Source organism: Onychomys torridus, chromosome 5 (genome assembly GCF_903995425.1).
Source record: "Onychomys torridus chromosome 5, mOncTor1.1, whole genome shotgun sequence".
Lineage (NCBI taxonomy): Eukaryota > Metazoa > Chordata > Mammalia > Rodentia > Cricetidae > Onychomys > Onychomys torridus.
This window is the reverse complement of record NC_050447.1, coordinates 62,794,759-62,866,847: the sequence shown is the minus strand read 5'-3', so window position 1 is coordinate 62,866,847 and position 72,089 is coordinate 62,794,759. Positions and strand designations below refer to the sequence as shown.

The following is a 72,089-nucleotide window of genomic DNA, read 5'->3' as shown; positions in this document are numbered from 1 at the left end:
AGATTATGAGATTATGGGGTTATTGCATTCAAACTACCACATTCTACTCCCTGGTCTCCATAAGCTTGTAGCAATATCATAATGCAAAATGCATTTTAGTCCAATGTTAAAAGTCTATCACAGTCTCAACAATGTTTTAAAAAAATCCAACACATGACAATCTCTTAACTGTTATCACCTGTAAAAAATCAAAATCAAAATGCAGATCATATATTTCCAACATATAATGGCACAGGACATACATTACCATTTGAAAACACAGGGAATTGAACATAACAAAGAAATATTTGACCAAAGTAAAACAGAAAACCAGCTGGGCAAACTTCAAAGTCTGCATCTCCATGTCTGATGTCAAAGTACTCTCCACACCTTCAATTCCATTCAGCTTTGTTGACTGCAACACACTTCTTTCTCTTAGGCTGGTTCCACTCCCTGTTAGTAGTTGTCCTTGGTGGTATCCCATGACTCTGGCATCTCTAACATCTTGGGTAATAATTACAAAATTCTAACCTTCCAATATCCAGGATCCACTCATGATCTGGACTCCTCCAAAGGCCTTGGGTCACTTCTCCAGCTCTACCCTCTACAGCACACACAGCTCATGTTCTAGGTTCTGGCTGGCTCCACTCCACTGCTATTGCCATTCTTGGTGCTCACTCCATGGTACTGACATCTCAAAAATTCTTGGATCTTCTGCTGCAACTGGGCTGTACTTTCACCAATAGCCTCTTCTATGCTCTCCTCATGGCGCCAAACCTCAAATTCTTTTCATGACCCCTTCTGTCCTGGACCCTTCAACTGCCTCTGAGGCTGCACCTTCACCAATGGCCTTTTCTGGTCCCTGAGAATGCCAAGCCTCAGCTGTTCTCCTTCAAAACCAGTACTACCTGGTTGACACTTACACATTACCAAGTCTGGCTGCCAGCAAGAGGTACAACCTTGGCCACCTCTGGAATACAGCTTCTGTGTGCTCTCAGAAAACACTTCCTAGGAGATTTCACCTCAGTAATGCTGTTTTTTTTTTCCTTAATTACTGCTAATTTCTTAGATCCAGCTGACCAGCATCAAGTATCCCCTCAAAGAAAAATTTTGCTTTAATAGTTCTAGTATCTTGTTCATCACAGCTGATTCTTTAGCCTCAGCTGACCAGAACTACAAGATCTTAACTCCTTTCTTCTATCTTTAAGTCTAAAGCTAGACCCATGTGTCTAAAGCTGCCAAGTTCTGCTGCTTGCTGGGCTAGAACATGGCCCCCTTGTTTAATTACATCTTCACCAGCTTTCAGTCTTTTACTGCCTAAGCTTGGCTGTCCTAACACTTGCTCTGTAATTAGGCTGGCTTTGAAATCATGGATATTTACCTGCCTTGAACAGAGAATTTAGCTCCATTCCATTTTTCTTTCTTCCTTATTTTTAACTTTTTATTTAAAAAATTTATTCATTTTACATACCAACCACAGATCTTCCTCTCATCCTTCCTCCTGCTCCTCCCTTCTTCCCCAAACCAACCCTCATTCTATCCTCCAAAAGGGTAAGTCCTTCCATGGGGGACAGCAAAGCCTGGTACATTCAGTTGAGGCAGGACTGAGACCCTCCCCCCTGCATTAAGGGTGAGCAAGGTGTCTAGAAAGCTGGCTCATGCACCAGGGATAGATGCTGATCACACTGCTAGAGGCTCCTCAAACAGACCCTGCTACACAACTGTCTCCATATGCAGAGGATCTAGTCTGGTACCATGCAGGTTCCACAGCTGTCTAAAGTTTGTGAGTTCCTATGAGCTTGGTTCAGTTGTCTGTAGATTTCCCCATCATGATCTTGACTCCCCTTGCTCAAAAAAATCCCTCTTTACTCTCTTTAACTGGGCTGCCAGAGCTCAGCCTGTTGCTTTGTTGTGGGTCTCTCCATCTCCTTCCATCAGTTACTGAATGAAAGCTCTATGATGACAGTATTCACCAATCTGATTACTGGGATAGGCCAGTTCAGGCACCCCACCACTATTGCTAGTAGTCTAATCTGTAGTCATCCTTGTGGATTCCTGAAAATTTCCCTAGCACCAGGTTTCTCTCTTGCCCCATTATGTCTTCCTCTATCAAGATATCTCTTTCATTGCTCTCCCACTCTGTCCTTCTCCTAGCTTGACCATGCCATTCCCTCATGTGCTCATCCCCCAACCCCACCCCTATTGCTCCCCGCATCTTCAGTTTAGTCCTGGAGATCTCCTGTGATTCCCCTTCCCAAGGTGATCCATGTGTCCCTCTTTGAGTCCTCCTTATTTCCTAGCTTTTCTGGAGCTGTAAGTTGTAGTCTGATTATCCATTGATAATGAGTCAATACATACCATGTTTGTCTTTCTGAGTCTGGGTTACCTCACTCAGGATGATATTTTTTAGTACCATCCATGTGCCTGAAAATTTCATATCATCATTGCTGAGTAATACTCCATTGTATAATATGCCACATTTTCTTTATCCATTCTTCAGTTGAGGGCCATCTAGGTTGTTTTCAGGTTCTGGCTATTATGAATAATGCTGCTATGAACATAGTTGAGCAAGTGGTATGATTGAGCATTCCTTGGGTATATGATCAAGTGTGGTATCCTTTGGTCTTGAGGGAGGTTGATTCCCCATATTCTGAGAAGTTGCCATACTGATTTCCAAGTGGCTGTACAATTTTACCCTCCACCTACAGTGGAGGAGTGTTGCCCTTGCTCTACATCCTCTCCAACATAAACTGTCATCAGTGTTTTTGATCTTAGCCATTCTTACAGGTGCAAGATGATATCTCAGAGTCGTTTTGATTTGCATTTCCTTGATGACTAAGGATGTTGAGCAATTCCTTTAATTTTTTTGACATTTGAGTTTCTTCTGTTGAGAATTCTCTGTTTAACACTGTAGCCCATTTTTAAATTGGATTGTTTGGCATTTTGATATCTTTCTGGTGCCCCTTTTCTACTAAAATATTTTTCTTGCTCAGTTTGCTCCTTTCATTATAAATTTTCATTAGAGTTACCACTAATATGCACATGACAGAGTCTAGGCTGTTTTGAGATTTCACCTGCCAACAGAATTAATCTGAGACTCTTCACTTTAGCCTCAGGAAGATTCTTTAGACAAGGGCAAAAGGCAGCCAATTTCTTCACCAAAATATCACACACACACAAAAAATGATTTCTAGGCAACATACTAAAATTCTTCTCTGAAACCTCTTGAGCCAGCTCCAGACATTTCAAATCATTATCAACACCATTGTCTTCCATGCTCCTACTATCATGCCCCATTAAGTAGTGCTTAAAGCATTCCACTGCTTTCCTAACCCAAAGTACCAAAGTCCATATTACTCCAAACAAAAGCATGGTCAGGTCTATGACAGCAATACCCCACTCCTGATACCAACTTCTGTATTAGTTTGGATTTTTATTGCTGTGAAGAGATACTATGACCATGGCAATTCTTATAAATAAAACATTTAATTGAGGGAGCTTGATTACAGTTTCAGAGATTTGGAAAATTATCATCATGGTAGGAAGCATGGTGGCATGCAGGCAGAGGTGGTGCTACAGTTGAGACTGCTATATCGTGCAGGCAACAAGAACTGAACTGACACATTGGGCAGTATCCTAAGTATATGAAACCACAAAGCCCACCCCCACAGTGACATACTTCCTCCGACAAGGCCATACCCTCTTCAACAAAGCCATACCTCCTAATAGTGGCACTCCCTAGGAGATTATAGGATTACAGGATTATAGGGACCAATTACATTCAAACTACCACACCCTCTTGGAGTTGTTAGTCAGAGCTGTTCAAGAGACTCCCAAATCATACAGCTTGTTGCTATTGTCCTTGGTTACCACACAGAGGTATAAGGTAAGTCTCTATTGCTAAAGAAACAATTTACTTAAAAAGAAAAAAAAAAAAAACAGGGCCTAGAGGCTTCTAAGATGGAATTGACCTAAACAACTCTTCCTGAGGGATAGCTTTCATGGGACCAGAAAGCACCATAGAAGTTTCCAAAGGAGGGAGTGAACCAAAAGTCCTGCCCAGCTTACATGACTATGAACTGCAACAATGATCAGCATATTACAATAAACCTAAGGGTGTAGTAGTGGCACACATACCTTGCTGGTAACCAACAAGTCTCTAGTTGAACTTAAAACATTCTCAACAAGTGGGAAACCATACCTGGTACTGGAAACTTAGCCACTACTCAGTGAAGTTGTGGACATTGGAGGGGGACATAGAACCACTACTTTACTAAAACAGCATAATCTCTAATAACAATCTAAACATTTGTTCTTATACCCACAGATAAATGTAGTTCTCACGCCCCATCAAGTAAAGTTCTCCTTACAATAGACAGATCACTACAGAAAGCCACAGCCAATCAAAATACAGTTGTAGAGCTTAGTCCCAGTGGATATATCTATAAAACAACTTGCATACCTAAGGCTCAGGAAACATTGTGGAAATGGGAACAGAAAGAGTATAAGAGTCAGCAGAACAGAGAATTTTCTGTGAAACTGTGTTTTCTAGTAGTCTAGAAGCTACACCCATAAAGTCTCACTAATATGACTGCCCAAACATAAACTGAAAGAGGACCTTATCAATAGACATGCCAAAGTGTATGAGGGAAGCCCAAGATGTCTCAGCCCTTCACAAAGAACTATAGGCAACTAAGAAATGCTGAGAGCAGGAGAAATAGCCTTCTCTGGAAAAGCACACCAACTGGTTATTAAATATCAAATGGTCAGCCCTAAAAACATACATATGCCTAACATTATATAGACTTAGCAGATTATATTTAGGAATATATATGTATATATATACTCATGTATATAATAACAATGAATGGAAAAGAGGACATGAATTTGAAAAAGAACAAGGAGGGGATTATGGGAGTGTTTGGAGGGGGAAAAAATAGAAGGGAGAAATGTAATTCATTATTATCCCAAACATAAAGAAGTCTCCAGTTTTATTAAAAATTATTCACTGATACAAAGCCCATGAATTAAATTTTGAGTAGTTTTACATTTTAATCAATGCATCAAATTTCAGTTTTCCCACAATTTGTATGACACTTCCATGCTTAATTTTATGAATAATTTTGAACAAGATCAAGCATATTAACAACACATCTGTTCTTTGCACAATCATTCCCAGTACTTTCAAATAGTTCTGTTATGGATGAGAAGAATACTGAGTTCTAGGAATCTGTTTGCCTTGGTAATGAGTTCCAACCATAGTTAATAATTTAGCTTTCACTGAATATGTGCTTGACTGATTGCTTTTCTGCCATGTATTTGAACATTTGGGGTTTTTGTTTGTTTATTTAGCAAGAAGAAAATACTGAAAATATTTCCCTAGTACACAGTTTAAAAGATTAGTTGTCTGCTTGTTTTCATTTTGGACCCTGAAGAGTCATAATGTATGAAATTCTTAGCAGACTTTTTTTATTAGTTTCTGTGTATGATATAAAAATATTTTATTTTTTCATGCAATGTACAATTAATAACAAGATTCACTATAATGCAAAAAGGGCTTTCTTTTTTGTTAAAAAAATTTATTCATTTTACATACCAAAGATCCCCCTCTTCCCACTTCCTGCCCCTCCAGCCCATGGAAAAAGTACACAGTCTTCAGAAGAAGATTCTGAGAAACTCATTTATACAGGATTATCTGTTTAACCAACCATGGTCACAATCAGGAACCTTGAACTTTGTGGGCAGGCAGCTATGCACTTCCCTCTGAAAACCCATGGGACAGGAATCCTGATAGGTTCAAAAGGAGTTCCCCTCCTTTTGTCCAATCAGATCCCTTAAGCTCCATCATCCCTTGGGAGATGTTATGTGACCTAGACGTATTTTGTCTGTGTGTCTGTCTGTCTGTTTGTTGAGACCGTCTCACTGTGTGGCCCTGGCTGGTCTGGAACTTGCTAGAAAAACCAGGCTGATCTCAAACTCAGAGATCTGCCTCCAGAGTGCTGGGAACAATGATATGCATCACCAAGGCCAGCTCAACTTGACAATCTCATCCAGCTCTCCTCATCCCTCTGAATTCTTCTCACTAGACATTTCCACTCACCTACCCTATTCTGCCACTAGGCTATAAGTACCCACTTGTCCATTTTATACTCAGAGTTGATCTGAAATCTATACTGAGGCCTCTTTTCTCCCTATTGCAATAGATCTGAATAAAATCTATTTGTCCTGATTTTGCCTCAGTACCATCTAGACCTGATTTCCCCTCACAAGTTTAAAATATTTGCCTCAAGTTTTTTTAAATTTTATTTCAAATTTTATTTTTATACAGATATTTGTATTTTAATTTTATATATCAGCCATGGGTTCCCCTGTCCTCCCCCCTCCCGCCTCTGACCCCGCCTTCCCCCCAGCCCCTCCTCCCCATTCCCATCTCCTCCAGGGCAAAGACTCCCCTGGGGATTCAGCTCAACCTGGTAGATTCAGTACAGGCAAGTCCAGACCCCTCCTTCCAGGCTGAGCAAAGTGTCCCCACATAAGCCCCAGGTTCCAAACAACTAGTTCATGCATTAAGGACAGGTCCCGGTCCCACAACCTGGGTATCTCCCAAACAGTTCAAGCTATTCAATTGTCTCACTTATCCAGAAGGCCTGATCCAGTTGGGGGCTCCACAGCTTTTGGTTCATAATTCATGTGTTTCCATTAGTTTGGCTATTTGTCCCTGTGCTTTTTCCGATTTTGGTCTCAACAATTCTCATTCATACAATCCCTTCTCTTTCTCACCAATTGGACTCCTGGAGTTCCACCTGGGGCCTGGCCAAGGATCTCTGTATCCACTTCCATCAGTTATTAGATGAGAGTTCTAGCACTTATCCAGAGGGCCTGATCCAGCTGGGGGCTCCACAGCCAGTAGTGGTGGCGCATGCCAGTAGGATTTCCTGGAGGAGGTGGAGTCAGGAGGATCACGAGATATCTTATTTGGTAGAGTACCTGCCCTAGAAAATGAAGACATGAATTCTATCCTCAAACACATATTCTAAAATGCTGGATATGGTAGCTCACACTTAGTGCTGTCAGCAAAAGAAGGCAACTCCTTGAAGTTCATTGGTTATCTTTCCTAGCCTACATGGAACAGTCCAAGCCAATGAGAGACTCTATCTCATGCAAAGAGAAAGATAGATGACAACTAAGTAGGAACACAAAAGATTGTACTCTAGCCTCCAGTGCATGCTCTTGCAGTTGCATGTGTATACATGTACACACACACACACACCCATAAATGTGTACATTTGCATACAAGTGAGCCTCCAGGCACATACAAAGTAGCAAAGAGACTTCTGTTGTCCATTCTGGCTAAGTGTCAACATTGTGACATTTTGTCTAGTGTTGGGCAATCTGCAGTTTGGGGTTAATCATACTGTTAAGGAGTCCTTTAAGATAAGCGGGTGAGTTTAAAGTCATAAACTGGAACTCTTTCATGGTGAAAAGACCATTTTTTTCTGATTCTAGTTTTAATACGTGACTATGTGAAACAAAAACTCTGTCAATATGCACAATCAATCTACCCCTGTGTCTTCTTCGTTGCAACATATATAAGCTCATTCCAAATCATGTTCATTGGTAGCTCATTTTGTTTTGTACAATTTCTAGAAAACCATTTGCACTAACATGAGTCTGGTCAACTCAATGTACAAAAGTCAGAGTCAATGTGCTATATTACACATTCATCTTTTTTACCTTACGGTACTACCTATTTAGCATCAGTGTCTTTCTACCTCTTATACTTGACAAAACGTTTTTATACAATTAAGTTTTCTGAATAAATTTCTAACAGAAGCAAAAGCTCATGATGTATAAAGGAACTCTGAATCACAGAATGTATTTTCTTGTCACAGCAACATCAGTCTTGCCCGAGGGCCTACTCTGTCTATAGTCAACTACCACTTTTATAATATATTTTGTATGGGAGAAGCCAGTATAGGTAGCTAATTTGTTGGCTTGTTGAGCTTTATTCTTTACAATCCAGAAGTTACATAAGATTCCACTTTTGGGAAATGTATTGAGGACTTTCAGGACTCTGGGGTTTTAGATGAACATGGAAAGTATCATACTCACTCTGATGTAAATGTTTGTCAAAATCCACCAGAACATTGGCCAAGTAATTCTCAGTATTGGAGAGTTTTGTATTACAAGCGTTACCACTTTTCTTGGCATTCCTATTCAGATGGCTAGAGTTTTTATGGAGCAACTTCAAAAGCTTGGAGTGAGATAAAATAAATAGCATTGCCCTAGTTTATTTTACTGTTGCTGTGAGAAAAAACTGACAAAGAGCAATTTGGGGGCAAAGGGACTTATTTGGCTTATGAGATATAGTCTCTCCTGGAGGCTCCTGAAGCAGGGGCCATCCATGGTGGATTGTTGCTTACTGACTTGCTTCCTTGTATTGGGCAGTTACCTTCCTTAAACAACCTATGGCCATTTGCCTAGGGATGGCACTGCCTACCATGGGTTGAGACCTTTAATATCATTCAGTAATCATGTAAATAATCTTCAGGTATGCCCACAGGCAAATCTGATGGAGGCAATCCCTTAATTTCCCTTTTTCTGGGTGATTCTGGTTTGTGTCCAACTGGAAAAAAAAAAACAAAAAACAAAAAACAAAAAAAACAGAACAAACACTAACTTTTAATGCACTTGATACTATACTTCACAACTTTGTAGGTAATAAAATTTTAAAAAATAAAGACATGAAATTCAAGAAGGAGAATGTTGGGGGATATATGAGGGAAATTAGTGGCATATATAAACATATTTTATTGTAAACATGTATAAAATTTCAGGAATAAAGAAGACATTTTAACAAATACATTTTGTCAATAGAAAAATGTAAAATATCAAGTTTTCTTTAATTAATAAATTTAAAACACTAAGTTTTTTTAATTAAAGAAGTTTGACTCTTTATTGAAAGTCAAAATTTGAAAATGCTATTGTCATTTTTCTTTGTTTTCCACTTAACATTCTAATACGATAATTTCTTAATTCCAATACCATACACTAATTGACTTCATCATAAAAATAATGAAATATATTTTTATTAGTATAAAATAATCAATTATTAATCAATGTCTTCTAGTAATTCAAAAATAATATGTGAATCACTCTAAAAGATGTTTTTAGAAAAAAACTTTAGCTTCTGAATTTTCTTAAGAATTATCTTTCTGATCTCCCATGTTTTTGGATCTGTAGAATTAATATAGTAAAAATGGCTATCCTACAAAACGAAATCTACAGATTCAATGTAATCCACATCAAAATTCTGATACAATTCTTCACAGATCTTTAAAGAACATTTTTAGCTTCAGATGGAAACACAAAAAAACAGGATAGCAGGCTGGAGAGATGGCTCAGAGGTTAAGAGCACTGGCTGCTCTCCCAGAGGTCCTGAGTTCAATTCCCAGCAACCACATGGTGGCTCACAACCATCTGTAATGAGATCTGGAGCCCTCTTCTGGCCTGCAGGGATACATGCAGGCAGAACACTGTATACATATAAATAAATCTTTTTTAAAAAAAAAAAAAAAAAAAAACAGGATAGCTAAAACAATGTTGAATAATAAAAGACTTCTAGAGGTATCTACATTTCTGATTTCAAGTTGTATCACAGAGCTATAGTAATAAAAACAGCATGATATTGGTGCAAAAACAGGCATATGGGTCAAGGGTAACAAATTGACAATCCAGATATAAATCCATACACCTAAGAACACCTGAGTTTTTTTTTTTAATAAAGAAGCCAGAAATGGAATAAAGACAGCATCCTCAACAAATGGTGCTGGTCAAACTGGAAGGTGAGCGTAGAAGAACCTGAGTAGATCTATACGTCTCACCGTGCCCCAAGTCAACTGCAAATGGATCAAATATAACAGCACAAAACCAAATACACTGAACATGATAGAGAAGAAAGTGGAGAATAGCCTAAATCCATTGACACAGGAGAAGAACTTCTGTACAGAACACCAATAGCACAGGCACTAAGACTGACAATTAATAAATGAGACCTCATGAAACTGAGGGTGTGGATTAAGAAGAAAACTCATCCATTACTGGTGGGAATGCAAACTTGATCAGCCACTATGGGAATCAATGTGGCAGTTCCTCAGGAAGATGGGAATTGATCTACTTCAGGATCCAGGTATACCACCTGTGATGGCTATTCTTGGTTTTCAGCAAGAATACATCTGGAATTAATTAATGTATACCAAGTGGCTGGGTATACACTTGAGGGATTTTTTTTCCTAATTAAGTCTTTTGAAGTGGGAACACTCAGTTTCAATGTGGATCTTTTGAGGTAGGAAGATACACCTCTAAAACATCTTTTGAAGTGGGAAGATGCATTTTAATCTGAGCCACACCTTCTTCTGCCAGTCTATATAAAGAACATGGAAGAAGCTCTATAGCCCATGTTTTAATTGGATTGTTTGTTATTTTGATGTGTGGTTTCTTGAGTTCTTATATATTTGGAGATAAGAACTCTGTCAGATATGGAGTTGGTGAAGATCTTTTCCCATTTTGTAGGCTGTCATTTTGTCTTATTTACTGTGTCCTTTGCCTTACAGAAGCTTCTCAGCTTCAGGAGGTCCCATTTATTAATTGTTGCTCTTAGTGTCTGTGCTACTGGTGTTATATTTAGGAAGTTGTCTCCTTTGCCAATGCATTCTATGATACTTCCTACTTTCCCCTCTATCAGGTTTAGTGTAGCTGGATTTATTTTGAGGGGTTTGATCCACTGAGATTCGAGTTTTGTGAATGGTGATAGGTATGGATCAATTTGCAATCTTCTACATGTCGACATCCAGTTATGCCAGCACCATTAGTTGAAGATGCTCCCTCTCCCCTTCCCCATTGTACAGTTTTGGTTCTTTTGTCAAAAATCAGGAGTTCAAATGTGTGTGGATTAATGTCAAGGTCTTCAGTTAGATTCGACTGGTCCACATGTCAGTTTTTAATGTCAATACTAAGCTGTTTTTATTACTATAGCTCTATAGTAGAGGTTGAAGTCAGGGATGGTGATGCCTCCAGAAGTTGCTTTATTGGATGAAAGAGGAAACAGAGGAGACCACCATGAGTAAACTGGGGATGATAAGGGGGGCAATAGAGAGGAGGGGATGGGGGATGAGAACATGAGGGGACATGATGGTCAAGTTGGGGTAGGGATGGAGTGGGACAGCAATGAGAAACATATCTTGTTAGTGGGAGACATTATGGGGTAAAGGAGAAACCTGGTGCTATGGAAATTCCCAGGAATCCACAAGGACATGTAGCAGGAAGTTTCTCTGGTCCTCTCTGGCCCTGCAGTCAGGACAAATCTCTCCCACCCAGGCATGTCCCACAGCTGCTTGGTCCCAAGTAAATACACAGAGGTTTATATTATTTACAAATTGTATGGCCTGTGGGTCAGGCTTCTTGTTAGCTAGCTCTTATAATAACTCATCCCATTTCTATTAATCTACATGTTGCCATGTGGCTTTGGTGTTACCAGTCTGCTGGCATCCTTGTGTGGTGGGCTAGCATCTCTGTCCTGACCCCACCTCATTCCTAGCTTCAGTTTGAACGTACTGCCTAATCTGATTTTGTCTCACCATTCACCAAACAGCTTTATGTATCAACCAATCAGAGCAACACATATGCACAGTGTACAGAAAGACATCCCACAGCAAGGATGACTCCAGATTAGACTACTAGGAATAGTGAAGAGGGTTCCTGAACTGGCCTACCCTGGTAATCAGATTGGTGAATACCCTAACTTTCATCATAGAGCCTTCATCCAGGAACCGACGGAGGCAGGTACAGAGATCCACAGCCAAGCACCAGGCAGAGCTCTGAGAGTCCAGTCAAAGAGAGGGAAGAGGGATTATATGAGCAAGGGAGGTCAAGATCATGATGCAGAAATCTACAGAGACTACTGAACCAAGCTCATAGGAATGCACAAACTTTAGACTGACAGCTGTGGAACCTGCATAGGACCAGACTAGACCTTCAGCAAAGGGGAGACAGATGGGTATTTGGGTCTGTTTGAAGAGCCCCTGGCAGTGTGGTCAGGATCTATCCCTGGTGCATGAGCTATCTGGATCCCATTAGTTATGGTTGGACACCTTCCTCACGCTTGATGCAGGGAGGAGGGGCTTGATCTTGCTTCAACTGAATGTACCAGGCTTTGCTGTTCCTCCATGGGAGAACTTGCCTTTTTGGAGTAGAGGATGGGAGTGGGTCAGGGACAGAGATGTGGGAGGAGCAGGAAGATGGATGAGAGGAGAATCTGAATTTGGTATGTAAAATGAATTTTAAAAATTCTTAAATAAAAAAAAACTTATTGAATTTGGAGAAGTCAATCTGTTGCCTACATGAGCCTTCACTCCTTTGTGCTAGCATCTTTGTATAGGAAAGTACTCTATAGCTACCAAAGGAGAAATCTAAACATCAAGCTAGCCACAAACCCTTTGATCTACAATGGTGTCCAGCCTGCAAGATATGCCAGGGCAAAGTAGCACAAAGCTTGTGAGAGTAATAAAGCAATGTCTGAGTTGACTTAAGGACCACTCAACAAGGTGGAATCCATACCTGACATTCCTTGAGTATACTGAACCTGAGACTAGATAGTCTAGAGACCTAGGTTAAAACCAACAATACTACTCTAAAAAAGAAAGCATATCAATAAAATGACTCCTAGTGACATTCTGATGTAATTACTCATAGATGAGTACCTTGTTCATCCATCATCAGAGAAGCTTCCTCCTATAGCTGAGAGGAACTAATAGATATACTACAACCAGACATTACACAGAGTGTGAAATACATTGGATATGCTAGTACAATGGTAGCAAAAAGCTTATGGGAGTCCCCATTCAACCCTAAATGGGATATCCTCATCAATTTCTTCCCTCAGGAATCAGGAATGCCCTCTCCAAGCTGGAGGCTGAAAGAATGTTAAGAGCCAGAAGGCAGAGGACACCAAGAAAGCAAGGCCCTCTAAATCAACAAGATAAACCCATTTATGAACTCACAGGGACTGATAGCGTACAGAAGTTCTGCATGGGTCTTCACCAGATAATGTCCTAGAGCTGCAAAGAAAAGTGGACACATGCCCTCACACCCAACTCAGAATTAATTTCCAGCTGATAACCACTTGCAAGTAAAAGTTCAATTTTTTCCCCCAAGAGAGTCTCACTGGGGAAACAAACTACTTTTAAGGGTTGTTGGGTCTGGGGTCATGCAATAATGGGGGGCAGACCACCAAAGTCTATTAAACTAGAAGCAAACTTTATTCCAGAAAAACAAAAAGAAAGAAACAAAGGGGAAGAAAAGCCAAAAAAAAAAAAAAAACCAAATCACTACAGGGCTCAAAGGCTTATCAGCTAGCCGAGATCACAGCCAGTCTTGGGGTTCTGAAGCTGTAGCAATGCAGGTGGATTCTGGCCCCCTTTGTATAGTAAGGGGGAGAGCATCAGGTATGGAGTTCATGCTAGGAATCATTGAAAAAACTGTTAAAAATTAACTTTGGTCCAGGCAGTAGTTGACTTTAAGGGGTTAGGACATTAATAGTTAGGCCCTGGCTGTTTACAGAGGAGCTGACTGTAAGCAGAGAGCCACTGTTAGAAGTCAACCTTTAGGGCTGATGACTGTCAGTTTCCATCTCTTAAGCTTATAATTTTATATATCTATATTCCTGGACCCTCTGTGGTTGACTGTTTGTCCAGCAGTAGATGGCTAACAGGCCATCTTCTGTTGCCATCTTTGGAGGTTCCTTGTCTCATAATGTCATGTCAGGGCTTTTCTTTTTTAATTTTAGATTATTTTTTATCTTTAACACACACACACACACACACACACACACACACACACACACACACCTTTTTACCTTACAGTTCCTTTGCATATATATTATGGCTTCCAGTTTAAAGTTTTTACAGGATTTCCGAATGTACAAGTGAGATTCTGAATCTATTTCTTTTTTGTGCCTTTTGGGCTCTTTTCCTTTTGTTTGTTTGTTTTGTCCTATTCCAGTGTATTAGTTTTTGTTTTATGTTATTTGATGTTACTGCATCATATCATATCATCATATCATATCATATCATATCATATCATATCATATCAATCATATTCCTTTAGGAGCCTGTTTGTTTTCTAATGAGAGAAAGAAAGGGGTGGATCTGGATGGACAGGGAGTTAGGAAGGAGCAGAGGGAGGAAAGGGAGTATCAGAATTAATTGTATAAAAATATTTTTTCAACAAAAGGGAAGAAAGTATTCTCTCTTTTGTAAATAAGTTAACTGGCTCTCATTTTATCCTCACTTGTGGAAAACAGCTTAACTCCTCCCACATGTCATGAACTATTATTTAGCCCAAAAGGCAGAGGAAGAGCTACCATTACTTAAAGGACCTGTGAAGAAGAACATCACGCAGAGACAGCTTATCCTGAAGAGTGACGGATGATGAACTCCAAGTGTCAACGTGTGGAACTGAATGATGGGCACTTCATTCCCGTGCTGGGCTTTGGTACTGCTGTGCCTTTAGAGGTAAAACAGTGATGCGTGGTTTGAAAATTCAGAAGAAATAGAACCACAACAAATGGAAGTCTATATGACTTGCAAAGTCACTCACTTCCTGGTGACGCTGGCTTCCTGGATTCTCTCTTTCCTCAGGCTAGGTCCTGTAACAGAGACTGTTCAGAGATAGGGTGTGGTCATTAGCTTCCTGCTAATTATCTTGGAGTCATGTTTTCTTTTCTTTAAATCCATTTCCTTTTGCTTCACTTACAGAAAAGGAATATTATAGAGGCTTTAAATGTTTGCTGACAATGTATTTTTCCTTTTGGGAAAAGTCTGTTCAGATAGGCTACCCATTCAAAAAATGGATTATGTGGTTTTTGTTAGTTTTGAATTCTCCACTAGTGTTTTGTAAGAAGAATGGTTCTTCCTGCTCTGTAGATTTTTAACTCTTCTTGAGTGGCTGCTGCCTTTTAATTACAGGGTATGGTCTTTGTGGTATAGAAATCTCAAACTTTAATATGATAGTATATTTATATTTCTTCTGCTGCTTCATATGTTTTGAGAGACATATTTTAGAAGCTATTGCCCGCATAGAAGCTGTTACCTAATTCTTGTTGTCTGTTGCAGCATTTTTTATTAGAAGTGATACATGCAACCAGTGTGTGCCCATCATTCGGTAAATAGATAAAGAAATTGTATTTTGAATATCCAAGGACATCAAGTGAACTTATTATAGAAATATTTACTCATTAGTCTTTATTGTAGCACTATTCACTATATATATATATATATATATGTTATGAATCCAACCTAGGTCCCCAACAACAGAACAAATATAAAATATATGTCTACATACATACATACATACATACATACATACATACATACATATATATTCATTTAAGCACAAAGATGACCAAGGTTCTGTTGTTTTTAAGAAAATGGATAAAAGTGAAAGTAATCATATAAAGCAAATAAATCCAGTCTCAAAAGGACAAATAATGTGTTTTCTCTAATTTACAGTTCCTTGATTTTATATAGGTATACAAGATCATGTGTGTAGATATGTCTGTCATAATGTGAAATTGTTAAGTTAATGAAGGGGATTAATGTGGAGGAAATGAAAAGGGGTAAGGGAACAAGCACAGTGTTGGGTGGGGCATACACTCAACATTATATGCTTGATGAAAATGTTCTTATGTAACATGGTACCATATGCATTAGATATACACAATATTAAAGCATAGATAAAACATTTCATCCATTCATTGTGAATTATTAAATTATAAAATAAAATGGTATTCTTTCACTTGTAGTGACATAGATCCAACTGTTTTATACATTGCTTTACTGCTACCAAAGGGAAAGAAAGAGTTACTCTGTCTCAGAATAGGACACTATAACAAGTAAACTTGAATAATAAACAGCACTAGATGCTGAGGCTGGAAATGATATGGGATGAACAATGATCAAGAGAGTTTATGTACCAGGTATGAAAAAGCATTTGGATAGAAAGAGTAAGTTTTTGTGTCCCCCAGTTTGGAGGAAGAGTGTGGTTTGCAATAACTTAACATGTATTTCTCAGTATCTAGATCAGAAGAAAATAAGGAGGGTAAGTGTAAGGAAATAATAAGGCATGTCAAATGTGGACTGTCCCTATTTATTCAGGGTACATAGTCACTGAACATGATTAGTATATGAAATTAACATATTAACCAAAACAGAGTTTTGAGAAGGTTCTAGTTTTAAAGATCAGAAGCATGTTGATGTTCAGTGTTTCATACATTCTCATACTCTTTTGCTATTAAGTTGCAAATCTGTCTACATAAATTATATACAAAAGAAGTAAAAAAGAAAACTACCTGTCAGATTCCTCAATTGTAAGTTGATTTTAACCAGAGAGGTTTTTATACTTTTTTTGTTGAAAATATTTTACACTTTTATAAAACCAAAGATATTATTACAATAATGTTTCTAAGATAAGATATGTGAGTCATTTAACTTTGGTGCTCTGTTTTGAGTTTGACTTATTATCTCATTTTATTTATATTATATGGGCTAAGTAGATATCCACATGTCTTCTTTTTGTGGCTGTTGATGTTTCCCAGAACACATTTTGTTTACTATTCTTATGATTCCCTGCAGTAAATCTTGGATCCTAGGTGCTAGTTGAGCACTCCTGTGGCAATGGTTAACCTGTTCTTGGCAGGAACAGAAGAGGTTCCCAGATTGCCTAACTCTTGATAAAACATTGACAAATGTCACAGTAAACTTACATGTAGTCTTTACCTCAAAAGATGTGGGGAAAAATAATACCAGAACAGGTCACATTTTGTGCCTGAATATATTCTGAATCATGAATATCTCTCTACAAACCTTTTGTTGCTCCTCAGGTTCCCAGGAGTAAGATTAAGGAGCTCACCAAAATAGCCATAGATGCTGGCTTCCGTCATTTTGATTCTGCTTCTGTTTATAAAACTGAAGATTATGTGGGAGAGGTCATACGAAGCAAGATTGCTGATGGCACTGTGAAGAGAGAAGATATATTTTACACTACAAAGGTACTATTTACATAATGTACCTGTGAATGAACTATGATATCTGAAGAGATGCTCATAGGATTAGATCAGTAACTGATAGTGAATAGTACTTACAGGTTTATATTTAACTTGAATGCCTTTACCTATTGGATACAGTGTTGATTGACAGAGAATAGTTCTTATATTATTGCTGTATTTAGATTCATGAATTTAATTTGATTTGATGCCTCTTATTCCAGCATCTTAGTTCACAGGAATATGATGTAAACTGGACTGTGGAAGAGAGTCAGTAGCCTTGCTTATCTTCTGGATATCTTTCTAACAGTTCTCATGACTCTGAAAATTTTAGATACTTTTATCAATGAGAAAAGTAAGGTTAGATTTTGGATGTTAAGCAAGATGTAACTAATATAGCATTAAGTAAAATGTTGTAAATATTTCCCCTACAATTACATATATTAAAAATTACATAGGCAGAGAGTGACAGAGATAGGCCCCACAGATTGACATTTGTCCATATGTGTGTACTAAATAAACAAAACAGCACACATATATGCAGATACCCCCACCACTAACTATTTCATAATAAGTTGCCTGTGTAAGAGTATTAGACTCTTACTGTACATTTTAAATCCAGTGAAACATAATATTGACAATGAACATTATTATTGCTTGAATAAATGTTGGGTCTTGAGTAATTTCCCAGATTAATTCATAATAAACATAAAAGATGTGCATGGCTAGATCAGATTAAAGGACATTTGGGAAGAAGTAGAATATTTCCCCTGTGCACATCAATTTCAAATCAGTAGAAAAATGTCTCTGTATTAGGTAAAATAAATGAACAAATTACCACAATTTATTAATACAACCTGAATTCCACCCTCTACTATAGGTCTGGTGTAATTGCCTTCACCCAGAATTAGTGAGGTCTTCCTTGGAGCAATCACTGAAGAAAGTTCAGCTGGATTATGTGGACCTGTATCTCATGCATTTCCCAATAGCCCTGAAAGTATGTTGTTTGAATCTCCAGAAATATTTCATTTAGAGTAGTTTATATTTATGATGGTTTAGTAATGCAGCAACTATAGGTTCTATGCTTCTAAAATACAACTTCTGCTAAGGCACAGCGATCACAGTAGAGGAGAGGACAGAATGCTTTTAAGATTCAGAGGAGTAGAAAGTTTTCTGTGAGATGGCATCTTCTAGAGTTATCAGAGAAGCTATCCTCATGAAGTCTCACAAACATGCTGACTAAAGAAGACCTTAGGAAGGACCAGTAGTCATTTTAATACAGAAGGGGAAAATCATATGAGGCCTCAACACCAGACAAAGAACCAGAGGCAAGAAAGAATTAAAGCAAGAGAAATAATCTTCTCCAGGGAAGAGAGATGCCAAATTGGTTATCCGCCTACTGGAAAGCCCTAAAGAATGGTAAAAGTCAACTAGGATACTTCATAATGACTCAGAGATGCAATATTTATGAATACATATAATAGGTATAAGAAAATAGTATCCTACAACCCAAGAGAATTTCATATAACTCAACATTCAAACTATATGACAAATGTAATTACATTAAATATGACCCATCTATCTTATGGAGGTTTAGTTCTCAGCAATCCCTTTCCCTAGAATCATTGCTACTGGTTGGAAAAATGTGTTTTTTGAGAGGTTACTTTAACATTTGCTCCTATTTCAGCCAGGAGAAGATGAGTTCCCAGTAGATGAACATGGAAAACTAATATTTGACATAGTGGATCTCTGTGCAACCTGGGAAGTGAGTACTAGGATTAAGGAGCACAAGGGGGTGTGTAGGGAGAAAAAGTCAGACCACAATTTCATACATGAAAATGGGGTGTGTCTTCTGTGTTGGAGGTTATTTTCAAGGCTGTTTTATTTAAGAGCTGGGGTAGCACGTGTGACTTTATTGTAATAGAAACAAGGGAGTTATGCAACCACATAAAATATTTTGTGACTATCTTTTCTTCTTTAGGCCATGGAGAGGTGTAAGGAGGCAGGACTGACAAAGTCCATTGGGGTGTCCAACTTTAACCGCAGGCAGCTGGAGACAATCCTGAACAAGCCAGGGCTCAAGTACAAGCCTGTGTGCAATCAGGTGGGGAATCCTCAGCCTCTTCTCCTTGTTGTTTGTTCCTTTGTTTCCCTTCTTGCCACTGTTGGATAGGTAGTCTTTTAGCATTCATCTTAGATGAGGAACAAACAAGCTAACAGCACAGTATTTATGCATAGGATATTTACGATACTAGATTTTGTTTTACTCTGTGAAGTCTTAGTGGAAAATACTGGCAGATCCTTTTCTTGTATTTTAGAGAGGTATGGATGATCAAGGTAGACTATAGTCATTGATCACACTCTGAAGGAAGGGTGAACTTATACCTGATATGTTAAGAGTGAACGATGATTAATGGGGAAAAGGTATAAGGAACTGTGCTTCGATAAGACTTAGAAAGTTGAGATGTCCAGGAAACAAGGATGCTGTGAAATTAACAGATGATGTTTTCTACGAGTTGTTCTGTATGTTAAATGTGTTGCTCTGATTGGTTAATAAAGAAAACACTGATTGGCCAGTAGCCAGGCAGGAAGTATAGGCAGGACAAATTTGGGGAAATGGAGTGGGAGGAGAGAGACAATGCCAGCCACTGCCATGACAAGGAAGATGTAAAGTACTGGTAAATCACGAGCCAAGTGGCAAAGTATAAATTAATAAAAATGGGTTAATTTAAGATAAAAAAAAATGTAGGTAGCAAGAAGTCTGCCATGGCCATACAGTTTGTAAACAATATAAGTCTCTCTGTGTTTAATTGGTTGGGTCTGATTGGCTGTGGGACTGGCAGGTAAAAGAGATTTGTCATGACTATGGGCTAGGCAGGAAACTCTAGCTACAAATGGTGTCCAACCACTCACGTTTCCACCTTAAACCTGAAAATATTTAATAAGCAATTCAAAATGGAGCTATAAACAGCTTCCTAGTTGTCTCTTTCAAGTTGGCGGGTTCCTGGAGTTTGCATTTGACCAGCAGTATGGCGAGAATAAGGCATCTACAAGTGGCACATTACCATGTGTGGTGAATTTAGCCTTTGTTAGTACAAAAAAAAAAAAAAAAAAAGGTGGTTTCTTGGCTACATGCAAGCATACATCCAATATTTCTAAGAGTTGATGGCTCCCAGAGTTGGCAGGAAAATGTACCATCGTCATGTCTGGAAGCTGAGGTGGGCAGAGCCACCAGCCATATCCACCATTTTAGCCTTAGAAATACTGCAGTTTAAAGCAATAGTTGCACAATATGACAGATTCAAATGAAACAAGACTTTAAATGCTTTATAGTGTGTGTAAAAATGTATGTAGGCTTAAAAGAGAGAGAAAAAGGAATATGTACAGTTATATAAACAAAAAGATAGTTTTAAAAAATAAAGTCTTTAAAGAGACAGTAAAGGTAGCATAAAAAATAAGCCATGTAAAAATGGTTATTACACAGAGAAACTCAATTGTGTTGTCTTTGGGATTTTTAACTACAACAACAAAAAAAATGATTGTAAAAGTTGTTGAATTAAGCCAATCTATATTTTAAAGATACATTGACTTCAAAATTTGGATATAAGGATATGTTGCTTTGGAAAGCAGGCTTTGCTTTTGTTTCCACAGAAAGCCAGAGGCTATAGATTTGTTCTAGATTAAGATACATCAGATTTGACCAGCCAAGACCCCCCTGAAAGGTCTCCAATGACACCATGGCCCCGATGATCCAATATCCAGAATGGTTTCAAGGCAACTGGCTCAGACAATACAGCCTTATGGACTACTCCATAATCCTAACATTTTCTTTGTGTCCCCATAAGATACAGCACCCCTCTCCAGCGGGAAGTAGTAAGAGAAGCTCCACCCAAATTCCCAAATATACCAACCTGTCTTTGGAGATGGAATTGGTCCACTCCTTCTCTAAAGCCAGGCATATTGCTAAAAAAAAAAGAAGTTAAGAGATTCTTCTTATGTCCCAAATCAAAAGAGCCTTCAGGTGTGGGACAGAGAAAAAACAATATTTTTATTTAAAACAGGTTGATTATAAATTCAACCACTTTGTAAGGAATAAAAGGGGATATGAAATAGATATGATAGGATGAAATAGTAGATTGTTGAACCCACTTTTAAAGAGCAACTTGTTTAAAACTTGTTTAAAATCTATTGCTATGGATTTTAGTTTATTGATACAAGTTTAAAGTTAATTTTCTTATACTGTATATATATTTATATTCTTATGTTTATATAACTCATTTAGATTGTAATGTGTAATTAAAAAATACAGATTAATAATTAGTCTTCTATGATAGTCAAACTTGTAACATGTTAGTTAAGTTTTCTAGGTATATATAGATATATTTCATAGAGATAGATAGTCTTCAAACACTTCAAAGACATACAAAATATGGCATTTAAAATAATTTTAAAAATTTAGACTTTCAGCCGGGCGGTGGTGGTGCACACCTTTAATCCCAGCACTCGGGAGGCAGAGGCAGGTGGATCTCTGTGAGTTCGAGGCCAGTCTAGTCTCCAAAGCGCACAAAGCTACACAGAGAAACCCTGTCTCAAAAAAAAAAAAATTTAGACTTTCTAGAAAGTGAGACATGTCTGTTCCTGGCAGCACCAATTTACTTCAGAGAGGAGGATAGGCATCGAAGACACTTCATATGGAGTTTATCTTCACCTTGGCAAAAATAGCCATTTGGGCAAGAATCTGTTCTTGCCTGGACTGCTTGATTGACTGGACATGTAGGACCTATAGGAAGGTGACCACTGAACTTTGCTTGACAAAATGGTCCTTCAAGTTCCTGCTCTGCAGAGGAAATTGCCAGACATTCTACAGGATAGAGAAAAGTGACTGAGTGACTCTAGCCTTGTGGGCTGAAGACAGATGCCCCAACTTTACAAAGGAACATTAGGTGAATGTCCAGGATGCTAGCTTTCTCTGTCTCCCAAAAGTTGCTTGCATCCTTCTACTGTTTCTCAGGTAATAGTACATCCTTCTGGAGTCTTTGATGTAGTTGAAGACTAGTTGTAATTTTCCTTAGTTATGATAAAAGATAAGTTAGATATAAAATCTTAGACTCACAAATATAAGATAGATAGGATATCTTCTTTAATTTTGCCAAATACAAATAGACTAGATATTATAAATAGACTAGACAGTGTAACTGTAATTCTTGCTTGATAATTGTTTTGTTATCTGTAATTTTACTATGTAAAAGATAAAACCTTCCCTTTTGAAAAAAAGAAAAGGCAAAGTGCTTTGGGATGTTTTGTATGTTAAATGTGTTGCTCTGGTTGGTTAATAAATAAAACACTGATTGGCCAGTAGCCAGGTAGAAAGTATAGGCAGGACAAGGAGAGAGGAGAATTCAGGGAAGTGGAAGGCGGAGGAGAGAGACACTGCCAGACACTGCCATGACAAGGAAGTTGTAAGGTACCGGTAAACCATGAGCCACATGGTAAAGTATAAATTAATAGAAATGGGTTAATTTAAATAGAAATGGGTTAATTTAAGATTTAAAAAAAAGTAGATAACAAGAAGCCTGCCATAAACAATGTTTATAACAATATAAATCTCTGTATGCTTACTTGGTTGGGTGTGAGCAGCTGTGGGAGTGGCAGGTAAGAGAGATTTGTCATGACCCTGGGCCAGGAGGAAAACTACAGCTACAGATGCTGTACTGGGTTTCTGTAGGGTTAATATACTTTGTTGATTATGTACCAAGATTTAGCTACATTAAGAATTACAGCAGACTACAATTCTCATCTAGGTTAGAAGGAAGAAGTTTATTGTTTGGCAATATTACTTGGGTTTGTAAAATTAATACTCAGAAACTTTGAACAATACTTCAGCTGACTTTGTTCCTGAGCATATTTTAACTTCTCCTTGTTTGTGGCATCAAATAAAATGTGGAAGAACTTTCTTGTATCTGTAGCTCCATTCTCTCAGGTAAGTACAACATATTGGAGTAGACAAGATAAGGTCACATATAGGAAATGAGGGTATATGCTATTTATGTTCTTGGCATATAAGGATCAAATCACTAGATATTCAAATATTAAAGTAAGAAAAATAATGTGATATTAATAATTTTTATGTAATTTTATAACTTTAAAGCACTTAAGAAATATGAATGGATGATACAAATCTTCTACATTTCTTCGTCTATGTTCAAAATTGTTGACATTTTGTGAGTCTGCAAATTATAGTAACATATATATGATGACACATTAATGTATGTGTGTAATATGTTGCCAAACCTTTCAAAGTTAGATGCATATATCACTATCAACCTCTAATGATCTCATAAAACTTCTCCTAGGAATGAAGACATTATTTTATGACTAGATTTGTATTATGAGAACTAAGTTTATAACATTTCTTTCTATATTTCTTTTCTTGTAAATGTGCTTATGGTGTACATACAGTGTGTGCAAATATGTAAGTGGAGGCCTAGGGATGATATTAGAAGTCTTCCTCTACAGCTCATTCTTTGAAGCATGCTGTCTCATTCAAAACTATTTTGAAAAAAGCTCGTCTTGCTAACTGAGATTCTTCTTGGAGCATTTGTCTCTGCCCTCAAAATATAGAAATATGGGCAGAGCAGTCTGTCCATATCAAATAAATGTAGGTTCTTGGAGTCTGAATTCCAGGCCCCTTCCTTGTATAGAAATTGCTTTAACTACTGAGCCATCTCTACAGCTCTCATGCCTTTATGGATTATCAGTTCACAGTAAAATTTCCCTGTTCTCCCAAATCACCTTAGTTAGTTCTTCTCTCATCAAGGTAAAATTGGTATTGATACATCTTTCCCAAATATTTTCCCAGTTTTTTTATACTTTCATATAGACCAGTGTTTTTCCAAATGACATCTAGGAAGAATATTTAAAATACTGAATTGGTTCAGATATTTTATTTTAATGAAAGATAGTTTTTCTACCACTGCGTGCTTATATAATGAGGAATTAAGTGTAAATGGCCTATTACACATAATGTTATTTTTGTTTTGTTTTGTTTTGCGAAGAAAATATCCTCCCATGTTCTGATGTTCACATCAGATAAAGTGTCATGTACTGATACAATGTCCTGCTGTTCATGATGTTCCATTGACTGTGTGGTAATGCTAATAGTCTCAGGCAGATCTCTTCTTTTTCAACATTTTTCCTCCATTGAAAATACTGTAACTTAGGTGCATGATGAGTTAGAAGAAGGAATTCATACTTTATGATGAACTGTCACATAATATTTGTGAATCCATCAAAGATATTTGCCTGAGTCAGTTATTTTGCTTTAATTTGACAATACTGATTCTCCCTTTCAGCTTTATTGTTACTTCTTGATTTATTGTCTGCAAAAGAGAATTCATATAGCAAGTTTAGCTCGACTACAGCTATTGGTAAAGTGTGTACTTTTAATTATCAATGTTCTGAAGAAGGAGTTGCAATAGTAATTACAGTTGATAATGACATGGAGCTTTCATTTCCATGTCTAATTACCTCCTCTTTGTGTGCACATTCTCATGAAATTATTGATTTTGAATTACAGTAGTTAGAGTTTTCCTGCCTAGCCCACAGTCAGGACAAATCTCTCTCATTTGCCAGGCCTGTAGACCCTTAGACCCAACCAAGTAAACACACAGAAACTTATATTGCTTACAAGCTGTATGGCCGTTTACAAGCTGTATGGCCGTGGCAGGCTTCTTGTTAACTACTTCTATCTTAAATTAACCCATTTTTATTAGTCTATACTTTCCCATATGGCTTGTGGCTTACCAGTCAGTACCTTACATCTTCCTTGTCATGGCGATGGCTGGCAGTGTCTCCCTTCCTCAGTCTTGCTGCTCCCAGAATTCTCTTCTCTGCTTGTCCTGCCTATACTTCCTGCCTGGCTACTGGCCAATCAGCATTTTATTTACACATAGCAATATCCACAGCACTTCCCCTTTTCTTTTCTTTTTTTTAAGGAAGGTTTTAACTTTTACAAAGTAAAATTACATATAACAAAACAATTATTAAGCAAGAATTACAGTTACAATATTAAGGAAGATATCCTATCTATTTTATATTTGTGAGTCTAAGGTTTTTATATCTACCTTATCTTTTATCATAATTTAAAAAAATTGTAACTGTCTGGCTTCAACTACATCAAAGACCTCAGAAGGATATAATATTACCTGAGAACCAGGAGAAGGATGCAAACAACTTTCAGGAGTCTTGTAAGGTAGACAGAGACAGCTGGCAGCCTGGACAGTCACCTAATGTTCCTTTGTAAAGTTGGGGCATTTGTCTTCAGCACACAGGGCTACAGTCTCTTGGTCACTTTTTTCAGTGTCCTGTAGAATGTCTGGCTGTTTCCTCTGTGAAGCAGGAACTTGAAGGGCCATTTTGTCAAGCAAAGCTCAGTGGTCACCTTTCTATGGGTCCTGCATGTCCAGTTGATCAAGCAGTCCAGGCAAGAACAGTTTCTTGCCCAAATGACTATTTTTGCCAAGATGAAGATAAACTCCATATGAAGTGTCTTCGATGCCCATCTTCTCTTAAGTAAATCAGTGCTGCCAGGAGCAGACATGTCTCACTGTCTAGAAAGTCTAAATTTTAAGAATATTTTAAATGCCATTTTCTGTAGGTCTTTGAAGTGTTTGAAGATTACCTGTCTATCTGAAATATATCTATGTATACCTAGAAAACTTAACATGACTATAAGTTTGACTATCATAGAAGACTAATTGAACTGTATTTTTAAATTATCCATTACAATCTAAATGAGTTGCATTAACATAATACCTCAAACAAGAACAGAAATATATATATATATATATATATATATATATATATATATATATATTTATATACAGTATAACAAAATTAACTTTAAGTTTGCATCAATAGACTAAAATCTATACCAATGTTAAACAAGTTGTTGTTCTTTAAAAGTAAGTTCATTAATCTACCCTTTCATTCTATTATATCTATATCATATGTCCCCTTTTTTTTTCTTTACAAAGAGATCACATTTATAATCAACCCTATTTAAATAAAAATATTGGTTTTTCTCTGTCCCATACTAGAGGGCTCTTCTGATTTGGGACACAAGAATCTCTTAACCTTTTCTTTTAGCAATATAGCTGGGTTTAGAGAAGGAGTGTGCCAATTCCGTCTCCAAAGCCAGCTTGATAATTTTGGGAATTTGGGCGTAGTTTCTCTTACTATTTCCTGCTGGAGGGGGGCACTGTATCTTATGGGGACACAAAGAAAATTTTAGGATTATGGAGTAGTCCGTGAGGGTAAACCTCTGAGCCAGTTGCCTTGAAACCATTCTGGATATTGGATCACCTGGGCCATGGTGTCATCGGAGTCCATTCAGGGAGTCTTGGCTGATCAAACCTGATGTATCTTAATCTGGAACAAATCCACAGCCTCTGGCTTTCTGTGGAAACAAAATCAGAGACTCTTTTCCAAAGCAACATATCCTTATATCCAAATTTTGAAGTCAAGGTACCTTTAAAATGTACATATTTGTTTAACTCAACAGTTTTTATGATCAAATCTTTTTCTGTAGTTAAAAATCCCAAAGACAATATAAACCAGATTCTCTGTGTAATGTCCATCTTTGTAAGACTGAAACACCACTGTGGCTGTTGGCTCCACCCACCTCAGCTTTCCAAAGTGGCGGTGGTACAGTTTACCACCATGTCTGGAGCCATGTGTACCATCAACTATCAGAAGCAGTTCTAACAAAGCAGCACATAGCCCAGAAACCTTTTTTAAAAAAAACAAAAACAAAAAAAAACTAGCAAAGGCTAAGTCCACCATGCAGTAGAGTAAAGTGCTGCTTGTAGACTCCTCATTCCCACCATACTGCAGGTCAGATGCACTCGCCAGGAACCCACGATAGTAGCTCAAACCCATAGGCTACCGCTAACTTGAGAGAGACAATTAGGAAGCTGTTTTTAGCTCTGTTTTAGAATCGTTTTTCTCATGTTTTAGGTCAAAACTCTTGCTTACATGTTGGACGCCATTTGTAGTTAGAGTTTTCCTGCCTGGCCCACAGTCAGGACAAATCTCTCTCATTTGCCAGGCCCATAGATGCTCAGACCCAACCAAGTAAACACACAGAAACTTATATTGCTTACAAGCTGTATGGCCATGGCAGGCTTCTTGTTAACTACTTCTATCTTAAATTAACCCATTTTTGTTAGTCTATACTTTGTCACATGGCTTGTGGCTTACCAGTACCTTACAACTTCCTTGTCATGGCGATGGCTGGCAGTATCTCCCTTCCTCAGCCTTCCTGTTCCCAGAATTCTCTTCTCTGCTTGTCTGCCTATACTTCCTGCCTGGCTACTGGCCAATCAGCATTTCATTTACACAGAGTGATATCCACAACAAATTACTTCACTTATTTGGTTTAACTTTTAGTTTTCAGTTCTTGCTAAAATCTGCCAAATTTGAATTTTTTACCCAAATGACTTTTTCAGCCTATAGACTTTATAGTTCATGCTTTATTGTACTATTTAATAGTCAGAACTTAGTAATTCTGTTCCCTGTTCCACATCTAGGCTCTGTCATGATTCTGCATAGAGAAAATGAGTACTTGCACCTAGAATTTTATGAAAAGTTTGATTGAACTCAAAATGGTTGTTTTTTAACTGTTCCTAGGAACATAAGACATTATAATTTTTAAATTAAAATATGAAGAATTTAATGGAAATTATGGGAATACATAGTAATGGGGGTGAGAGTGAATAGGGTCAAAGTACAAGATGAAATTACATAAACATGTCTTTATGAAGCCCATCAGTACAATAAATGTATCAGTGAAACATAAATATTATGGGGCCAGTGAGACAGAAGAGTAAGTAAAACCATTTACTGCCAAGACAGGAAACCTGAGTTTGATCCTTCCCATGAAGGAAGGAAAGAACTGACTCACACAAGTTGTCCTAGGAGCTCCAAAAGCATACTGTGGTACATGTGCACACATATGTACACACACACACACACACACACACACACACACACACACACACACGTCTCCTAAATTCTGCAGTTAAGCCCTGAGCAAACCCAGTATTTTCTTTCAAACATTTAAAAATTGTGTGTGTTCTTTTGAAAATTTTTATGTGTTCCTTCATTAAATTCCCCAATTATCCTTTATTGTTTTCCTTCTCTATCCACACACAAACCCCTCCTACTTCCAAGGAACCTCTATTTTCATACATTTTTAAAAAATGACCCACTGCAATTGATCAAAGTTTCTTGAATCAGAATTAGTTGGGGTTTATTTGCTTAAGTCTTGTTGTTGTTATAGTCAGTTCACACTTTGTTACACAAGATGTCCTAATTCAGCTTATTGTATTTTAACACTTTTCTTTAAATCAATGTGAATATTCATGTAATGTGGTATCTTTATGCATTCCTCTGCAGGTAGAATGTCACCTTTATCTCAACCAAATGAAACTTCTGGATTTCTGCAAGTCAAATGACATTGTACTGGTTGCCTATGGTGTCCTGGGAACACAACGATATACAGGATGGTAATGAGGTTATTAAAAATTAAACATAAAAGCCAGGTGGAGGTGGAGCACACCTTTAATCCCAACAATGGGGAGGCAGAGCCATGCAGATCTCTGTGAATTCAGAGGCCAGCCTCGTCGTCTACAGAGCCAGATCCAGGAAAGACACCAAAACTGCACAGAGAAACCGTGTCTCACAAAAAAAAAAAAAAAAAAAAGGAAAAAAGAAAAGAAAAAAAATTAAACATAAGTTAATAACTGCTATTGACATACCTATAGTCCTGAAGTTCTAAGTTCATACTCTATGATCTGGAAGCAGAGATTGTTTGCATTTTGGAGAGAATGAAAGATGATATTGGTTTTACCAGTCCAGAAACACACTTGGGAAAACCCATTGTCTATGGCCATGTTCCTTTATATTTCAAACTTCTTTACATGCTATAGATTTGGGATTTAGCCTTACTACATCTCATTCTAGGGTGGACCCAAATGTCCCTATTCTCCTGGATGAACCAGTTCTTTGTTCCATGGCAAAAAAATACAATCAAACTCCAGCCTTGATTGCTCTTCGCTACCAGTTGCAGCGTGGGATTGTGGCCCTCAACAGCACTCTCAATGAAAAGCGGGTCAAAGAGAACATAAAGGTGATGAATGAGGCTGTGGGCTTCAAAATTGTTCATACTGATTCATTATTTGTACTTCTTTAGACACTCAGGAGTCTACATTAGCCTTGTCCTTCTACCTTGCTTTCCTAGGTTTTTGTCGTTTGTATACATTTGAAGGGTTTTATCCTGTTCTGTAATAGCACCATAGCTTTTGTTGTAATATAGAATTAGAATTAGGTTGAATTCAATTGTCTCACTTATCCAGAGGGCCTGATCCAGCTGGGGGCTCCACAGCCTTTGGTTCATAATTCATTGGCTTCCATTCATTTGGCTGTTTGTCCCTGTGCTTTTTCCAATCTTGGTCTTGGCAATTCATACTCTTACAGTCCCTCCTCTTTCTCGACAATTGGACACCTGGAGCTCCACCTGGGGCCTGGCTGAGGATCTCTGCATCCACTTACATCAGTTATTGGATGAGAGTTCCAGCACGACTGTTGGGGTGTTTGGCCATCTGATCACCAGACTGGGTCGGGTCAGGCTTTCTCGTGACCATTGCCAGCAGTCTACAGAGGATATATCATTGTGGATTTCTGGGGACCTCTCCGGCACTCTGCCTATTCCTGTTCTCATGTGGTCTTCATTTATCATGGTCTGTTGTTCCTTGTTCTCCCTTTCTGTTCTTGATCCAGCTGGGATCTCCTGCTCCCCTAGGCTTTCTTTCCCTCAAACTTTGACCTTCATTGCTCCCACTGTATTTTAGACATTAATTCTTCTCAGATGTTTTAAAATATCATTTGTGTTCTTACCTAAATTAATTCTATTCTCTTTTTTGAAACAAGGGCTCACTATGTAGCCTGGAACTCACCATACAGACAAAGCTTGCCTCAAATTCAGATTCACATAACTCTGCCTCCCAAGTGCTGGGATTCAATTCATACATCACTATGTCCAGCATAAATAGGTTTATTCTTTATTAAATTGAGGTTGTGAGTAGCCTAAATGGGGCTTATAGGCTTTTGGCAAAAGGCTTCCAATTTGCACATCTGAATGAAATATTTAAGAGACTAGGAATTACTTCTAACCTTCCTCTATATGAAAGACAAAATTCCAACCAGTTCAAAGGTAGGATTTGTATAGTATAGTACAGGAGACTTCAAGAAGATGATGATGATAAACAATATTGAAGATATCAAAGGGTTCTAGGAATTAAAACTGTATAGTCCTACTTTCTCACTTTAGAGTTGAGAAAACAGAGCCAACCAAATGACAGAGATGAACTGTTGTTGTAGCAGGTAAAGTTTACTGATTGTGAACTGTATGTCAAGCACTGTCTGAAGGGCTTGATGTGCATTGTCATATTTAATCCCCATGGTAACCTCCTAGTGTAAGTACTAGTGTGTCAGAACACAGTCCAAGAATGGAGTTGTATGAGAAGAATTCTGAGTATTTGTGAGAAAACTCCATGAAAATAAGACAAGTCATGTGACATCTTCAAAAATACAGAGTTGTTCTTGGAATGTGCTTTCAGGCCCCCCAGGCATAGAGGATATGAGTGAGTTTGCTTCACATTATTCATCACCATTGGTTATTGTTATTTGTTTATTTGCCTCTATGGAAAATTTTTGCAGCTTGACTGCCATGGGCGGCTTGTCTGCCATGTGCAACTTGTTCTTGTGTTTGTACACTTTACTGATGTGACTCTTTTTAACCTTCAAAATATAAATTGTCTGATGCTCTGAATAAAGTTGACTATTGCAAAAAAAAAAGAATTAGGTTGAAGATAGATTTCTTGTCTCAGCATTACATTGGCTAATATACCTAATAACCTTAAGTGAATGAAATGACCCTTTGTCAGCTGAAATGAGGCACCCAAACTAGACAATCTTAGGTCTGCAAATTATTTGTGTTCTGTTTCATATTTTCCTGCATATACATTTATTTTAACACCCAGGTGTTAAACTTCTTTAAATTTTATTTTCTGTCAAGTATCGTCAAACTTGGTAGAGAGCAACTTTCTTTTCAATAAGGAGGTCATTTATTTTTATCATGAATAGTTGTATGCGTTAAAGGAACAACCTAATTCCATGTATGGGCTCCATATGAAAACATTTATGCAATTAATTATTCTTTATAGGGATTCCATATATTTGCGCAACTATTTGTTCTGTGGTTAGAATTTTTTGCTGTCTCATCTGACCTCAGAGAGGTTTTCTCCTCTTGGATGGGTTCTGACATGTCTGCTCCAAGACATAGTAGAGCACTGTTCACAGTAGAGCCTGCTTCATCTCCATGTAGTTCATTGGCCTCTCTAGCTCTTGTCTTCATAGTTCTTAATGCTTCTTCCAAGCAGCTTTGGCTTTACTTCACTACTTTGCACAATTTCAAATTAGTTTCTGAATTTTTGGAAAGGGATTTCATGTATGATTGTATTCTAATCTAGATCAGGAATACCATTACTTCTGGTATTATTTTACTGGCACAGTGCACTACAAACAGAGAGTTATGAAGACATGTGGGAAAAGTTTCTTCTATATTCTAATTCAAATGGCTATGTAGTCACAAAGCAGAGTGGACACTACAAGATATGTAGTAGACATTATCATAATCTTTTATATTTTTATATATTTTAATTAAAATATAATTACACTACATTCCTCCTCCATTTTCCTTTCTCCATCTCCTTTTCAGATCCCTACCTCTAACTTCTCCCATACACCACAATTGTCAAATTGATAGGTCCTTATTTCCCAATTATTATTGCTAGAAATATCTGTATGTGTGTGTTAGTACTCAACATTGTATAAATTAAACATGCTGAGTCCATTTCTGTTAATGGTGCTTATATGGCTTCAAAGCTCACCACTTTATATTGGACAACCAATTAAGAGAATGATTCCTGGGAGAGGCTAACTCTTCCTCTGGAATTACTATATGCTTATTGTCAATCTGTTAACTATGCAGTTGTATTCTGGAAATTCATTGGTCTCAGCTTCTTAAGTGAATTTTGAAGCTTTTTCTAAAAAAGCTCTACTTTTCTAATTTTTGTAATGTATTATCATGAACAGGAATTCCTTCTCTATAGGCTGGTATTCTTCATGGCTTCCTTTTGTGGTTGACTGTCATTAAGCATTCCTGTGTGGAACACATCCATATTCTTCTCTGTTATTTTGAAGATGTCATCCTCTGTTCTTTCCACCTCATTTTTTTGTTCTACCAGAATTACTCATTTATGATTTCAAGTGTCAGACAAAGCATACTTCCAATTTGAAAATGGATAACAAAATTCACCATTCCATGACTATACCTCTCTCCTCACTCTTGTGGTCAGTTAACATATTTTACCTAATGTGTTAGTTATCTGGAAATGAGGTTTGCTCTTCCAAATGACAATGCTTCTCACTTTTGCTCTTACTTAAACACAACTTGATGATATTTGGTATCTGTTATTTTACATTTTCATATTTTCTGTGGAGATTTTTTTTAATTTCCAATAAATGCCTGCATACATCATGCACAGGAGAGTCCAGCTTTGCAACCACTTTTTCATGAGCTAGTATTGTTCCATTACTAAGAACAGCAGTTCCATCACTGAGGTGTTACTGAGAAGTAAGAGAAAAACAAAAAACAAAAAACGGGAACTTGAAACATCTTGAGCAATTAAGTTTCTTGTGCTTTTTTTGGTCCAAGGAGTTTTCTTGAGTTTTGAGTTGTGTTTGGTTTTTTTGGATGGTTTTATATTTTCTAATGGTGGTTAACTTTGAGGTTGTCAATTTTAAAGTGGGCTGGTCTTAAGCTGGCAATGTGGGTAAAGATGGCCAGGAACTTCTAAACTTAGTTCTGCCTTTTACAATCTAAGTGGTGGGATTATACACGTGTGTCATCACACTGGCTTGCTTTGATTATTTATGGATTTTTCTGTAATAAAAAGTTTGGAATCCACTGGCTAACTTCCAATCAGAGTGTTTAAGTCTGCCTTTGGTATCATATCTGTTCATTATTTTGGAGACTATGGGTTTTGGGCAGTGATGTCCAACCCATGATCATTTTTTTGGAATTTTCTGTTATGTAGATAATATTTTACATACTATACAAACTTTCCTAATTTTCATAATAAATAATCTGATTCTATTATCTTTCATTTATACATAGAAACCACTTAATCTTGTGATTTTTCTTGATATCCTTTTTTTTGTTTTAATAACTTTCAAATATTCAGGTGATTTTGCATCCATGTCTGTCAGTTAAATGAGCAAGTGGTTGTATATTCTATATTCTTATTCTGTCATTCTTTCTTGGTATTTATTTTCAGATCAAGACAAGTGATTGTTTTCAATATTAATAATTATAGATGATACAGCCAGGTTTTTTTTTTTGTTGTTTTTTTTGGTAAGAAGTTTTTGTTTATTAAGAAATTTGTAGTTGGAGAGCTTCTCTCCAGCCTCCGCCAAGCCCTGTTCATCCAACAACCCACTTATAAAATAAACACACAGACATTCATATTATTTAAACTGCTTGGCCATTAGCTCAGGCCTACCATTGTCTAGCTCTTACTCTTATATTTAGCCCATTTCTATTAATCTATACTTTGCCACGTGGCTTGTGGCTTACCATTACCTTATCTCTTTCTTGTCATGGTGGTAGCTCACAGTCTCTCTCTCTCTGCCCCAGTCTTCACTTTCCAGAATTCTCCTCCTCCTCCTTGTTCCGCCTATCCTATCCTTCCTGCCTGGCTGCTGGCCAATCAGCACTTTATTTATTTTAACCAATCAGATCAACACATTTGACATACAGAACATCCCACAGCAGAAATTTTCTACTCATCCTACATACCACCCACAGATCCTCCCTCCTCCCACTCTGCAGTCCTCTCTCCCAAGCCACCCGTGTCCCCACATCCTCCAAATCAAGGTCACCCCTGATTCCCACATCTTCCAAATGAAGCTCTCCCATGGGGAGTCAGCAGAGCCCAGGACACCAAGCTGAGGCAGGTCCAAGCCCCTCCCCACTGCACCAAGGCTCCACAAGATACCACACCACAGGCTTCCAAAAGCCTGCCCATGTACCAGGGATCGATTCCAATCTCCCTGCCCGGGTATCTCCCAAATAGTTCAAGCTAAACAGCTGTCTCTGGTATCCAGAGGGCCTAGTCTAGTCCCATGGGGGCTCCATAGCCATTAGTCCACAGTTCATGGGTCTCCACCAGTGTGGCCAGTCATCTCAGCACATCTTCGCAATCATGGTCTTGACATCCCCCATCTGTGGAATCCCTCCTCTCTCCAATCAATTGCATTCCCAGAGCTCAGACTGGCACCCTGCCTGCTGTGGATCCCTGCATCCACCTCCATCAGCCGTTAGATAAAGGCTCTATGATGACAGTTAAGGTATTCACTAGACCAATCACTAGAGTAGATCAGTCCAGGCACACCCTCAATCACTGCCAGCAGTCCAGGGTGGGGTCATACCTGTGGATTCCTGAGAGCTTCCTGGCACCCTGCCTCTTCCCACTCCCATGATGTCTTCATCTATCATGATATCTCCTTCCCTGCTCTCCCACTTCATCCCTGGTCCAGCTCAACCTTCCCATTTACCCATGTTCTCACCCTCCATTCCTTGTCCTTCGCCACCCCCCCACCTCCAGCCTGATCATGCAGATCCCATCCACTTCTGCTTCACTGGTCTATCTGTGTGTGTCCCCCCTTCCCCCCAGGGTCCCTCCCTGTCAGCTAGCCTCTATGAAGCTGTGGGCTGCAGTCTGGCCACCCCTTGCTCTATATCTAGTATCCACTTATGAGTGAGTACATATCAAGTTTGTCCCTCTGAATCTGGGTTACTTCACTCAGGATGATATTTTCTAGTTCCATCCATTTGCCTGCAAATTTCATGATATCATTGTTTTTTACTGCTGAGTAGTACTCCATTATGAATAAGTGCCACATTTTCTTTATCCATTCTTCATTTGAGGGGCATCTAGGTTGTTTCCAGGTTCTTGCTATTACAAATAATGCTGCTATGAACATAGTTGAGCAAGTGTCCTTGTGGTAAAATTGAGCATTCCTTGAGTATATGCCCAAGAGTGATATAGCTGTGTCTTGAGGAAGACTTATTCCCAATTTTATGAGAAACTGCCATATTGATTTCCAGAGTGGCTGTACAAGTTTGCATTCCCATCAACAGTGGAGGAGTGTTTGCCTTGATCCACATCCTCTCCAACATAATCTGTCTTCAGTGTTTTTGATCTTAGCCATTCTGACAGATGTAAGATGGTATCTCAGAGTCATTTTGATTTGCATTTGCCTGATGAATAAGGATGTTGAGCAGTTCCTTAAATGTCTTTCAGCCATTTGAGATTCTTCTGTTAAGAATTATCTGTTAAGCTTTGTAGTCCATTTTTCAATTGGATTGTTCAGTATTTTGAAGTCTGGCTTTTTGAGTTCTTTATATATTTTGGAGATCAGCCCTCTTTCAGATGTGGGGTTGGTGAAGATCTTTTCCCATTTGGTGGGCTGGTATTTTGTCTTATTAACCATGTCCTTTGCTTTACAAAAGCTTCTCAGTTTCAGGGGGTCCCATTTATTATTTGTTGCTCTCAGTGTCTGTGCCACTGGTGCTATCATTAGGAAGTATTCTCCTGAGCCAATGTGTTCAAGTCTACTCCCTACTTTCTCTCCTATCAAGTTCAGTGTAACTGGATTTATGTTTAGGTCTTTGACCCCTTGGACTTGAGTTTTGTGCATAGTGACAGATATGGATCTATTTGCAATCTTCTGCAATTTAACATCTAGTTATGCCAGCACCATTTGTTGAAGACGCTTTCTTTTTTCCATTGTACAATTTTGGCTTTTTTGTCAAAAATCATATGTTCATAGTTGTGTGGATTAATATCAGGGTCTTCAATTCGATTCCACTGGTTCACATGTGGGTTTTTATGTTAGTACCAAGCTGTTTTTATTACTGTAGCTCTATAGTAGAGCTTCAAGTCAGGGATGGTGATGCCTCCAGAGATTGTTTTATTATACAGGATTCTTTTAGCTGTCCTTGGTTTTTTATTTTTCCATATCAAGTTGAGTATTATTCTTTCCAGGTCTGGGAAGAATTGTGTTGGGATTTTTATGGGGATTGCACTGAATCTGTAGACTGCTTTTGGTAAGATTGCAGTTTTGACTATGTTAATTCTACCTATCCATGAGCATCAGAGGTCTTTCCATTTTCTGATATCTTCTTCTATTTCTTTCTTCAGAGATTTAAAGTTTTTATCATACAGGTCTTTTACTTGCTTAGTTAGAGTTGCCCCAAAGTATTTTATATTATTTGTGGGAAGCTAGTTATTAATCATTTATTTAAACACCATTATTATTAGTAGAATGCTCATTTAAGTTATGTTTAAAACAATATGCTTATATTTGATTGCTTTCCTTTCAGATGTGGAAATAAAACTATATAAATGACTTCTAAATTGTGCTTCACATTCAGAAAATTTCACTCCTAATTTAGATAAGCTAAGCAATGATGTTTTCTTCTTTGAATCACATCAGATTTCTTTCCTTCTTTCATTCCATTCAAATCTCTCTTGCCTGTGTTATGGATGGATTGAATATGTAGATGGATTTGAATGATGTTGTCCCTGATATTCATTTTTCACTTGAGCGTTTTGCTGAATGTCTTTGTATTTTGTAAGATCTGAGATGGTTCAACAGTTTTGTCATCACAGTTCAGTCTGTTGTATCTACAATGTGCAGTTGGCAAACATGCAGTCTAAATTTCTAAAAATGGTTCTTATCTGTCTAGTAGGTTTTTGAATTCCAGTTGAGTACAGAAGATATGAAAGTCCTTGATGGACTGAACAGAAATTTGCGATACATAAATGTATCACAGTAAGTAACTTTGGCAACATATTTTATTCCATTTATTTTCAGGGTGAATGCTTTTAAAGTTATCTCAATAAATATAAAGAAGGTAGCAGCAATCAGAGCCCAGAATTCAGAAAAAGAACTTCTGGAATTCTTTCTAATCTATTCGATATTCTGACCGTATTCACAGCAGCAGTGTAAGCAGACTCAGAGTCACCTTAATGTGTTATACCTGAAAGTCTGCACTGTTTTAAGGAGTATGTAGGTCAGCCTCCATCACTGCTGAATCTCCATCTTCCCTGTGGTGATAAAAATCTGTATGCCCTGTAGATATGCACTGTGGACATTTCAAGGAGCCCATTAAATCATTTCCAATATCAATATCATGCCATTATATCATTTTCTCCAGCACTTGCTTAAATCCAGATCCTACTAAATGTATTTTATATCATCACTCTTATGTGAAATTGTTCACTGTATTCAGGAAATTAAATGATTTTTTAATAGATGAAAACCTTTATTTTTTTCTAATGTGCTTTTGTTTAGGAACTTGGTGTTCTAGTTTGAGAACTGCTCTCTTGATGTGTGTAATAGCACAATGGGTTTGATTTTCTAAAATGTAAAGAGGTAAATGTAGAGAACTTATAGAGAAATGTAGAAATTATAGAGAAAACATTTAAGGACCAAGGAAATGCTGAAAGATGGTTTAGTCAGTAAAGCACTTCCTTGAAAGTGTGAAGACCTGAGTTTGACATCCAGAAACCATGATTAAAATCTAGAAGCAGTAGTGTGCTCTTGTAATTCAAGTGACCTGGAGGAAAAAACAAAAAATCCCTGGGGTTTGCAAGCCAGCTATCCTATGCTAACTAGTGAGTATAAGGTCAATGAGAGACCCTGTCTCAAAAGAGGTGAATGCATTCTTGAGGATTACATCTAAGGGTTTCCTATGTCCCCTGCATTCATGTGCATACTTGTATACATACATATGCATCTACAATCACAAATTAAGCTGCACACACATATACATGGACACACACATACACATTAAAAAACATGAAATAGTATTGGTGAAATTATTAAGGCCACTCCACGTAGTTAAAAGGGAGATTTATTTTGTGGGGTAACTTACAAATGAAGGGAAAGGTTGCAGGGTCTGGAAAAGGTATGGCACAGTCTGGTGGTGTTCTCTGGAGAACTCTGCTCAGTCTACCTCCAGTGTCCAGGGTCCTGGAACCAATAGAAGCCTCTCCTCCTGATCCTGGGTCTTCAGAGTCCTCTCTCTGCCCCACTTTGTAGGCATGACCATTACCGAAGCCTCAATGGGGGTTGGAACTTCCAGGCCAAGGCTGGAATGGCTACCCACTACAAAATAGTATATAGAAACATTTCCATTGCTATAGAGAATTTATAGCCCAAAGATGCCATATTTTTCTTTCTCTCTCTCTCTATATATAAGGCTAGAGAATTTGAGTTTGAGACAAGATGCATTAAAAATAAAGGAAAGTAAGGAAAATGTATTCTCACTCCTCTTGAGAAAATTATTTCAAAGTGAAAAATATGCTATTGTGTGAAAATTACAAACATAATGCAAAATTGCATGTAATAAAAATTTCTAGATATAATTTAATATTAATATCTTGAAAATGAATAAAGTAGTACATATTACATAGAGAGAACTATTATTCATATTATTATCTTCAATGAGTAACATTTTAACTCTTTATGACTCATGTGCCTATTTTGTTATGGTGATTTATGGTTATCTTTTTGGATGTGAGATTTTTGTCTTGGACAAATATTGTTTCTATTACTGAATAAAAAACACTATAATTTATTTGGAAGGCAGTTAATGAATTTCTTGATCAAATTTTAAATTAAAATTGTCAGTATAGTAAACATTCCATTTAAGCCAATATTCCTGCAAATGAAATATTGTTACAAATCCACTCAACACATTTAAATTGGATAATGTATATCCCAAAATATTAGTATATATATTCCATAAATAAATTCCATATAATTTTCCTATTTTTAATTGGGAATGTTTGATCATATGGTATTAAAATGACAATCGACCTCACAGTTTTATTTAATAAAAAAAAATATTCTCATTTGTTTTTCTGTTATTGAAAATAGAGTCTTTTCTCATATACTATATCCTGGTTATAGTTTCCCCTCCCTCTATTTTTCCAAGTTCCTCCTTACCCCCCCTGCCCTCTGCATTTACTCCATTTCTGTCTTTCATTAGAAAAGGACACGATTTTAAGAGATAACAACCAAACATAACAAAATAAAATATAACAAGATAAAGAAAAAACCATCACATCAAGGCTGGACAAGGCAATCCAACAAAAGGAAAATAGTCCAAGAGTAGGCCCAAGAATCAGAGACCCATTCATTCACATAATCAGAAATCCCATAAAAATATTAACCTAAGATGAGCCAGAAGAAGCTGATAGTGCTACATCTTGCAGGCAATAGGAAGTCAACAGTGACACTGGGCAATATCCTCAGCATAAAAATCTCAAAGCCTGACCCTACAGTGACACATTTCTTCCAACAAGGCCTTTCCCATTCCAACAATGTCATACTTCCTAATAGTGCCACTCCTTATGAGATTATAGGGGCCAATACATTCAAACTACCACACTCTCCAACACCCTTTCAATTGTCCTTGTGGCACTGAGAGCAGTATGTCACATAGTATGCCTTTTTGTCTAATCAGCTTTACTAGCAAATGTTTACTGCGATGAGTCATTCATTGGTCTGGTTCAAGGCCTTTGGTTTCTGGCACACCATCCTCACCAAAACTCCTCTGTGATATCCTGTGGCCACCCTGAGTCATGGAGATCCTGCATGGCCCCAGTGGCTTGAACTGACTAGCTCTGCTACCATCCAGAGCCACACAGCTGGGCCTTGGGTTGGACCACCCTAATATCTATCTCACCTAGGACTTGCTGGAACTAATGAAAGGACTGGTCCTGTGGAATGATGACTGCAGGATCTCCTTGAGAGTTTTTAATATAAATGGCTAGGTACCTTCTTACTTAAAAATATATCCTTTCTTATTTGTTATCTAAATTTTTTAAACGTATACATTTGACTACACATATAACTGTGCACCACATGCAATCCTAGAGCCATATAAACCAGAGGAAGGCACAGGATTCCTGTAACTGGAGTCATAGATGGTTGTGAGCTACCATGTAGGTGTTGTGAATAGAACCTAGGTCCTTTGGAAAAGCAGTCAGTGTTTTTAATGGCTGAGTCAGATCTCCAGCCCTTCTCTGCTTTTGTTGATTGATACATGTTTGAACATTTTATTCTTCCTTTTTTATATGTTGGGTAATAGGGAAAGCAGGATAATCTGAATCATCCATCATTATTTTCTTTACAAGTACAAAGCAATGGTTTTGAAAGTAAGAAAAGAAGATTATGTCCCTTAAAATAAAAATTTATACTTCCACGCTAAAATCAGATTCATAGAAATAATCCCTTGAAGAAACAGATTGATCAAATGCATTACATATTTTCTTTGTCTTTGCAGATTTGCTGGCCACTCTAATTATCCATTTTCTGATGAATACTAACATGTGTGGATGTCTGTCAGAAGGTTTACTGGCAGGAGACTGCTCAGGGGCTAATGTCTTGTCTTGTAACTTTTACTCTATAGCAATTCAGAATCTCCTGGAGCTACATTTCAGCTAAGACAGAAAAAATAAAAATAAAAAATTGTCTCATTCTGAAACCAAATAAAAGACATATTCTCCAATAATTTTCAGGGTCGATATATTACTTTAAGCTTTATTTTACTATGATTCATGATGTCCCCAGTTTAAGTTGTCTACAGGTCTGTGTCTAGTGTGTGGTAGATGAAAACAGTCATTTTATAGACAGTTCTTCCATGAGAATAGATAGTGTTTTCATCCTTTGAGGAGTACCAGTTAACAGGTATTTGTTAATCTATGTTTCTCTAGCTCCCAGATGGAAAATTTATGTTATGTTGCTGGGAAGGGGAGAAAAAATTGAAAAGGGTGAACAATAAATCCAGAGCTACATGAAGCATTATGGGTATAGAAATTCCAAGGCTTACAGAATGGGATTTATTACATGAGGGTTGTCAGAGTGGGGTGAGAAATGAATCATCCTGCAATGTTCATGAGAGTCCAATTACAAACAAAACATTCCTGGAGATAATTTTTTAACTATAAAATTCAAATTTGTTATAGATTTAATTATTTATTTATTTTCATTTTATGCGCATTTGTGTTTTGCCTGTATGTATGCCTGAGTGGGGGTGTTGCATTCTCTGGAACTGAGTTGCAGACACCTGTGACCTGTCATATGGGTGCTAAGAATTGAACCTGGTTCCTCTGAAGGAGCAGCCAGTGCTCTTAACCACTGAGTCATCTCTCCAGCCCCTATACATTAAATTACTATTATAATAAGTGTTTAGAAACCCATTTAGAAAACTATTTACTTCTTTTTTCAGTGGGTGGGTGGCAATTTTACTTCTAGATGAGCATTAAAATAACAATAATTGTCAGAGGCCAATATCCAGGATACTCTTTTCAATGCTGTGGGTACTCACACACATTCATGCACATCCTTAAACATGGATATACATATGTACACATAATTTGAAAAAAGATAGAACTAGGATTTAACATGTCAAACCAGTACTCATCAAGAAAGACAAACATGCTCCCTACTTGACCAGAGGCCATGCCCTCTGCCAAAACTCCAGGGAGACTGAATGCCCAGAGATCCCCCTCACTCTCTAATCCCCCACTCCAATTCCCCCACCCCTACTCATCACTGTGTCCCAAGTCCCAAGGGTAGAGACCTTGGCTTAACCAGAAGCCACCACAGCCATTAGAAGTTCAGTCCTCAACTTGAGTAGAGACTCTCGCTAAACTACAGGCCACTCTGTCCAGAAGACCAGAGGAAACAGAAAACTGTTGTGAGATATTTGATTGCACTGTGAAATCTCTGTGTTAATAAAGATCAGCCCTGAATCAGGAGGCAGATCCAGCAACTGGTTGACAGAAACTAGCTATAAAAGGTGTGGAGGAGCCAGGAAGACAGATGAGAGACTCACAGGAAGGAGTATGGAGGAACTTGGAGTTTCATGGTCCTTTTGGTTTGGGATGGCTGGAGAAACACTCTCTTACTGGGTCTCTGACCAATAAGAAAGGTCAGCTGGTTGTTCTTCTGCCTCTCTGAACTAACAGGTTTTCATCCCAACATCTGACTCCCAGGTTTTTATTGGTAAATACAATGATAGAGACTTAGTTAAAAGCTATATTTGGCAGAGGCAGCAGAGCCAGGGGGAAGGGTTGACTGAAAATCCCACCAGGCTGTGGTCTGAGTAGTGGGTGCTGACTGCAGGGACATGGGGCGCCAAACAGTAGTTAACATATCAGTAGATTCAGGTTCAGTCATTAAGCCCACTGAAAAACAGCAGAAACCAGGGAACAAAACACCCACTGAACAAAGACAAACTCAGAATTCAGCACCTAGGCCTATAATCACCCCAAACCCAGTTGTCAGTATAAGAATACAGTCAACAACAGCCAGAGCAATATATCATCACCAGAGCCCAGATCTCCTATTACAGCAAGCCCTGAATATTCCAAGACAGCTGAAGCACAAGTAAATAACCTTAATACCAACTTTATGGAGATGATAGAGGTCCTTAAAAAGGAAATAAGTAAGTCCCTTAAGAATCAGAGGGAAAGACATACAAAAAATAAGAGGAAATAAATAAATCCCTTAAAGAAAGCCAGGGGGGAAAACAAACAAACAGTTGAAGGAAATAAATAAAACTGTTCAAGACCTATAAATGGAATTAGAAGCAAAAAAGAAAACACACACTGAAGGAATAGTGGAAATGAAAAATCTTGGCTAAGTGACCAGGAAATATAGAATCAAGCATCACCAACAGAATACAAGAGGAGAAGGAGAGAATCTCAGGTGTTGAAGATGTGATAGAAGAAATAGATACATCAGTCAAAGAAAATATTGAAAATCAAAAATTTCTAAAATCTAAAAATCCTGGAAATCTGGAGCATTACACAAAGACTCAAACTAACAATAATAATAATAAATGAAGAAGAATCCCAGCTCAAAAACCTAGAAAGTATTTTCAACAAAATTACAGAAGAAAATTTTCCTAACCTTAAGAGGACATGCGTATAAAGGTACAAGAATCTTATAGAATACCAAATCGATTGGAACAGAAAAGAAAGTCCCCTTTCCACATAATAATCAAAACATTTAATCATACAGAACAAAGAAATAATATATAAAAACTGCAAGGGAAAAAGGCCAAGTAACATATAAAGGCAAACTTATTATAATTACACATGATTTCTCAATGGAGACTCTAAAGGTTCTGCACAGATGTCTTATAGATTGTAAGAGACCAATGATGCCTGCCCAGACTACTATACCCAGAAAAACTTTCAATCATCACAGAAGAAAACAAGGTATTCCATAATAAAATCAAACCTGAACACTGTCTATCTACAAGTCTAGCTCTATAGACAGTATTAGAAGGAAAACTCCAACCCAAGGAGATTATCTACCCCTAAGAAAATATAAGAAATTAATAATGTTACCCCAGCAAAACAAAAAAGAGAAGCAAACACACAAAAATGTGTGTGAACGTACACACACACACACACACACACACACACACACACACACAGAGACATACACACTACCACCAACAGGAATTAACCAACATTGGTCATTGATATCTCTCAACATCAATAGACTCAATTTCCTAATAAAAAGATATAGGCTTACAAAATGGATGCAAAACCAAGACCCAACCTTCTGTTGCCTTCAAGAAACACACAAAATCATCAAATATGTGCAATACCTCCGAGTAAAGTGTTAGAAAAAGACTTTCAAAGGAAATGGACCTAAGAAGCATGCTGATATAGCTATTCTAAGATAAAATAAAATAGACTTCAAACCAAAATTGATTAAAAGAGATGAGAAAGGACACTGCACACTCATCAAATGAAAATCCCACCAAGATGACATTTCAATTCTTAAGAACTATGCCTTGAACACAAAGACATCCATGTTTGTAAAAGAAATATTATTAAAACTTAAACTACACATCAACCCTCACACATTGATAGTTACAAACTTAAATACACCATTCTCATCAACAGATAGGTCATTCAGAAAAAAAAAAAACTAAACAGAAATACTGAGCTAACAGACATTATAAACAAAGTGCACTAACAAATATCTACAGAACATTTTACCCAAACACAAAGGAATATACCTCAGCACCTCATGCAGCATTCTCCATAATAGACTACATAGTCATAAGCCAAGTCTCAAAAGATACAAAAAGATCAAAATGACCCCTTGCATCTTATCAGACCAGCATAGATTGTAGCTGATTTCAACAATAACAAAACTAACAGAAAGCCTACAAATTAATGGAAATTGAACAACTCTCCACTGAATGACTACTGGGTCAAGACAGAAATAGGGAAAAAATTAAACACTTCTTAAAATTCAATAAAAATGAATCTACAACATACTCAAATTTATGGGACACAATGATAGCAGTGCTAAGAGAAAAATTCATAGCACCAAGTGCCTAAATAAAAAAGCTGGAGAAATTTTGTACTAGCAATTTAATAGCACATCTGAAGGCCCTAGTCAAAATGAAGCAAGCACACACAAGAGGAAGAGGTGACATGAAATAAACTGAGGGCTGAAATTAATAAAATAGAAGCTGAGAATTAATGAAACAGAGTTGTTTATTTGAGAAAATCAACAAGATAGACTAAACTTTATCCATACTAACTAAAAGACAGAGAATATCCAAACTATCAAAGTCAGAAATGAAAAGGAGAATATAAAAACACACCAAGGAAATCCAAAGAATCATTAGGTCAGATTTTAAAAACCCATCTTCCACAAAATTGAAAGATCTAAAAGAAATGGAGAATTTTCTTTATTAAATACCATTTACCATTGTTAAATCAAGATCAGATAAGTGGCTTACATAGACCTGTAACCCCAAGGAAATAGAAGCAGTCAATAAAAGCCTCTCAACCAAAAAAAGCCCAGGGCCAGATGGCTTTAGTTCAGAATTCTAACAGACTTTTAAAGATGAGTGAACAATAATACTCCTCAAATTGTCCCATAAAACAGAAACAGGAAGAACATTGACCTATTCATTTTTATGGGGCCACAGTCACTCTGATAATCCAAACCACACAAAGATGCAACAAAAAATAGAATTACAGACCAATTTTCCTCATGAACATTGATGCAAAAATACTCAATAAAATACTCACAAACCACATCAAAGAACATATCAAAAAAGACCATCCACCATGATCAAGTAGCCTTCATTCCAGAGATGCAGGGATGATTTATTATACAAAACTCAGTTAAAGTAATCTGTCATATAAACTGAAAAAAAAAAAACCCACATGATCATCACATTAGATGCAGAAAAAGTATTTGACAAAATCCAATAACCTTTGTGATAAAAGTCATGGAGAAATTAGGGATACAAGGTACATACCTAAATATAACGAAGGCAATTTACTGAAAGCATATAGCCAACATCATAATTAAATGGAGAGAAACTCTAAGCAATTCCACTAAAATCTGTAACAAGAGTAGGGTATCCACTCTCTATATATCTGTTCAATATAGTACTTTACATCTTAGCTAAACCAATAAGACAACTGAAGGAGATCAACAGGATACAAATTGGAAAGCAAAAAGTCCAAGTATCATTATTTGGAGATGAGATGATAGTATACATAAAGGACCCAAAAAATTCTACCAGGGTACTCCTATAGCTGATAAATACCTTCAGGGATTTGGCTGGTTACAAGATTAACTCAGAAAAATCAGTAGCCGTTCTATAAATAAATGATGGATCGACTAAGAAAGAAATCAGAGAATCAACACCTTTTACAATAGCTTCAAATAGCATAAAATATCTTCCAGTAACCCTAACCAAGCAAGTGAAATACTTGTATGACAAAAATTTCGTCTTTGAAGAGAGAAATTGAAGACATCAGAAGATGACAAAATCTCCTGTGCTCATGGATCAGCAGGGTAACATAGTAAACATGTCCATCTCACCAAAGCTATCTATACATTCAAGAAAATCCTCATCAAAATTCCAACACCATTCTTTACAGATCTTGAAAACTCAGGATAGCTAAACAAATACTGAACAATAAAAGAACTTTTAGAGGTATCACCGTCCCTGGTTTCAGTCTGTACAACAGAACTACAGTAATAAAACATCATGATACTGACATCAAAACAGACATGTTGATCAATGGAATTGTTCAATATCCTTAGCCATCAGGGAAATGAAAATCAAAATAACTGAAATTCTATCTTATATTTGTCAGAATGACTAAGATAAACAACACAGTGATTACTCATGCTGGCAAAAATGTGAATCAAGGGGAAAACTCCTCCATTCTGATGGTAGTGCAAACTTACACAACCACTTTGGAAATCAATATGACAGTTCCTCGGAAAATTGGGAACTGATATATTTCAAGACCCAGCTATACCATTCTTAGGCATATACCTAACAGATGCTTAATCCTACCACAAAGACTTGCTCAAATATGTTCATAGTGGCTTTACTCATAATAACCAGACAATGGAAGCCAGCTCAATGTCCCTTACCCAAATAATAGATAAAGAAAATGTGGTGTATTTACACAATGGAGTATTACTTATCTGTTAGAAAAAAATGACATCATGGAACTTGCAAACAAATTGATAGAACTAAAAAATAATCATCCTGAGCCAGGCAAGGCAGACCCAGAAAGACAAACATGATATGTATTCACTTATAAGTGGACATCAGCTCTTAAGTTTAAGATGATCATGCTACAATCACAGACACAGGAAGGCTAGGTAACAAGGAGGGCTCTAGGAGAGACACATGGATCACCCTTGGAAAGTGAAATAGAACAGATTTTGCAGGTGGACTAGGGGCAGGTGGGAATGGGAACAGGAGAAATCAGGTAGAGGATGGAGGGATGGAGGCAGAGAGTACATGGATGGTCAACTGGAATTGGGGGCATTTAAGGGGCAATGTGGAAACCTAGTGCTGTGGAAACCTCCTGGAATCTATGAGGGTGACCCTAGTGAATACTCCTAGCAATGAGGGATATGGAGCTTGACTTGGCCATTTTCTTTAACCAGGCAAGATTTCCAGTGGTGAGACTGGGACACTAACCCAGATATAAAAATCTTAGACTCAGACATGTCCTGCCTTTAAGATGTGGGGGGGAAATGGAGTCTCAATTGTTAAATATTGGGTATGGGTGTTCAGGTGTGTCTACAGAATCAAGATACAGAGACACCTCAAGGATGAATGTTAGCCTTTTCCAGCTTCAGGGGGGATTCATCTCTCAGGACTGAACCACTGTAGCTTAGCAAAGGGCTCTTTTGTTGTTATAAAATATATAACAATAATTATAATTCACACCTTTAGCAAGTCAGTTCCATATATCAAAACCTCTTATCTAAGCCCCCCAAAGAGACAATGCCAAATGCAAATTCTCAGTAAAGGAATACCACAGTTTTCTGGGTTGTTCCTAAACCAAATTTGCATAGGCTTTGAACCTCTAGGAAACACAGATAAGACTTCAAACACAAGGTACAGGAGACAGGAGGTAGCTGTAGCTGGAATTTTCCTCGTCCTGTCTGGACCACAGTCAGACCATGATCAGAGCATGGTCAGGATAAATCTCTCTCACCCACCAGTCCTGCAGTCCCTCAGACCCAACTAAGTAAACATACAGAGACTTATATTACTTAAACTGTTTGGCTTCTTGCTATCTGTTCCTATATCTTAAATTAACCCATTTCTATAAATCTATTCCTTGCCACATGGCTCATGACTTACCAGTATCTTATATGTTGGTACTCATGGTGGCAGCTGGCAGCGTTTCCTGACTCAGCCTTCCTGTTTTCAGAATTCTCTTCTCTGCTGGTCCTGCCTATACTTCCTGCTTGGCTGCCAGCCAATCAGCATTTTATTTATACAGAGCGATATCCACAGCACTATTGTAGCACTATTCTTATTAAAGAAACCAGTGCCAGTTATTGGGGTGAATGCTGGAAGATCAGAGAAGTAGAACAAGCTACAGCTTCCTCACCTCACCAATTCCTCAGCTGATCCTGTTTCCTCAGACTGGAAGCCTCTGAGTCCTCATCCAAATAGATCTCAGCTGAACTGCTGCTCAAAAGCCTAAAAGCTCAACTATAGTTCCTGGTCCTCACACCTTAAATACCCTTCTGCCTCCTGCCATTACTTCCTGGGATTAAAGGCGTGAGTCACCATGCTTGGCTGTTTCCAGTGTGGCCTTGAATTTACAGAGATCCAGGCAGATCTTTGCCTCTGGAATGCTAGGATTAAAAGCGTGTGCTACCACTGCCTAACCTCTATGTTTAATATTATGGCTGTTCTATTGTCTGACCCCAGATAAGTTTATTATAGTGCACAATATTTTGGGGAACACAATACCACCACAGTATCAATCACAAAATGCAGATGAAAGCTAGGTGCTAACACTCCAGAATCAAACTAGTGGTAGCTTTGCAGGAATTCTCTCACCATATCTCTTTTTTTTTATATGGAAAAATCATTTTGGAGATTATGTAGCTTTACAGCAAATATACCCTTTTCTCTATCTTTCTGTCTTACAATCTTATGTAAGTAAGCCAAAACACATGTTAAATCCAATAAGGTTACTATTGCTAGAACAAGAGTAACACTTGCTATAACAGGAAATCTATTAAAGTGAATGGCAAGATTGAATGAGGCTATTGTATCTGCAAGGCTTTCCATAACATCCATTTCCATCATATCAGGTAACTTCTTTGTGGAATTTTTCTTAATTCCTTGCTATAAATCATAAATCATTTGAGAAGAATTAGGATGAGCCACAAAATGCATTTTAACCTTTTCCCAATTAGGTTTGCTTTCATGAAACTTTTAAAGATGTAATACAATAAGATGTAACATTGCAATTTCATTTTAATTTTATTTGCTCCTTCAATATTTCTAACTGATCTCCCAACAATATAACAGCTTGGCTCAAATCAGCTAACTCATTAGCTATCTCCTTATCTATTTCATTTGCTCAGTCCATTCTGTAGAATGCTTATGCCAGTTTCTAACAAACTCAGCAATTTGAATTTCTTTATGGATCACCACTCAGCTGTTGCACCAGTAGCAGTCAATGCAATAATTCCCATGACTACAATAATCAGTTCAACCATTTGACATGTTCTTCTTAATATTCTTTCAGTGAACTTCTGTATCAGGATCATCACTGGTGAGTCTTGCCCTGGCTTCAGTAACTTCACCAGTATCCAGATTGCTGGCCTTGCTCTAAAAATGTACAAACTTTCAAAGAGTAAGTTTAAAGACATAGTAGAATTAATACAGGTATGAAGGGTATGGTGTGCACAAATTATGTTGTAATTATTAGGGTGCCATTATACAGGCCCTTATAGTAGCAAGTAAGATAATATACACATGCCATAAAAGGATGGCTTTGATTTTTCTAAAAGACAAAGTGTATTTATCATCATTAATGTTTAACTTTTCTTCCCATGCTTTAAAAGGGTGGAAGGCACTTGCCAATTTCCACAAATTAGTCTGAATTGAATTGCCAAATTTCAGGACAGGACTGACATTCCAACTCCATTCCATTGGATGGGTTCATTAACAGAAGAACTAATTTCTACAGTTCCATTTAAACTATACCACTTCTAACTTAACTCTGAGTAAAAATATTTTCCTTGAGGGGAGCCATAAAGACTCCAATCAATGAAATCTCCATGGGAGATACTAATTAATACTCGAGGTTTTCACTCTGATATTTTTGCCAATGCACCTAGTCAGATTCCTTGTTGGAAACTCTCATCTCACAGAATGATAGATTCATGGAACTAGTAGCATTAATCTCTTGTCCTTTAAAACCAGATTCATGAAGCATATAAAATTTATTATGATAATCTTGGGTAGTATTTAATTTGAACAGCCATACTTAAAAGGTTATATTTAGATATTGAATTCCATTTCCCATACAAATAGGAATTCCTTGTACTCCCACAGTATAATTTTTTTTTCTTTACCTTCCTCAATTGAGTGAGCAGGACCTTGGTTGTCATAAGATCAGGTAACCAAGAAGATTCATTAACCACCACAGGAATATCTGTATCTCCTCAATTTAATGCTAAGTTGATTGGGGGATTTAGGAGTAAAGGCCCAGTAATTATGAGCAGACCTTTTTACCTGCACAATTACCACAGATAGCATGGCTAGAAATAAATGTATATCATTCAGCATTTCCAAGTCATACAAACTATTACTTCCCTTTTGTCACACAAATTCTTAAGCTGTCCCCAGGTGGGAAGATTAACAGTGTGCTCCAAAGATCTTTTTTGGTTTTTCCTTCACATAGGCATCTCAGCAGCCAAAGCATCTGGGAGATTTTTCTTGATCATGTTTAAGTTTTATTAATTTTGATAGTATCCATAACTTCTGGTCTCCTGCAGAAACATAAGCATATCTTCAACCTTAACTTAACACTTTCCCTGGACTATTTTAATGTTAAATCATTTGTAATACTTGGGCTGACTCAATTTAGCAGTTCTTTCCACAATCCAATGCCTTTCAGCAGCTGTTGTTTCTGTTTCATTAGTGTTTAAAGATTTTAGTTAATAAGGCATTATTCAGTCTATCCCTGGGGATTCTTATATTCCCCTTATGTTTACGAATCATCTCCTTTAGAGTGTGATTAGATCTTTTAACAATTATTTGTCCTGTAGGATTATATAGTATCCTCTTTTAGTAACAGAATGATAACAAGCTGTAGCTGAAGTTTTCCTGTGTCCCACCGGGTCCACAGCCGCTCAGACCCAAGTAAACACACAGAGGCTTATATTAATTAAAACTGCCCAACCATTAGCTCAGGCTTACTACTGACTTCCTCTTACACTTAAACTCAGCCCATTTCTGTTAATCTATGTGTTGCCACATGGTCTGTGACTTTACCTGTGTGTCATTACATGATGCTCCCTGGACAGCAGGCTGGTGTCTCCTGACTCAGCCTTCCTCTGTCCAGAATTCTCCTTGTCTGCTTATCCTACCTATACTTCCTGCCTGGCTACTGGCCAATCAGCATTTTATTAAACCAGTGTACAAAAGCATTATCCTACAGTAACAATCTTTCCTTAATGTCCCAATTTTCCACAGTTAAAGCATCCTGTATTCTGAGATCTAAGACCTTTAGCTAAAGCTCATCCAATTATATTAGCATTGTATTCTGTGGATCCAGTATCAGCAGTAGCTTTAATCCATTTCTCTAAAGGAGTGCCCTGAGTCTTCAAGGACCTTATCACCTTTTGACATTCTGTTTTAGCATTCTCAAAAGCCAAGGACTCAATTAAAATCTTTCCAACATCAGGATCAGCTACTGCTTTATGCACTGCTGAAGTTAATCATTGCAAAAAATTAGTGTGGGCTTTTTATTATTAAGAGATCATTCTTTATGAGCTTTTACCTTAGTAACCACATTATCTAATAAGTTTACAACCCATTCTGTTTTAGGTGTTACATTTTTATAGAATTTAACCAAGAATTTTTAGAAAGCAACTTAAAGAGCAGAGCCAAATTCTTAGTAATGGTAAACAGATAAGACCACGCTCAATATATAGTTTAAAATCATGAATTTTGTTCTTTTAGTTCATTTACTATGAAATTTAAACATTCATTTAAGCTTTAATTAGACAACCCAGAAAAGAGAACATCTGTTATATAATGAATGACTAATATCTCTGGAAATTCAAACAGCATTGATTTAGTATTTTATGCTCTGACTGCAATTCTTTTTTACGAGAAATTGGGCTTGTTTAAAATTTTTCTTTCTCCCATGAAGGGACCATTGATAATGAGTTATTTCCACTATTATGGAAAAATGAAAAACATTCCCACAAAAGGTATAGTTATCCCCACTCTGAGGAAAAAAGCAAGAAACCTTTAAACCAAAGCTAAGCAAACAGACAAGAAAATTCTAAGCTCTGGGCCTGCAGTGCTTACTGGGACTGCAGCAGTGAGGCATGGTGCCATTCTTTGTAATTCAGATGTCACAGCTCTGTGCTGAGAGTCAGCTCTGTGAAAGCGCTGACAGGCAGAGAGCTCTTGAGTTTCAGCTATCCTGAATTTCTTATATCAGAAGGAGCCTTTTTTCCTTCCTCCATTTTTGCTGGGGAGGGACACCTTTCTTTCCTTTATTTTTTCATTTATGGGGCCTTTTAATTTTTAGGCCTCGATTCAGTATTTTCCTTCTTTTTACTGGGAGAATCTTTTTTTCTTTATTAAGCGTTTTTCCATTTTCTATTAGGAAAGTTTCTTTTATTTTCTTTCTTTCCCTCTTCTATATTGAGATTTCCTTTTTATTTCCTTTCTTTCCCTTTCCTCTACTGAGAGATTGATTTATTCTTTGTCTCAGGAGCCATTCTACTTCTGTCTTTAAAATATGTGCAGTTACTGCCTTTCTTTTAAAAAACATTTCATCAGCTGTACATTTTGTGGCTCCTGAGATGGGGAGTTTAAATTCTCCATGACCCTGCCAATCCTTGAGTCCTCTTATCCTGAGAGCAAGCTTCCACCAGTCCTTAAAGTGTCTGGATTCTCTGTCCTTCTTCAAGCCCAACATTGTTGCCCTAATATGTTGTATATTGTATGTTGTATGTATGCCCCAATATGTTGTATGTTCATGTTGGCCTGTGGAAAGAAATCATAGAGCACTCTAAGAATTATTTTAGCCTTTTCCAGCTGCAGGAGGATCTGTCCTTCAGGATTAAACCACTTCAAATCTAATATTTCTATAGGATCCCAAAATTCTGCATAGCCTTTGGGGTAGCTATCATCTGGTAGTCCTTCTTTTATGATAATTGGATAAATTAAGGTTGGTTTTCTAATAACCTTAGGCCATTCTTCCTCAGTTTCATAATGCAATGGTGTGATAGATTCTGCTCTAAATTCCTCTGTGTCTGAGTATTTTTCTTATTCTTCATTAGGTCTTTGTAAGGCTTGTACCTTATCAGTAGTTAATTGTTTTGTTTTGTTTTTTTAAGCTTGAATCTTATCAACACTGAGTTCTTTAAAGGCTTGTATATTAGCGGTCAATTTTTTCTTATTTTCATTAATAAGCTTTTCTAAGGCTTGTGTCTTATCAGCAGTAAATCTTTCTAAAGCACATATCTTACCAATAGTAAGTTTTTCTAAGGCTTTTGTGGTACTAATAGTAAATCTTTTTAAGGATTGTCAGTCAAATTATCATATTTGGCATAGTTATCAAACCATTTTTAAGGATAAAATATGAATTGCCAAACTGATTAATAATTATGATTGACATTATGTCAATACCAGGTAAGCTGTTTATTCCCTCATTTATTTTCTCCATTCATAAGGTATCCATAGTACCAGTAAACAGGTTCCTAACTCCCTGCATTGTGACATTCCTGATTATTAACATGGAAAAGATTCCCCCTTTCCATATTGTGAATCCATGTTTAAAAATTCCCAAGTGTCTTATCACATCTGATGATGCTGACAATGTAAGCAGAGATGTGCAGGTGTGGGAAGAAGCATATAACCAGCTGTAGTCATGGCACTGTGGGGGGTGGCAGGGTGTCTGTCCCAAGCTATACTAATTGCACATTTTGGCTAAGGTTCAATGTTGCTGCTTACATGCTATGTGGCTAAGGGTGTGAGCTTTCTAAAGAGCTAATACAAGGAAACTGGTAAGAGAAATCTGTATGGCTGGGATGAAGTGTGGGGTAGGATCACTCTGCATGCCTTTAGCAGCATAGGGCAGGACACAGTATGGGAGAAAATTCTGTATGGCTGAGATGCATCATGGGATAGAACCAGCCTGATAGTGTTAATGGCAGAGGGGAGGTCCCAGTGTGGGAGAGAAATCCACAAGGCTGGAATACAGCATGGGTCTGCAGTGCACACCACATGAGTTTGACACCAGATACTGTGATTTTTTTTTTATCATTTATTGAAAAATAAAACGGGAATAAATATTTTTCCTCCTTTTTTATTTATTATATTTGTGTTTTAATTTTATACATCAGCCATGGGTGCCCCCATCCTCCCCCCTTCCACCTCCACCTTCTCCCAGCCCCTCCCCTCCATTCCCATCTCCTCCAGGGCCAAGACTCCCCTGGGGATTCAATTCAACCTGGTGGATTCAGTACAGGCAGGTCCAGTCTCCTCCTTCCAGGCTGAGCAAAGTATAAGCCCAAGGTTCCAAACAGCCAGCTCATGCACTAAGGACAAGTCCGGGTCCCACTGCCTGGGTGCCTCCCAAACAGTTCAAGCTATTCAATTGACTCACTTACCAGAGGCCCTAATCCTGTTGGGGGCTCCACAGCTTTTGGTTCATAATTCATGTGTTTCCATTAGTTTGGTTATTTGTCCCTGTGCTTTTCCAGTCTTGGTCTCAACAATTCACACTCTTACAGTCCCTCCTCTTTCTTGACAACTGGACTCTTGGAGCTCCACCTGGGGCCTGGCCAAAGATCTCTGCATCCACTTCCATCAGTTATTGGATGAGAGTTCCAGCACAACAGTTAGGGTGTTTGGCCACCTGATCACCAGACAATGGAGTACTACTCAGCAGAGAAAAGCAATGACATCATGAAGTTTGCAGGCAAATGGATGGATGTAGAAAAAATCATCCTGAGTGAGGTAACCCAAACTCAGAAAGACAAACACGGTATGTACTCACTCAAAGCAGGATACTAGATGTAAAACAAAGATGACTAGACTGCTATACAACTCCAGGGAGGCTACCTAGTAAACAGGACCCTAGGTAAGACACAGGGATCACCCAATGACAGAAATGGATGAGATCTACATGAACAACCTGGACTACAGTGGGAGTAATAAAGGGCAAGATTTGAGGGAAAGAGAGCTCAGGGGAGCAGGAGATCCCAGCTGGATCAAGAACAGAAAGGGAGAATGAGGAATAACAGACCATGATAAATGAAGACCACATGAGAACAGGAAGAAGAAAAGTGCTAGAGAGGTCCCCAGAAATCCACATTGATACATCCTCTGTAGACTGCTGGCAATGGTCGAGAGAAAGCCTGATCTGACCTAGTCTGGTGATCAGGTGGCCAAACACCCTAACTGTCATGTGGGATTAAATATTAAGGAATAAACCTGAGAAATCAACACAGCAATCAAGACATGATCCTTCCTCTCTACTGCCTCCATCCAAGCCAGCACACAACTCCTTGTTTTGCCTCTTCCTTCCCTGTGTGCTTTTCTTTATCTTCTTAGTCTGCCAAGAACTCAATGGTCCATACCAGTCAGCTAAATGTGGACTTCACCTTCCAAACTAAGGTTAGCTACATTGGTGGTCTGAAAGCAATTAACATGAGTAAATCTACTCCACAGGGGCCCTGTACTTAACTCCAGCAGACTTCTGCTGCTCAGGTACAGGCCACATAGTCAGACTAGGTGAGTGCCACCTCCTGCCACCTGAACTGCCATACTCCTTAGATACAGCTCTGAAAGACCTATAACCCCCAACTCACTGCTTGCCCTACTACTGGGCCTCTGCATCTAACTCTGGTGGAGTTCCATTGCCCAGGAGCAAATCATAGCAGTCAGAAGAACACATGAATGCCATGCTAGTCAGAAGAACTGGTATGGGCCATGAAAGTTTTGAAGAACAGGGGTAGGCCAAGCAATCCAGAAAAACAGGTAGATGAACTCAGTCTAAGACTCCCTGATGGACCAGGATGACACCTGCTGCCAGAACCATAGATAGGCAGCCTACCAGCAGACCCCTCCATTCAATCAGTGCCTCTGATCTCCGCTTTTTTCCTCATCACTATATCCCACCCCCAAACTCAGGCAGAAACCCCCTGATGCACCAAAGGCCAAGCTACCCACCAGAAGTCCAGCCCCCAAGTTGGACAATGTGGTAGTTTGAATATAATTGGCTTCTATAAGCAGATAGGGAATGACTCTATTAGGACATGTGGCTTTGTTAGAGGAAATGTGTCACTGTTGAGGCAAGCTAGAGATATCCTATATGCTCAAGCCATGCCCAGTGTCTCAGTTCACTTTCTGCTGACTGCAGATCAAAAATGTAGGACTCTCAGTTCTTTCTCCAACATGATGCCTGCCTGCATGCCACCATGTTTCCTGCCATTATAATGGACTATATCTTTGAAAGTATAATCCACCTAATTCAATGTTTTTCCTCTATAAGAATTGCCATGGTCATGGTGTCTCTTCACAGAAATGGAATCCCTAATGAAGACAAACAAAGATTTCTTATTGGATCAGAGGTCATAGCAGCCACCAGAAAACCAGGCCACAATGACTAGAATACCAAAGAGGAAACAGAAACCAGGGGGAAAACACCTAGCCAACAAAGACAAACTCAGAATCCAGGACCTAGACTTATAATCATCTCAAAACCAGATGTCTAAACATCTATGAAAGAACATAATCAATAACAGCCAGAGCAAGTTAATACCAGAGCCTACCTGTCCTATGACAGCAAGCCCTGAATATTCCAAAACAGCTGAAACACAAGGAGACAACCTTAAAATCAACATATGAATATGCTAAATGTCCCAAAAGAGTTGATTTTTAAAAATCCTTTAAAGACATCAAGTAAAAGTCAAACAAAAACATTGGAGATCAATAAATCACTTAAAGAAAGCCAAGAAAAAAAATCCAAGGAAAATAAAACAAGCATGCAAAGGAAGCTATTCAAGACCTGAAAATGAAAATAGAGTCAATAAAGAAAATACAAACCGAGGGAATTTTGGAAATGGAAAATCCAGATAGGCAAACAGAAACTATGGAAGCGAGCATCACCAATAGAATGTAAGTGATGAAACAGAGAATCTCAGGCATTAAAGATACACTAGAACAAATATACATTGATCAAAGAAAATGTTGAAAATAAATTATTACTAGCACAAAACATTCAGGAAATCTGGAACACTATGAAAAGACCAAACATAAGAACAATAGGAATAGAAGAAGGAGAAGAATCCCAGCTCAAAAATTCAGAAAATAAATTTAGCAAAATCATAGAATAAATTTCCCTAAACTAAAGAAGGACATTCTTATAGAGGTACAAAAAGTTTATAGAACACCAAATAGATTGGAATAGAAAAGAAAGTCCCCTTGCCACATAATAATCAAAACACTTAACATACAGAACAAAGAAAGAATATTAAAAGCTTCAATGGAAAAAGGCCAAGTAGCGTATAAAGGCAGACCTATTAGAATTACTTTCAACTTCTCAGTGGAGACTCTAAAAGCCAGAAGGGTCTGGACAGGTGTCTTACAGACTGTAGGAGACTACAGATGCCCAGAAAACTATACCCAGAAAAAATATCAATCACCATAGATGAAAACAAAACAAAACAAAAAATTTCAGAAAAATTCAAATTTAAATAATATCTATGCACAAATACAGCCTTACAGAAGGTACTAGAAGGAATACTCCAACCCAAAGAGGTTAACTATACCCATGAAAACACATGCAATAAATAATTTCATACCAATAAGACCAAAAGAAAGGAAGACATACACACACACACACACACACACACACACACACACACACACACACAAATCACTACCACCACAAACATCAAAATAACAGGAATTAACTACTATTGGTCATTAATATCTCTCAATGTCAATGGACTCAATTTATCAATAAAAAGACATAGGATAACAGAATGGATACAGAAACAGGATCCATCTTTCTGCTGCCTACAAGAAACATACTTCAATATCAAAGACTGATATTACCTCAGAGTAAAGGGTTGAAAAAAGATTTTCAAAGCAAATGAACTCAAGAAGCAAGCTGGTGTAGCTATTCTAACATCTAACAAAATAAGACTTCAATAAAAATTAATCAAAATAGATAAAGACATTTTATACTCAATAAAAGAAAAATACAACAAGATGATATTTTAATTCTTAACATCTATGTCCCAAATGCAAGGAAACCCAATTTGTAAAAGAAACATTATTAAAGTTTAAATCACACATCAACCCTCACATATTAATAGTTGCTGACTTCAATACCACAAATTTACCAATGGACAGGTCATCTAGACAACATCTAAACAGAGAAATAATGGAGCTAACAAACATTATGAATCAAATGGACTAACAGATATCTACAGAACATTTCACCCAAACAGAAAATGGAACATTTCACCCAAACAGAAAATGTACCTTCTTTTCAGCACTACATAGAAAATTCTGCAAAACTGACCATGTAGCTGGGTGGTGGTGGCACATGCCTTTAATCCCAGCACTCAGGAGGCAGAGCCAGGTGGATCTCTGTGAGTTCGAGGCCAGCCTGGGCTACCAAATGAGTCCCAGGAAAGGCGCAAAACTACACAGAGAAATCTTGTCTCAAAAAACAAAAAAACAAAAACAACCCCCCCTCCCCCCAAAAAACCTGACCATGTACTTGGTCACAAAGCAAGTCTCAACAGATACAAGAAAATATATATAACCTCCTGTAGCCTATCAGACCATCATGGGTTAAAGTTCTAGCTAGAGCAATGAGAAAACTAAAAGAGATAAAGAGGATCCAAATTGGAAAGGAAGAACAAGTCAAAGTATTGTTATTTGCAGATGATATGACAGTATACATAAGTGACCCCAAAATTCTACCAGGGAACCCCTACAGCTGATAAACACCTTCAGCAAAATGGCTGTATACAATATTAGCTCAAAAATAAAATCAGTAGCCCTCCTATACACAAATGACAAATTGGCTAAAAAAGATCAGGGAAACCACACCCTTTGCCATGGCCATAAATAGTATAAATTACCTTAGAGTACATCTAACCAAGCAAGTAAAAAACTTGTATGACAAAAATTTCAAGTCTTTGAAGAAGGAAATCAAAGATATCAGAAGATGAAGATCTCCCATGTTCATGGATCAGTAGGATTAACTTTCTACCAAAAACAATCTACAGATTCAACACAAAACTCAAGTCCAAATATATCAAAGACCTCAACATAAAAGCACATACACAGAACCTGCTAAAAGAGAATGTGGGGAATAACCTTGAACACACTGACAACTTCCTGAACATTACACCAATAGCACAGGCACTAAGATCAACAATAAATGGAACCTCATTATTGCTGCCCAGCAGACCAGACTCCAGACAGCCCAGGACTTGAAAAGAATCCACAGTGCCAGTGTATACTCAGAGTTTTCTGTAGGTGTGGGTTAAGGGAAAAGATACTCACACTCTCTTGAATCACAAATCTAAACCTTTATATACAAGAAAGAATCAGTCAGCTAGCTCTACTTTAAAATTTTAGGGTACATACCCACTCATTAATAGATTTTTTTGTTTTGTTTTGTTTTTCAAGACAGGGTTTCTCTGTGTAGCTTTGCACCTGTCCTGGAACTCGCTTTTTAGACCAGGCTGGCCTCGAACTCATAGAGATCCACCTGCCTCTGCCTCCCGAGTGCTGGGATTAAAGGCGTGCGCCACCACCGCCCAGCTTCATTAATAGATTTTTATATCAGGAGATTGAGGGCAGAAATGGGAATAAGGAATTAATCATCACCTTTGGTCATCAACCAATTCTAGCAAGTAAGGTACATCAGCTGATGATAATTGGGCTGCTTTGTTCTTGTTCCCTGACCTTAATGAGTTCTTCATTCAACTATGTGCCTTTCTAAAACTTTGGATTACCTTCTTGGGCTTTTCACTTCAAAATCATTTGACAAAAACATCTTTGTCTAACTTTAAGTTATTTTCAAAACTTTGTTTCCACTATTATGCACTCCAAAATCTGTGAACACATCTCCCAACATTAATATTAAAAGAATTTAAGCTAGCTGGGCTACTGAGACTCAATTGATTTTCTTAATCATTAACCTAAGCCACAGTTTTAGGAATCCTCAATAGAAACTCATGAGTTCTAGCTGTGTGACACTACCTTGTATTTATTTTTATTCATCAAAAATTTTGTATAAGCTATCACTATTGTTATCAACTAGGCAGTACAGCTTAGGGAGGAATCATCTTCATGACAATCCATAGATTAAAAATGACCAGTAAAATGGGATGCTTCCATGAGATAAACACACTACATAACAAGCAGTGGGAATCTCCCCACAGCCATTCACACTATACCAGATCCCAGAGAAAGATAACAGCAGCAAATATGTAAAGGCACAGCAGAAGCAAAAGTCATTCTGGGTTCTGTGGTCTCATTGATCCATTAGAGTCAATGGTGGGCTTTCACCTTGAACTTCAATTACCATCTGCTACTTCTCTGACATGGCCACCAGCACTCATGAAACTGAAATTCTTCAGTAAAGCAAAGGATCCTGTAAGTAGGACAAAACAGCAGCCCACAGAATGGGTAAATATTTTCACCAACTCCACATCTGCCAGAGGGCTAATATCCAAAATATATAAAGAACTCAAGAAACTAGACATCAACAAACTAAATAATCCAATTAAGAAATGGTGTACAGGTCTGTCTTTTTTTTTTTTAATGCCAAGTGCCATTTATTGAAGGAGGGAGGAGGTCTTAAATACAGGCTTACAGCACAATGGGAGAGCCCTGGAGGGCAGAAGTTCGCTTCCAATGTTTTACAATCTTGCATCTAAGCTGTAAATGCCCAATATGCAGATACAGATCTAAACAGAGAATTCTCAACAAAGGAATCTCAAATGACCCAGAAACACTTAAAGAAATTTTCTACATCCTTAGCCCTCAGGTAAATGCAAATAAAAATGGCTTTGAGATTCCATTTTTACACCTGTCAGAATGGCTAAGATCAAAACCACAAGAGATAGCTCATGCAGTTAAGGATGTGGAGCAACGGAAACATTCCTCCATTGTTGGTGGTGGTGCAAACATAAATAGCCAGTTTCAAAATCAATATGATAGTTTCTCAGGAAGTTGGGATTTGATCTACCCCAAGACTTAGCTGTCCCACTCATGGGCATATTCCCAAAAGATGCCCCATCCTACCACAAAGACATTTGCTCAACTATGTTCATAGCAGCTTTATTCATAATAGCCAGAACCTGGAAACAACCTAGATCCCCCTCAATTGAAGAATGGATAAAGAAAATGTGGTACATTTACACAATGGAGCATTACTCAGCTGTTAAAAACAATGATATTGTAAAATTTCCTGGCAAAGGTATGGAACTAGGAAAAAATCATCCTGAGTGAGGTAACACAAACAAAGAAAGACAAACAGGGTATGCATTCATTTATAAGTGGATATTAGCTATAAAGTAAAGGATAATCATGCTACAATCTACAGACACAGAGGGGCTAAGTAGCAAGGATTTAAGAGGCAACCTAAGTCAGAAGCTCATTTTTTAGTAAACGGGGGACCTGTAGGGTCCTAGCCCCCGTTTTGGGTAACTGTTGTCTTGCTTGCTGACCTTGACCTTGATATCCTCTCTATGCTAATTCCCTGTGAGATTCCACCCTCCTGAATGCTTAAGGGAAGTTCCTTGTCTGTGTATCCTGAATATTGGGCATTAACAGCTTAGATGCAATATTGTAAAACATCAAGAACTTCTGACCTCCAGGGCTCTCCCATTGTGCTGTAAGACTGTATTTAAGACCTCCTCCCTCCTTCAATAAAAGGCATTTGGCATTTAAAAGAAAGAAAGAAAGAAAGAAAGAAAGAAAGAAAGAAAGGAAGGAAGGAAGGAAGGAAGGAAGGAAGGAAGGAAGGAAGGAAGGAAGGATGAAGGAAGGAAGAAAGAAAGAAAGAAAGAAAGAAAGAAAGAAAGAAAGAAAGAAAGAAAAAAGAAAGAAATTGATAGTGATGTTCTAAAACAGGAAGTGGTGATGGTGTCATGGGCCTATGAGGATGCTGGACTAAAGTCTATCAAATTGTGCAAACAGGAAAATTGTATACTATGTGAATTATCTACCAATAAAGATCTTAAAAAATAAAATCATCAAACAGAAGAAAAAAAGAATATTAAGACAGACATTTTATCTAAAAAAAAAAAAGAGGTGACAAAGGATCTCCTTGGGAAGGGGAAATAGAATACATTTTGAGGGTGGACTGAGGGCAGCTGGGGTTGGAAACAATAGGGATCAAGTGTGTGTAGGGAGAGAAATGACTGGAATTGGGAGGCATTTTGCAGCATGGTAGAAACCTAGTACAATGGAAGCTCCATGGACTCTACAAGAGTAGCCCCCCAAAAAAGTCCTAGTAACTGGGGACACAGAGTCTGGAATGGCCTCTTCTGTCATTAACAAAGCCTCAAAAAGAGGGCTTAGGACACTAACCTAATCACAAAACCTTTAATCTATGGTTTGTCCTGCTTGCAGAGTGTTCTGGGACTGGAGTCAGCAGAATTGTCATCAAAGAGACCAGAGAGACTTCATTTAGTAACTGATGGGAGCAGATGCAGAGTCCCACATCCAAACTTTGGGTGGAGCTCAGGGAGTCCTGTCTGTGGGGGAATCAGAAGAACCAGAGAGGAAAAGGATACCAAGAGAACAAGGTCCACAGAATCAACTGATCCAGACTCATTGAGACTTGTAGAGATCAGGGAGGCTTGTAGGGGTCTGACCTAGGTCTTCTGCATACACATTATGGCTGAGTAGTTTGGTTCTTATGGGAGCCCTAATGTTGGGAACAGGGGCTTCTCTGACTCTTTTGCCTACTTTTGGTACCTTTTCCCTCCTACTGGGTTGCCTCGTCCAGTCTTGATGTGATGGTATGTACCTGGTCTTATTGTAGCCTATTATGCCATGTTTGGTTGATGTCCCTGGGAGGCCTGCTATTTTTTGAGGGGAGACAAAGGGGGCATGGATCAGGGGAAAGGGGTAGATGGGACAAAGGACTTGGGGGAGGGAAGAAGGGGGAATTCAACATGGGATGTAATATATGAGAGAAGAATAAAAATTTTTATACAGTGTATTTTTATCATTCTTTCCCCTCCCCTAAATCTCCCCAGATCTTCACCCCTTTCCTACTAACCCAACTTCATGTTTATTCTCTCTTTAAAAGAAAATATTGAAGGAGGGAATGGAGGATAGGGTGGGGGAAAGGCTGGAGGGGTGGGAGGAGGGAAGACAGGGGGAATCTGTGGTTGGTATAGAAAATGAATAAAAAATTCCTTAATTAAAAAAAAAAAGAAAATGGGATTAGCAAAAAAAGAAAAGAAAATACTGAGCCATCTTAGCATCACTAAATTGAATTCCACTAGATAATTGTGAGTACTTTTACTATTTTGTTGGCTTTGATTTGCTAGATGTGCTTCTAATTTTTATGTTTATTAAAATATTGTTCTGTATTTATTATTTAAATTGGCTAGTGTGTGAAGTTCTTTTCATCATCAGGTAAAGATTTAAAAGCCAGTAAAATGTATTGTCAGGAGTTAGATTTCATTGTCAGAGAAGTGCTCCTGTCTTCCCAGAGCTGGGGATACCACTGACTTTCAGCAGGGTTGGGTTTTTATTTGAATTTAGGGTGTCCCACTTTTTATTTCCCCTGCTTCCTTTATCTGTTGGACAAAAATGTCCATGTACCCCCTATAGCAGTGATTGGGCCTCTATCTCCATCCATGACACACACCTACACAAACAAACAACTGAATCTTCCTTGATTGTCTGAGGAGAGCAGAAGGAAGCATCAACCTCATCTGCAACTTGTGGTATAGCACAGGTACAGAGACCCACTGTGTGACAAGGGAAATAACGTACATTACAGAGAATTGGAAATGCATCACTAAGGACAAAAAGCCATGAAGAAATGGAAACTTACTGTCTACTGCTAGGTTTTGGGGGATGCTATTAAAAAAAAAACTATGTTTAAAGTTCCCTCTTCTTTCACTCTAGTTATCAACAGCCCCATTGTTATGTCCTTTCCTGATTTTGGCATCATGGAGGTACTAGGTGTATTTGGATTTTTTTTTTTTTTAATATTTTGATGTAGTGGGTAGCTATTCTAGCTTTGACTTGGAAGTACTACCCCCATTGAGTCTTCTGTAACTGTTATTGGTTGTAGGATTAAGACAACTCCATGTAGTTAAAAGGGAGGTATATTTTGTGGAGTAACTTACATGTAAAGGGATAGGTTACAGGGTCTGGGAAAGGTGTAGTGCAGTCCAGCAGCGTTCTCTGGAAAACTCTGCTGAATCTACCACCAGTATCCAGGATCCAGGAACCAGGAACCAAGAGAGCTGGCACATCCAGATCTTGGGTCTTAAGGGCTCCTGTCTTGGCCCTGACTTGTGACAGTTACCAAAGCCTCAATAGGGTAGTACTTCCAGGTCAAAGCTGGAATAGCTACCCACTACATTTCAATTTTGGAATAACTTAAGAATAGATATCACTTCTTGACATGTTTGATAGAATTCAACAGAAAAGTCATCTAGTTTCGGGCTCTTTGTGAAATGAAAGTCTTTTAAAAATGCAAATTTTAGTTATTTGTTATGAGAATCTTAAGATTTTCACTATGACAATAGTTAGGGCTAGAAAATTAAAAAGGTACCACAGTTCTTAATCCATTCTTCTACTGAGGGACATTTAGGCTGTTTCCAATTTTGGGCTGTTATGAATAGAGCAACAATGAATGTGGTTGAGCAAGTGTCCTTGTGGTAGGATAAAGCATCCTTTGTGTATATGCCCAAGAGTGGTATGACTGAATCATGAGGTAGCTCCATTCCCAACTTTCTGAGGAACTTTCACACTGATTTCCGTGGTGGCTGTACAAGTTTGCACTCTCACAGGTAATGGATGGATATTTCCCTCCATCCCTATCCTCAGCAGCATGAGCTGTCACTTGTGTTATTTATCTTAGCCATTCTGACAGGTGTTAAGATGAGATCTCAATGTTGTTTTGATTTACATTTTCCTGATGGCTAAGGATGTTAAATAAGTGTTTCTGGGCCATTTGAGATTAGATTCCTCTGTTGAGAATTCTTATTTAGATCTGTACCCCATTTTCAGTTGGAGTATTTGGTTTCTTGATATCTAGTTTCTTGAGTTCTTTATATGTATGTTTGGGATATTAGTCCTTGATCAGATGTGGAATTGGTAAAAAAAAAAAAAAAAAAAAATGTTTTCCCATTCTGTAGGCTGCTATGTTGTCCAAATGATGGTGTCCTTGGCCTTACAGAAGCTTTTCAATTTCATGAGGTCTGATTTATTAGTTGTTGATCTTAGTGCCTGCACTATTAGTGTTCTGTTCAGAAAGCCATCTCCTGTGCCAGTGTGTTCAGGACTGTTCCCCAATTCCTCTATCATTAAGTTTAGTATATTTGACCTTACACTGATGTCTTTGATCCACTTGGAGTTGAATTTGGGGCAGCATGATAAATATGGATCTAGTTTCATTCTTCTATATGCAATGATCCTGTTTTACCAGCACCAATTGTTAAAGATGTCTCATTTCCAATGTGTTTGGATTTTTTAAAATAAAATTTGATTCCATTGATCAAACTGTATGTTTTATGCCAATACCAATGTACTTTTTCTTACTGTAGCTTTGTATTACAACTTGAAAATGGTGACACCTCCATCAGCTCTTTTACTATTCAGGATTGTTTTAGCTACTTTGGGTTTTTTTGTGCTTCTATAAGTTAAGAATTGTTCTTTTGAGGTCTGTGAAGAATTGTGATGGGGATTGCAGTGAGTCTACAGATTGCTTTTGGCAGGATTGCCTTTTTTTACTATGTTACTCCTACTGCATGGGGGAATCTTTCAATTTTCTGATATCTTCTTCAATTGCTTTCTTCAAATATTTGAAGCTTTTATTATACAAGTCTTTCACATGCTTGGTTAGACATATACCAAGATATTTTTTATTATTTGAGGGTATTGTGAAAGACATTCACCCCCCCCCCATTTCTTTTTTAGTCTATTTGCCATTTATTTATAGGTGGAATATTGATTTTTCTCAGTGAATTTTGTGTCTAGATACTTGCTGAAAATACTTATTTCCTGTAGGAGTTTCGCTGGTGGAATTTATAGGTTACTATGTATGCAATCATCATCTTTAAATAAAAATACTTTGACTTCTTCCTTTCCAATTTGTGTTGCCTTGAGCTCCAGTTGTCCCATTGCTCTAGCTAACACTTAAAGTACTATATTGAATAGAAAGAGAAAGACTGGAGAATCTTGTCTTATTCCTGATTTTAGTGGAATTGTTTTGAGTTTCTCTCCATTGAAGTTGATGTTGGCTATGGGCTTGCTATAAACTGTCTTTATTATAGTGAGTATGTCCCTTGAATTCTTATGGATTCAAGTAAGTCCCTTGAATTTGTAGTTTCTTCACATTTTTATCATGAAGTGCTATTGGATTTTGTCAAAGGATTCAGCATCTAATGGGATGATCTGGGATTTTTTTCTTTCAGTTTGTGTATATGGTGGATTATATTGACTGATTTTCATATACTGAACCATCCCTGCATCTCTGGGATGAAACCTACTAGATCATGATAGATGATCTTTTTTATGTGTTCTTCCATTTAGTTTGCAATTATTTTATTAAGCATTTTTGAATGTATATTCACAAGGGTAATTGGCCTGTAATTCTCTTTCTTTGTTGGGTCTTTATGTAGTTTAGTTATCAGTGTTAACAGTAGCCTCATAAAGTAAATTGGGCAATGTTTCTTCCATTTCTATTTTGTGGAATAATTTGAGGAATATTGGCATTAATTCTTCTTTGAAAGTCTGATAGAGTTCTGTACTAAAACCACCTGGCCCTGGGCTTTTTGGTTGGGAGATTTTTAATGATTGCTTCTTTTTAACTTGTTGTTATAAATCTGTTTAAATTGTTTATGTGATGTTGATTTAGGTTTGCTAAGTCATTCCTTTTGAGATAGTTATTCATGTCACTTGGATTTTCCAATTTGATAGTGTTGTGTGATATTTTGATTATGTTTTGACAAATAAATCTTGCTTAGAGTCAGAGGGTGGAGCTAGACACCAGCTGATAAAATTAATCACAGAAGTTTTGGAGGACTGTAGACAGTTAGGACAGGAAGTAGTAAGGCAGAGTGGAGAGAGATCTTGGCCTCTTTGGAAGAAGAAATGGAGCAGGTAGGAGAGGAGTGCTGGCTTCTCTGATCCTCTAGGTTCTAAACCTGATGTTGTAGACTATTATTTTAAGATGTGTTACTTTTGTTTATGTTGCATTTGTTTAATTCTGAAGCTGTGTTACTGTGCCTGTCTAAAACACCTGATGGTTTAATAAAGAACTGAGTGGCCAATAGCAAGGCAGGTGAAAGGGTAGGTGGGGCTGGCAGGCAGGGAGAATATATAGAAGGAGAAATCTGGGAGGAGAATTGAAAAGGCAGGAACCAGAGAAGGAGGAGGACTCCAGGAGCCAGCCATCCAGCTACACAACAAGCCATAGAGTAAGAGTAAGATTTACAGAAGAAAGTGAAAAGGAAAAAGTCCAGAGGCAAAAGGTAGATGGAATATTTTAAGGTTAAAGAGTGCTGGATAGAAAGAAGCCAAGCTAAGGCCAGACATTCATAATTAAGAATAAGTCTCTGTGTATAATTTATTTGGGAGATGGGTGGTGTCCCCCGCCCCTGAAAAGAGCAAAAAGAATGAACAACACCCTGATATCTGACTCCTGAATTTTTATTGATAAAGAATAACTAGAATATTACTTCACCTGGTGTCCAATTTTTGGTGCAAAACACCACAACATGGCTGCTAACCCCTGGCTCTGCAGCCGCTGTTGGCATCTGTTGCAGGCAGTAGGGGCTGTGGCCATGAGAGTCAGCAGATGTTTCCTGTCCTGTCTCAAGTCCTCTGAGTGAGTCTGTACTTTTCTGGTTGCCTTTCTACAACAGTCTCCATAGGACCCAAACTCCACACCCAGCTGGGCTCCAAATGCAGCTTGAGTTAATGGCCTGGTACCTTCCAGCAGTCCTGTGCTCTCACTTCCTGTCCATCACATGTGCTACTTCTGCAAATTCCTCTGTGTTGGCCTTTCAGAAGGCTGGCTGCTTGGCTCCTTTTGCGCATGGGTTGTGGGCTTCCCCTGGACCCCCTCCTCAGGCTGCTGCCATACTAGGTTAGCTGCCTCAACACCCTCTCTGACTTCTGTTGTTGTTGCAACCACCACATACTCTCAGCTCACAACTACACACAAGCAGCTACAGCTGCTTCAGCTAGGCTGTGCACCACATGTGTTCTCTGCCCAGGTGTGCCATGAAGTTTCATCCAGCCTCACACTTCATTGTCATTCTCAGCAGATCTGATGAGTCATCTGTGAGTTCTTAAAGGGGGGATTTTTTTTTTTTATTAAAAAAAAAGGAGAGAAGAGGTTTTTTTTTTTTCCCCCACATAAAAAAAATGGAAATATTATGATGCATAGAGTTAGGTCTCTGTATAGTTCCACAATGGAGGGTTTAAAATGGAACAAGTAAATGAAGGGACAATCCACTTAGCTGGGACTGATATGCTGTGGGATGTTCTGTATGTCAAATGTGTTGCTCTGATTGGTTAAAATAAATAAAGTACTGATTGGCCAGTAGCCAGGCAGGAAGGATAAGGTAGGTGGGACAAGGAAGAGGAGAAGGCTGGGAACAGGAAGGCTGAGGGGATAGATTGCCAGCTGCTGCCATGACAAGATGTAAGGTACCAGTAAGCGACGAGCCACATGGCAAAGTATAGATTAATAGAAATGGGCTAAATATAAGAGTAAGAGCTAGACAATGGTAGGCCTGAGCTAATGGCCAAGCAGTTTAAATAATATAAGTGTCCGTATGATTATTTTATACGTGGGTTATGGGACCATGGAGGCTTGGTGGCACCTGGAGAGAGAAGCTCTCCAACTACACTGATATAATGTCAATTATCATTTTGTTGATTCTTATTTTATCCCTAAAAAGAGGTGTTTGATATCAGTGCCAAATAGGAAAAAATGATAAGATAAAATCCTTAGACAGACTAATGGAACTAAGAAGAATATTCACACACAGACAGAAAGACAGACTAGTAGAACTAAGAATATTCATACACAGACAAAGGAGTTTAGAGCAGAAGTTAACATACCAAGTCACAATGAAACTGAAGGGGAGTGGCCCAGGATTATTAGAAAACAAAACTTAATTTATCCAGTTACCATTCAAGAATGACCTTGATATCTGACTCCTGAATTTTTATTGATAAAAATAATTAGAATAATGCTTCAGTAGAGTACAGGATTTAAATTTTTCTCTTGTGATTCTCTGGATTTTCTGTTGTTTGTTGTTGTTCTGTCTCCCTTTTAATTTCTGATTTTGTTAATTTGAATATTCTCTTTTTACCTTCTAGTTCATTTGGATAAGGGTTTCTTGATTTCATTGATTTTTCTCAAAGAACAAACTCTTCAATTAATTGATTGATTATTTGTATTGATTTCTAGAGTCTTTAATTTCTTTATTTCTGTCTTGACCCATTTTTTACTCAGCAGAGAGTCACCCAGTTTCCATGAGTTAGTAAGCTTTCTGCTGTTTCTATTGTTGTTGATATTCAGTTTTAATCCATGGTGGTCTGATAGGATGAAGGGAATGATTTAAACTTTCTTGTATCTGTTTCTCTGTGTGTGAGTACATGGTCAATTGTGGAGTAAGTTCCACGAGGTACAGAGAAAAATATATTCTTTTGTGTTTGGGTGAAATGTTCTGTAAATATCTCTTAGGTCCATTTTGGTTTATAATGTCTGTTAGCTCCAGAATTTCTCTGTTTAGTTTTTGTCTAGATGACCTGTCTATTTATGACAGTGGGATTTTGAAGTCTCCCACTATCAGTGTGTGAGGGTTGATACATGACTTAAGCTGTATCACTGTTTCTTTTAAAGAGTGGGTGTCTTTGTTTGGGGGGCATAGATTTTAAGAATTGAATGTCATCTCAGTTGATTTTTTCCTTTGATGAATATACAGTGTCTTTCCCTATCTCTTTGGATTTGTTTTACTTTGACGTCTTTTTTGTTAGATATTAAATTGTCTATACTAGCTTGCTTCTTAGGTCCATTCAGTTGGAATATCACTTTATAAACCCTTGTCCTGAGGTTAAGTCTATCTTGATGTTGAGCTATGTTTCTTGGATACAGTAGATGGATGCATTTTTTTTTTTAATCTATTCTCTTAGTCTGTGTCTTTTCATTGAAGAATTGAGACCATTGATGTTAAAGAGATATCAATGACCAATTAATATTGACTCCTGCTATTGTGTTGTATTGTTGTTGTTGCTGGTGATGATGGTGGTGGTCATGGTAGTGGGGTGTGTGTGTGTGTGTGTGTGTGTGTGTGTGTGTGTGTGTTTCCCTTCTTTTGATTTTGGTGTTCTGAGATTACTTATTCTCTGTGTTTTCATGGTTGTAATTAGCCTCTTTACTTTGGAGTTTTCTGTCTAGCATTGTCTAGCATTGTCTTAGTGTTATATTGCTGTGAAGAAACACCATTACCACAGTAACTCTTTTTTGTTGTTTTGTGTGTTTTTTTGTTTTGTTTGGTTTTTTTTTTTTTTTGACAGGGTTTCTCTGTGTAGCTTTGGAGTCTTTCCTGGAACTCATTCTGTAGCCAAAGCTGGCCTCAAACTCACAGAGATCTGCCTGCCTCTGCCTCTTGAGTGCTGTGATTAAAGGTGTGTGTCACCTGGCCAGAGTAACTCTTATAAAGGAAACATTTAATTGGGGCTTGTTTAGAGTTTCAGAGGTTTAGTCCATTGTCTTCATGGTGTGGGACATGACGGTATGTAGATAGACATGGCGCTAGATAACTAGCTGAGATTTCTATACCCAGATCTACAGGTAGCAGGAATAGCCTATCAAGAGGTTTTGAAACCCCAAAGCCTGCTCCCAGTGACACACTTCCCCAATGAGGCCATACCCCCTAATTCCTCCCCAAAAGTGCTACTCCCTGATGACCCAGCATTCAAATATATGAACCTATGGGGCCCAGTCTTATTCAAACCACCAGATTCCTACTTCCTGCCCCTGTAGGCTTATAGCCATATAATAATGCAAAAAAATTGCATTCAGTTCATTTTTAAGAATCCCCATAGTCTATCAAAGTCTCAAAAATGTTTAAAAGTCCAAAAAATTCAAAATCTCTTCTGAGACTCTTAGCAATCACTTATCTGTAACCACCCATAAAAATCAAAATCATAAAGCAGATCACACAATTCCAACATATAATGTCATACACATCCACTACTATTCCAAGAGGAAGTGGAGCATAACAGGGAAATACTGGACCAAAATAAAAACCAAAACCAGCAGGACAAACTCCTTTGAATCTCTGTGCCTGATGTCAAAGGGCTCTTCAAATCTCCAACTCCTTTTAGCTTTGTTAATTTCAACACATTTTTTTCTCTTGTCTTGGTTCCATGGGCTTTCTTTGGCAGATACTCCATGACTCTGGCATTTTCAACACCTTGAGGTCTCCACCAAAATCTCAACTTCATCTTCACAACTTCACACAATGGAACCTCTAGGCCTACATGCAGGGACATCCCTGACTCCTTCCTGGCCTCATCAGCTCTTTTTTTAGCCTCAGGGGGAGATTCCACAAGTTCTTTCTTGTACCCTTGATTTTAAAGGCAAAGCCATGTGGCCAAAGCTGCCAAGTTCTGCTTCTTGCTCAGGCTGGAACTTGTCTGCTTCTGTCAAGTACATTTGCATCAGTTTTCTGTTATCTATTGTTTCTGTCACTGCTTAAGCTTTTCTTTCATTTCTTTTTACAAGTAGGAAGCTTAGCTGGGTATGATCATGGCCTGCCCACAGTCACCACTTGTTCGATTCCATTTGACTTCAGGCTTTTCTTAATTTTTTTTTTTTTTTTATCTTTTTGAGCACTGGACTAAACTCCATTATGCTTTCCTCTACTCCTTTTCTCCTAAAACTGAACATTGTATATTTTTCCTTGCTCAGCT

The 72,089-nt window shown here is 37.9% G+C and overlaps 1 protein-coding gene across 2 annotated transcripts; it reads left to right on the top strand.

Annotated features, from left to right (window-relative positions):
* Nucleotides 1–14,391: 14,391 nt before the first annotated feature.
* Nucleotides 14,392–40,665, top strand: LOC118584132 (aldo-keto reductase family 1 member C21-like). Of its 2 annotated transcripts, XM_036188148.1 has the most exons (9): nucleotides 14,392–14,549; nucleotides 16,916–17,083; nucleotides 17,958–18,074; nucleotides 18,765–18,842; nucleotides 19,059–19,181; nucleotides 28,535–28,644; nucleotides 29,102–29,267; nucleotides 37,017–37,099; nucleotides 40,623–40,665. In XM_036188148.1, the coding sequence occupies exons 1-9, from the start codon at nucleotides 14,463–14,465 to the stop codon at nucleotides 40,663–40,665; spliced, it is 975 nt and encodes a 324-aa protein (XP_036044041.1). In that variant the 5' UTR covers nucleotides 14,392–14,462. The 2 variants fall into 2 exon arrangements, with proteins under 2 accessions (XP_036044041.1, XP_036044042.1); XM_036188149.1 differs by lacking the exon at nucleotides 18,765–18,842 and having other exon boundaries at nucleotides 14,466–14,549.
* The last annotated feature ends 31,424 nt before the right edge of the window (nucleotides 40,666–72,089 follow it).

Excerpts from the sequence above, each read along its gene's own strand:
- LOC118584132 (XM_036188148.1), top strand. The coding sequence starts at position 14,463 with ATGATGAACTCCAAGTGTCAACGTGTGGAACTGAATGATGGGCACTTC. Across the intron at positions 14,550-16,915 it reads GTACTGCTGTGCCTTTAGAG|GTTCCCAGGAGTAAGATTAA; the intron begins GTAAAACAGTGA and ends GTTGCTCCTCAG. Across the intron at positions 28,645-29,101 it reads ACACAACGATATACAGGATG|GGTGGACCCAAATGTCCCTA; the intron begins GTAATGAGGTTA and ends ATCTCATTCTAG.